This window comes from Cricetulus griseus, chromosome 3 (genome assembly GCF_003668045.3).
Source record: "Cricetulus griseus strain 17A/GY chromosome 3, alternate assembly CriGri-PICRH-1.0, whole genome shotgun sequence".
Lineage (NCBI taxonomy): Eukaryota > Metazoa > Chordata > Mammalia > Rodentia > Cricetidae > Cricetulus > Cricetulus griseus.
The window spans coordinates 20,982,010-21,053,224 of NC_048596.1; the positions used below are offsets into that span (position 1 = coordinate 20,982,010).

Below are 71,215 nucleotides of genomic sequence, written 5' to 3' on the forward strand. Positions count from 1 at the left end.
CATCACCCTGATTTCAGCAGTATATGTTAATTTCTTTTAAATCATTCTTCTGTTACTACTGATCTGACCACAAAAAGCATTTCCTATGCATGTGTGTTCACTGTGAGTGACAGTCACTCAATTAATAGTCTTTTGGAAGTGTTGGTTGTGATTAAAGTTATTGGTGTAGTTATCAATTCTTGCTTCTATAGGCTGCATTAAATAAATGCTTTTGTCTGCATTAAACATGTGTCCACTGTTTATAAATGCTTTTGTCTGCATTAAACATGTGTCCACGTTTATAATGTGCTGCTATAGGGTACACTTAGCATCTGCCTTGGCTTTCGAGTGTAATCTTTAGTTGTACGGGTTCAAAAGTCTGTATGTAATGAGTGAAGTGATATGTGTATGATGAACAGGTATGATATTATTTTTAATGAAAATTAAAACATTGAAATTTCTGTTTGTGGCAGTATATTTACTTTCCAGAAAAGAAACTGGGAACCTCATTTAGGTTAGGTCTGATGTACCGTACTTTTACTCTCCTGAGCAGCAGGGTTGGGTAACTTGGTTGTCTGCCTATCAGTGGTGTTAACACTCAGGTTATTGGAAAGTGTCACTGAGAGCTTCCTGTTCTTTGTCTAGATGGACACGTTTCTGTGAGACTCGTGTAGTCTGTTACAGAGCCTGCACTGAATCTGTTGGTAATCTTCCCAACTGTAACCTAAGTCCTGTTGTCACAGGACTGTTTTTGTACTTGTTCTTTTCCAAAGATGGTAACTCTCATGGGCATTACAGCCACCCAGTGCAATTTACCCCATGTCTTTTTCTGGTAGTTTGCAGTTAGTCTGCATTGCCTACAGTACTATCGAGTCATTGAGTCCACCTGATAGAAGCGGATAGTAGTTAGAATTTCAGCTGTGTTTTCTGGTCCTGAACCATTAACTGGTCCAGTGATAAGACTGAAAAGGAATCACAGAGAAACCCAGATGATGTACCTTCTGGCTCTTGTTTTGGCTTTGACTGGATAACACACAGTTATCAATCAGAACTCTGACCTAAACATTAATGCAAATCTATTTTATTGTTTATAAATTATACATTAGATAAAGCATCAAACCCCAACAAAAAGACATTTAAGAAAAAAAATGAATGAAAAGGAAACCAGGCCAGAGGGAAATACTCACACTGTATGTACCTGATGGTGTTCTTTCACGTAGAATAAAGAACTGTATTTCTCAGGATGAGTGACATTCTGGCCGAAGATGTCAGTCCCAGTTCATAGTCATGAGTGTCGCTGCAAAACACAATGTCAGAGGAAGCATCCCAGCTTTTTAATAATTGTTTTCATTTGTAAGGATTGGATGGTTGTTTAAAAATTGACAAAGATGCAATATAATCCATAAGGTGTACATCCTGTTACAAAAACCAAACAAACCTAACCCAAACTCTTGATGTTGCTGGCTAGTGGATCTTTTACATTGAACAAAGGATTTTGCTGCTTTGTAGATTGAAGTGAAGCAGATAAACCTCAAACCTCAGGAAGTGTTGGCGATGATTCCTAAAGTAAACATTATAAGACATTATCACTTAAAATAGAAATAAGTGCAGTCAGCCACACATAACAGAACTGGGACCATAGTACAAAGAAATGTGCTGCCGTAGCTGTGTCATTGTTTGTCTCAACAAAAGAAGTGAGGCGAGCAGAGTTTGAGGGAATTGTTTTAGTGACTCACACAACGAACATTTTTTGCCTTCACATAACCTTAAAATGCAAAGACAGAAACTTTAGACTTCAAAATCCCAACCTAATACACTGAACATAACTGAAAACCTTGTTCTCTCCACTCTCAAGTGGGTCAGCCACATTTGGTGTCACTCAGCGACCCGATGAGTACAGTTTCATTCCTTCTAACTGGGCAGTCTCTGGACTGCATTTTTCTCTAAACCAGCATACAGCTTAAAGACGTTCTTGGTTTTAATTGGAGTATAATAATTGGACATGTTTCTGGGGTACAGAATGGGATTTTGATACACGGTGTAATGATCAAATGAGAATAATGAGCATTTCTAAATCCTCATACAGGGCTGTCACTTCTTTGTAAACCCTGTCTCTTAGATTATCATCTATATTTCAGGGAAAGGGAGGTTTTCTGTACTTGTTTTATGAATGTGTTGTTTTGAAGACATCTTGAAAGTCTGGTCAAGTAGCAGCTCAGATGAGTGTGTCCTGTGTGAGCTCAAAGGACATCAGTTCAGACAGCTTACTGTGTGCAGCTTCTTAGCCACCAAATTACCTCTGGGCACTCAGAGCTATACTATTGAGTAGACGAAGGTGTCTCATCAGTTGCATTCTTGGTTTACGGGTGTCTGGGAAGTCAGTTCTAGGTGTATGCTCACTTCAGGTCCCTGAGTTGAAGTCTTTTTCTCTGTCTTGGAAACCAATGTAAAGGAGCTAGACATGGGGTTTGAATGGCAAGGTGGTCAATATGCCAGCTACCCTGATCTGATCATTTCCTATTATATTTTATGTCTTAAAATAGTACACTGTCCCTCGACGTGTGTGTGTGTGTGTGTGTGTGTGTGTGTGTGTGTGTGTATGATCGATGTGTTTATTAAAATTTTAAGATAAAAATTACAAATGGAGTCAGACAAGTAGACATTAAAATATCATTCTTGGGCCCAGGAAATGGTTCAGCCAATTAAAGGCACCTGCCTCAAAGCCTGATGATGTGAGTTTGATCTCTGGGACCCACATGGTAGAAGGAGGGAAGTGACTCCTACAAGTTGTTCTCTGATCTACACACACACACACACACACACACACACACACACACACACACAGCATGCTCACAAAGAATAAAAGTTAAAAAACTTTAAATGTCATAGAAATGAAAAGTCCGTTTTGTTACTAATAAACACTCTGCAGGTAGACGTGGATGGGTGTCCCCATCTGAGGCCACCACCCCATTTCTAACCCCAGCTCTGTGCTGTGTCCTCCCAGGACATCTAGGCGATTAAGTTCATCTTGTTCCTGAGGGCCCTGAAGTGAGTGAGCACGTTGACCACATGTTAATGGACTAAATATTGTTAACTATAGTTCTTTCTTGATAACTGTTTTGTTATATATAATTTTACTATGTTAAAGTTAAAACTCTTCTTTTTATTTAGACAGAAAAGAGGAGATGATGGGAATGTCCTTCTATATATGTTTCTCTTATTGGTTGATGAATAAAACTGTTGGGCCAGTGCAGGAGGACAGGCTGGACTAGGAGAGGAGGAGAAGTCTGGAAAAGGAAGACAGGAGAGCCCGCTTATATCTCACACAAAAAGAACTACACAGGAACATTCAATATGTATATTGCTTAGAGCATGTTTGTTTTCAGTCCAAAGAAAATGATTCTGGGGGGCTGGAGAGATGGCTCAGAGGTTAAGAGCACTGGCTGCTCCTCCAGCTGACATGAGTTCAATCCCCAGCAACCAAGTGATGGCTCACAACCATCTATAATGAGATTTGGTGCCCTCTTCTGGTATGCAGGTGTACATACAGGCAGAACACTGTATTCATAATACATATTTAAAAAAAAAAAAAAAAAAAGTAATTCTGGTGGAGACTCCATGACATATGCCAGAGCCTACCTATCCTTGCCTCTCTTCCTGTAGGAGCACCAGAAGGGAACAGAAATATCTTTGACAACTCTTGTGAGCTTTGTGGACATCACTCAGAAGCCAGAGCCACCAAGGGATCAACCTAGAACGGACTGGAAACTACCATTTGATTTCTTCTTTCCTTTCAAAGTGGCGTTTAGCAGAGGGGCCAGCATTCAGAAGGGCTCAGCCTCTCCTGCACTCATCCTGTGTGTCTTCCTACTTGGAGTTCTCAACTCACAGACTACGTGAAGAAAGAACAATTAGGGCTCACTTTTCCCTATGGGAAATTCCAAGACAGCCTGCTTATCTTGGCTAAAGAGGTCACTTACTCATGATTACAGGGGGCCATTTAGGGAAACAGAACCTAAGTAAAGGAAAAATTTCCCCCATTTTCTCACTGTGTAGCCTTGGCTGGCCTGGAACTCCTAATGTAGATCAGGCTGGGCTCAAACTCACAAAGATCCCCCTGCCTTTGTCTCCCAAGTGATGGGATTAAAGGCATGGGCCACCATGCCCAGCCAGGAATCTTTGTAAATTGAAGATTTATGTTGTATTTAGAATACAATATTAACTGTATTCTAAAAATGCAATTACAAATAATGTCATCGTCGTAGCTCTGTGCTTAGGGCTCCCCCGACCTCCAGGGGCACACTGGGTTCTCTGCTCCTAAAGCTGGGCAGGCCAGAGCCTCCATCTCTCCACACTGTATTTTGTCGCTCTAAGTGTTTGCAACATCTGTCCAGCTGCTCATAGGCACATGCGCCTGATGTCACCCAGAGTGAACTCAGAAGGGCTGGATCCTGCACTACTGCTGACAATTCAAGCCAGGAAACTGCTGGCTCTATATTTTGTCTGGCTCTTTTGCCAAAGTGTGGCCACACCCCTTGCCCAGACAGACCTGTGTTAGGAAAGTAGTTCTTTCTACTCATTTTCCAAAGTGAGTGGAATACCATCTCTTCTCAATAGCAGGTGACCCCACCAGTCCTTTCTGTCCTTCCCTCCTCTGTGTGTGGAGAAATAAAACTGATTGAAAACTCTGTTGTGCTAAATCCAGCATCATGGCAGAAGTTGACACCATGTGATACATCTGAACATTTTTATGTGTGTGACATTTAAAGGGGAGATGGGACTCTATAAATTATACATCTGTATTCAAATCAGGGGACTTGATTTTTCCTGGGGAAATATTCTCCTTCAGTCCGATTTTATGCCCATGACATCTGTTTGAAATCTGTTTGTTTAAGGGTAACACTTTGGTAGTTTACACAGAGCCCTGACTGTCTGGCCAATTCACAGCTAGTAACATGCACAGAGACTTTTTCTTTCTTTTTTTTGTTAATTTATTTTTTACATTCCAATCCCAGTTCCCCCTCCCTCCCTCTCCTTCTGCTCCTCCCACTTCCCCCCTCCTCCATGGAGAGGGTAAGGCCTCCCCTAGGAAATCTAAGTCTGTCCCATCATCTAGTTGAGGCAGGACCAAGGTATCTCTCCACCCCCACACCCCTGTGTCTAGGCTGGGCAAGATATCTCTCCATATAGAATGGGCTCCACTAAGTCAGTTTGTGACATGCACAGAGACTGCTTGAAGACATAATTTCTTATTCTTGAGTGAAGACAAATCGGTTGAGAATTTTAGTAGAATATGAACACTCATACTGTCCTTTTAATTAAGGCAAGTCTTTTAGGGAATAAATGACACTATAATTATTTTAAACAGTAAGCCTTTAACATTAAACATTCACATAAAGAGTTAAGATATAAAAGAATAACTCTGGTGAAACATGGAGTCACCATCCCCCTCTGATGTGTGGCACTGGAGACACATTTGTTAGGAGACAGTCAATGTGGCTTACATTATTGAAGGATGAGCTTTGACCACTTAAATAAGGTTGGCACTAACATCAAAATCTATGGGCCTGGGAAAGTGAATGGGAGAGGGGCAGTGACCTGGGAACCTGAGAGGAGGCCCAGGTATTTCTATGAACTAAACTTTTCAAAGGAAAAATACTGAATGGTTGAAACAGATGGAAGCTCTATGTGTCAGAATTGAAAGCCAGGCTGAGAGGATTGCAAGTTTTCTATTCTATCATATATTTATGTTCTGAAACCCAAACTGTATTTTAATAAAACACTTGTTATAATCCTGCTTCAGGAGCAGAAAATGCTGACTATATACACCATCTCCAGCTGTTTTAGCATTTTGCTTCCTTCCAGAGTCCTTAGCAAATAGCCAGTTTCTCTGAAAAGGGCCAAGTTCTCGCAGCAGCAGTTACTACCAAGGGCAGTCAGGAGCTGTGAAGCTGACAACATGGCTCTCAAGAGTCCATTACACAGATGCTATTTATCCAGCTAAGCAGGCTTGGCTCCCAGACAGAGTCACTCTGACCACTAGGTATTAGAGTACTTGGGGTCTTCAAGTTTGGTCTTAAAGGTAGATAGCCCTGTGTGACAACGTATCCTAAGTTGTGAGCTAGCTGACTCCCAATCCACTTGGAGCCAACTATGAGTTATTTCCAGAATCAGTCCCTCTCCCTCTGTTCTCCTTTGTACAGATGCTTATTCCCATGCCCAGGGCTATGAAACTATTCTGTCCTTAAAATTTCTATCTAACTAAAATGGCGGAGTCTTCTAAAATTTTCTTTTGGATTTGTTTTATTTTATGTGTTTGAGTTTTTTGCTTCCATGTATGTCTCTGTACCATATGCATGCCTGAGTGTGATGGTTGTGAACCACTATGTGGGAGCTGGGAACTGAAACCAGGTCCTCTGTAAGAACAGGTGCTCTTAACCATTGAGCTATCTCCCCAGCACCTGCAAGCCAGCCTTTTAAAGTACACAGCTCAGCACTGGGGAAATGGTTCTGTTGATAAAGTGTTTAGCCACACAACTGTAAGGGATAGTATTTAGATTCCGTGAATTCAGTTACAAAAAAAAAAAAAAAAAAAAAAAAAAAAGCCTGGTGGACTGTCGTGACCCGGCTTGTCTCAGCTTTAACCCACGACAGCCATGAGGTTCGGCCTGAGTGGGGGTGTGTGGACCTGAAAGCTCCCAGCAACCCAACGGCGATAAAGATCAAACACAGGCATCTTGTCATCTTCAGAGAGCTCTCAGTTCCATGTTGTAGTACTAGAGTCATTTCTTTATTAGCCATCTTTCTGGTGTTTCTTAACACCTGCCAATACCATGAGGGAATCATTTCTCTCTTTGTTCCCTCTCTGCTCTGGCCGCTGGCCCCTCACTCCTAACCTTCCATCCTCACAAGTTACTCACACCTCTGGCACCTCAGCCCAGGTGAGGGCCTATTCAGATGCTTAGGCACATACAGATGCAAATTAGGAGGCATATTACCCTGAGGCCATAGTAAACAATAGGAGCCTAACTGGCATTAACAATACAATGGTGACCCAGAGGAGCTTTCCCCTGCTGCTGTTTACAGCAGCTAGAGACTGGGACCCAAAATATTCCATTCCAGAAATATTCGGTCCCCCACAGTGGACATGGCAGCCTGCTTAGAATCCCCATGTGAGTGACAGAGACAAGGCATCCCTAGAATAAATAGGCTAGCATACTAGTCAAAACAGAGTTCTAGGCTCAACTGAGACTTGCCTCAATGAATAGGGTGTGAGATAGGGTGAGTGATTGAAGAGACCCAATGTTAGCTGCAGTTTTACACATGCGTAAACACACACGCTCACGCACACACACAAACACGCACGCGTGCACACACATGCTCATGTATATACATGTGCGCTACTACATGCACATACACTGAATACATATACCAAAAAAAGTGTATAAGTTAGTGTAATGACAAGAGCAATCACCACTAACACCAGTTTTTTCATTATCCTAGAAAGAAAACCTCATTTGCAGCCTCTTCCCATTCCTTCTCTCCTGGTAGGTGTAGTTGGTTTTTGTTGTTCTTGTTGTTTTTTGTTTTTTACTCTTTGGGGACCTGCCACCCAGCTCTGAAATTAATACATGGAGACTTATTATTGCTAATGACTGCCAAGCCTTAGCTTGGCTTGCTTCTAGCCAGCTTTTATAGCTTAAATTATCCCATTTCTCTTGAATGACATTTTGCCTCTGGTCTTTTTACCTCTCTTTATTCTATATATCTCTCTTTCCTTCTTATTCCTTGGCTGACTGTGTGGCTGTATGGCTGTGTGGCTGGCCCCTGGCATCCTCCTCTCCTCCTTTTCCTGCTCTTGCTCCTCTTTTTTCTAGATTTCTCCTATTTATTCTCTGCCTGGCAGCCTCACCTATTTCTCTCTCCTGCCTAGCTGTTGGCCATTCCGCTCTTTATTAGGTCAGTCAGGCATTTTAGGCAGGCAAAGGAACACAGCTTCACAGAGTTAAGTAAATGTAACATAAAAGAATGCAATACATCTTTGCACCATTAAGCAGATATTCCAAAGCATAAATGACTGTAACACATCTTAGACTAATATTTCATAACAGCTAATCACTAATACCTTTTTTCTCTCTAGAGTGCCTATTCTGGACGTCCATCATGCCACCTTTTGTGTCTTGCTTCTTTTCACTCTGTATGTTTTCAAAGTTGATCTGATTAGTAGTTTATATCAATAAATTGCCCCTTTATGGCTAAACAATTGTTCATTTAAGGATATATCACATTTGATCATTTTTAAAATAATGTTTTTACTTTATTTTGTGTGCATTGGTGTTTTGCCTGCATACATGTCTGCGTGATGGTGTCAGATCTGGGTTGCAGACAGTTGTTGGCTGCCATGTGGGTGCTGGGAATTGAACCCAGGTCCTCTGGAAGATCTGTCAATGCTCTTAACTGCTGAGCTATCTCTCTAGCCCCCACATTTGATCAATATCAGACAATAAACTGTTCTCACTTTCTGGCAGTTATGAACATTTGTATAAATTTCAGTGTGGACATTTCTTTTTCATTTTTCATAGGTACATACATCAGAGTGAAAGTAGGTCCTTTGGTAATTCTGTATTTGACACATGGACCTTCCAGGGCACTTTCCTCCTTGTAGTAGAACTTAACAATGATCATTTTTATTAGAAGGTTCAATCCTGAATCTTCTCTACATGCAAACCAATGCAGTTCTTAGTTCAGCTGTTAATGGGGAAGCCATTTAACTCATTGCATAAAGATCCTTGATGCAAACATATTCAGTTTAACGAACAAGATTTTTTTTTTTCCTGGAACTAGCTTTTGTAGACCAGGCCTTGAATTCACAGAGATCCATCTGCCTCTGCCTCTGCCTCTGCCTCTGCCTCCTGAGTGCTGAGATTAAAGGTGTGCACCACCACCACCCGGCAAGGAATGAGTTTTACAAAGGGGTATATACAATTTGGACACTATGAAATTGGAATCACTGCCAACCTGCTGCAGTTTGGAGAAATGTCTACTCAACCCTCAAATACAGCCAATGGGAATGTAAGTGGATAGTAATATCACTAAGGTATAGTAGGTATTTAGTTACATATCTCACAGGCCTTAGGAAATGTTTATAAGATAGTTGGGGTGGTTTGTGTCTCTAATCTCAGCACTGGGGAAGTTAAAGCAGGGGACTAGCAACTTTGAAAACAGTCTGGGCTACATAGTAATTTCCAAGCCATTCTCAGCAACACAGAATGGACCTGTTTAAACTAGTTATAGTGGTTCATATCTATAATCTCAGCACTTGGACAGGAGGATCAGGAGTTCAAGGAAAGCCTAGTCCTCTTCCCCTCAAAAAAAAAAAAAAAAGTGGGGGGAGGAAGGAAGAAAAGACCCTGCTTAAACTTTGACTCAATAATTCCAACTATTAGGCAAAAAAATATTCAACAGTATGGACCCAGTTAAATTATGATACATGTATAGGTTGGCAGCTTGTCTAACTACTAAAAATTATGTAGACTTGCCTTTATTGCAGTAGGGTTTTTCACCTATATAAATATTTTTGGTGTGTATGTGTGTGTCTGAGTGTGTACATGCATACATGAGTGCAGGTACCAGCAGAGCCAAAGTAGGGTGTTTGATTCCCGGGAGCTGGCATTATGGGTGGTTGTGAGCATCTAACATGGGTGCTGGAAGATCAGTCAGTGTTCTTATGCATTGAGCCATCTCTCCAGCCACCTCATGACTTATTTTTAAGTGAACAAAACACACTATAAAATATCACAAGTACTGTGTGGTCCTGTTTTTGTAAAATAAAAATGTTCATATATGTGTGACTGGAAAACAAAAACTTAAATGACTACATGTCAAAATGAGGTTTTAAAAAATATTTGGTTTTTTAACCAGAAAACACTATATTTTGAAGAAACTTGACATTTACTCTCTAAAAAAGAACCTCAGTTTATTATGTGCAGGAATATTATGCTCAATGAGTAAATTCTCTTTTCTGTTGATGTATTTGTTGATAGATTTGTTTTTGCTCAACATCCCAGACCTGTCTAGAATCGTTCCCTCATGTCTGTCACTTTGTGATCTGCTGGGATTCTTTAAGATAAAACCCTGGCTGAGCCCTGTGTCTGGTGCTGTTGGTTTTTAGCCTTTTACTCGTTGTTCTTTTGGGGGCCCCACCACCCAGTTCCCAAATAAATATACATATTGAGACTTATTCTTTCTTATAGATGCTTGGCCTTAGCTTGTCTCGTTTCTAGCCAGCTTTTCTTAATTACCCCATCTATCCTTTGGCTCTGGGCTTCTATCTTTCTCTATTTTTGTATATCTTCCTTCACCTCTTTCTCTGTGGCTTGCTGTGTAGCTGTGTGGCTGGCCCCTGATGTCCTCCTCTCCTTGTTCTAGCTTGCTCCTTTTTTCCTTCCAGATTTCTCTATTTATTCTCTCTGCCTGCCAGCCCCGCCTATCCTTTCTCCTGCCTCGATATTGGCTTCTAGCTCTTTATTAGACCACCAGGCAAAGAATCACAGCTTCGGAGTTAAACAAATGCAACATAAAGGAATGCAACATATCTTTGTATCATTAAACAAATGTTCCACAGCATAAACAAGTGTAACACATCTTAAACTAATATTTCACAACAGTCCAGAAATTCTGGTTCACCTCTGGAAAAGGATTGGGAAGCAGGGACTTTAAGACTCACTTCTAATAAGTTAGAAATTAAGAAAAGGAAAGTTCTGTTGTGGTTAGGTGTGGCAGTACACACCCGTAATCCAAGAAGTGGAGAGGCAGGAGGATTGCAAGTTTCTCTTGTTTGTTTGTCTATAGTTTTCCTGGTGTGCTCCCTGGCTTGTGAAACAATAAAGCACACAGTGTGGCCGCAGTGCTTGTTGGTCATTGCTGACTCCTGACTATGCCCGCCCCTGCATACCCATCACTCACTGTGCTAAGGTGTGGGCAGAGCCTCTGTTCACATGACACATAGGCCTCTTGCCCCTACCTCAGCTGACTGGTTCAAGCATGGAGTCCTGGAATCACACAGTAGGGCAGGAAATTTTCCTTTCCCAGGAATTTGGAAGTGAAATAAAGCCTGTTGGCCAGGAATGACACTAACTACAAGGTCATTTTAGGTCTGAGAAGACCATTTTCCATCATGTATTTAAAACCAAAACTTCCAATGCCATACAGTAGGAAGATTTGCTGATTCAATACTTATATCTGAGGAATGGCCGGAGGAAAATTGTTTTTCACAACTAAACCACTCCCCTCTATAATAGCAGAAAACTTTGATCTCACAGCGAAAACACTGCAGCTTATAACATGCAGTGGTCTGGAATCTGAGTCGGGGCATCATTCTTTGGTGTCGTGTGACATGATGCCATTTACGGTGTTCAGTGTACATGAGTGTCAGACTAAGGTGACTGACGTTTCATGATGCAACACTCGGGCACCTCGGGCTCTTGGTGAACTTTTAAATTAACATTTGATTGTCCACTGTGTGTTAAGAAACCTTCCGCCATTTATTTACTATTTCACAGCTCTCACACTAGTTTCAGAAGCACTAAGGGGAAGACTGTTTTCAAAGAAAATAGGAGTGTGTGTGAGAAGTGTAATGAAGAGACCCATAAGTGGAGGATGGCAATTTCCAGTCTCTTGTTCTTGTCTCTTGGGAGACCTAAATTTCCCTGTTGCCCTTGGAGACTCAATTACCTGCCCCCAGTAATTTGCCTTGTTGGGATGGGTATCTGCTCTTTATAATAGGTTTTCTGTATCTCCATAATAGGTTTCTCTATCTCTTACTGCTGATGCAGTAAGCCAGATCAAGCCGAATTGAAAGAGTAAAAGAACAGGCTTATTTGAGCAAAGCAAGTCCTGGGTGAATCCTCCAGCCCCAAAGATCGGGCTGGGAAGTCACATGGCCAGCAGAACTAAAGCAGGGACCTTATATATATATCTATATAATCTGTAGATGAGGGGGCGATGACGTGTCCTCCACAAGCTGGGATGGTGCCCAGGTCAAAAACTGACTGCTTTAGGAGGGGTCTTGGGCTGCTGGCAACTTCAGGGGAGGAGCTGCTGCAGCCACAAAGAATCCAGAAGTGGGCTTTTTGATGCCTCTTCTTTGTTGGAGATTCTCTCAGAGAGTGGGGCTTACAGAGGGGAAAGGCGCTTCCAAGATCTAGTAGAAGTGAGCTGGACGTTCCAGCTGAACACTTTACAGTTCGACAACTTGAGGCTACTTTAAAGTCTGTGTGTGGTGGCCCATGCTTCTAATCCCAGCTTGAGCTACAGAATCAGACCTTGCCCTATACGCCCCCCACCACCAAAAAAAAAAAACCCAGAAAGATTAAGTCTGGCACCTGAAGCTACAGTCCTCTGAAAATCAAGCATGGTGGTGGGGGGGTGGCATATGTCTGTAATTCCAGCACTTAGGAAGCATGGCTCAGCAGGTAAAGGTGCTTGCTGCTAAATCTGATGATCTGAGTTCAATTCCAAGAATCCGCACAGTAGAAGCAAAGAACAGCAAGTTCCAGGGAAGCCAGGGCTATATAGTGAGGCCCTGTTCTAAATGTTCTACTTCCTGCATGACTTCCTGGTCATGTTCAGCCTTATTCCCATTTCCTAGGATGGAAGTTCAATTACCTCCCCCCCCCCCAAAAAAAAGTATGTTTTATCATCTATGGGAAAGATACCACTGCTGAAGTACTTCCTTGATTTCCATGGAGAGACAAACAGGCTTTTTTGTTTGTTTGCTTTACTTTTTCTTTTTCGAGACAGGGTTTTCCAGTGTAGCCTTGGAGGCTGTCCTGGAACTAGCTCTTATAGACCAGGCTGGTCTCGAACTCACAGAGATCCACCTGCCTCTGCCTCCTGAGTGCTGGGATTAAAGGCATGTGCCTCCACCGCCCAGCGACAAACAGGCTTTTTTATGTGTCTCGGATTTGATTTTTCCTTTATTATACTCATCTTACCCATGCCTTTCCCCCTATTAGCAAAGTAGGATATTAGTGGCAAATAATAAACTGTAAAAAATTAAATAAATAATTGAAATGGTAGAACATTAAAGATTTTCATGTTTGATTCTTTGGGATGCTTTTGGATAGGATGTTGCTGCATAGCCCAGGCTGACCTGGAACTCACTATGTACGTAGCCCAGGCTGGTCAATCCTCTGACCTCTGCCTCTAGAATGCTGGAATTGCAGGCATGCCCCAGGAGCCCAGTTTAACAAGGATGACGTTAATAGCCAAATTTTTTTTTGGCACTGGGGGTCAATTCCAATTTCCTTTTTGAGAAATCTAAATGTTTTTAAAAATTAAAATTTATTCACTCCTCAAACACTTACCAACTATCTCTTGTATTCTAGGAATATTCTTTGCTGCTCTCAGAGGCTTGCTCCCTAGGAGGGAAGGCAGACGAGTGTTGCCATAAGGTGATGTAGAGGTGAACTAAGAACCATAATCAGCCTGCTAATTTACAGAGGGCACGAGTCCTTTAGTCTAGTTATACCCACAGTGTCCTAAGCATGTGAGAATCTTTTTGAGAGGCCCAGGTACCAGATCTAGGCAGCTCCTGCCGTTTTGTTTCTCTTGAATCTCTGTCCCCACACAAATTGTGCTCAGATTTTAACATGTGCCTGGCACTGGCACTGACACTGTCCTCATTTACTTATTCCTAGCCATCACACTGATGCATTGTCACATTCCCAAGAACACCCTCTTCCTGGTGCTCACCCTTGCAAGCTCTGAGTGCTGTGAGCTCGCCTTCCTTTTTGCTCCCACGCCCCCTGTTGGAGCCTTTGTCCATCCAACATTTCTTACTTGTACCTTTGCAACAGGCAAACCAACATTCTGGCTTCTACACCTCTTTATGGATTTCTGACACAGAGATCCTGATTCTAGGGCCTAAAAAGTTTGGATTTACTGATGTGGTGATGACTCAAAATCTTTAGCATAGCACAGTCAGACATCTCTCCTGTCATCCGTTGTGGGGTATTCACCAGAGAAGTCTGCTCAGACATGGGGTTAAGCCAATAGGAAGTTTCTAATTAGTAGATAGATGGCTACTCTGGGTATTTGGGATCCCAGTGTAGCCAGGAGTCTTTCTAAGGGAGAACTTTAAGCAGAAGAAACATGTCCTGGGTTGACATACTTCAGTTAACAAGAACAGTTAGCCAGAAGCAGAATTACAAAAGTCAAAAGCAAGGTTAGTACATTTAAAGACTTTCCCAAAACTATGGACTTAGATGGATTAGGTCTTTGTTTTTGTTTTGAGAGGTGGTGCTGTCTATGTGTTGAGTTTTACACCTAAATAGTCCTTCCATTATGAAGTCAGTTGTACTAAGGTCTCTTGTTGCAGAATATTTAACTATGAAAAGATGTGTTGCATTTGTTTATGTTGTGGAATATTTGTTTAATTATGTAAAGATATGTTGCATTTGTTTAATTATGTAAAGATGTGTTGCTGTTTTACCTTGCCAGGTTAAGACACCTGACTGGTCTAATAAAAAGCTGAATGGCCTATAGCAAGAGAGGAGTTATAGGCGGGACTTCCACGCAGGGATAAGTAGGAGGAGGAATTTAGGCTGGGGGAACAAAGAAAAGAGACACCAGGGAGATGCTAGGGGACACCAGACAGATATACACAGAGGAAGCAGGAAAGTAGAACATACAGAATAAGAGGTAAAAAGCCCTGAGGCAAAACATAGATGAATAGAAAATGGTTAAATTAAGTTAAAGGAGCTAGTGGAACAAGTCTAAGTTAAGGCCAAATATTCATAATTAATAATGTCTCCCTGTCTTTATCTTTGGGGTTGGTACCCCAAAGAAAATTCCACCTACAGTTTCTGGCCTACTAAGCTATGAGGCCCTTTCACCATCCCTATTTTCAAAGGGGCCTGTCTTTTGGGTGAACTTGCTCTTCACAACACGGTCCAAATGACAGCTCTCTTTAAAGCCATCCCAATCTCTCCAAGCACCCATTCAAGTGTATCATATCGTTTTGTAATGAGCTGCACATATCTCTCTCTTATGGAAACCAAAACAACTAATGCCTCACTCCCTACCTAGGAAATACCTTGATGCAAATGAGCTGAGTCCATTTTGTAGAGCTGTATCATAATACCAAAAGCTGGGTAGTTGATTAATTAATTAATTAATTTGTTTGCTCGCGGTTCTAGAGGCTGGGAAGTTCAAGATCAAGGCCCTGGCTTGATTGCGATTTCATATTTTGTCCTCACAAGGCAGAATGCAGGACACCTCGGGTGTTGTAGTGTGGCTGAAGAATGGAAGAAGAAACCCCTTCTGCAAACCCATCATGGATGAGCTTGATCCTTCCTGCTCTGAAACCCCCTTTCAGGCCTCTCTTCCCGATATTCCTGCATCATGGACTAAGAAGTAGCCGTCCGCCCCCCTTGGTGAGTGAGAAAATGAACGAACAGGCTCAGCAGCCTTGTCAGGACTACAAAAGCGCAAGGCACCAACTTCCAACCACAGCTGACCTCCAGACAATGTGCCTATGTGCAGTAGTGAGATGTGAGGAGAACATAGCCAGCTGGGAAGGAGACAGCCCGTGGTCTTTATGCATTCCGCTTTGCAGTAATCAGTGATCAGAGCTTAAACACACCGTTTTAAAACGCGGTATTTTATTTCCGGATAACTAGGTGCTAATTTATTTTGTCATGGTGCCAATTTTCCCAATAGCCAATTTTTGTTTGTCTGTCTGTCTGTCTGTTTCTGAGGAGGGGCGAAGGGTTTTAATTGAGCCAATCTATTTCTAAGGTGAGCCTGACATACAGATGATCACGGTCAAGCACGCCTTACGAACTCCATCAAGAACCGGGGGCAGCCCCCTTCTCCACCTTGCTGGGAAGCGGTCTGGGGCGGCTCCTGTCTGGGTGCCGGGAGCCCCGCCCCTATACTCTAAGGGCGCGCTTGGGGGTGGGAGGGGGCCCGCCACGTGGAGCGTGGGCGCGATTCTCAGAAGCGCCTGCGCCGTTGCCGCGGCGTAGCTCGAGTCGGACCCGTCGCCTAACGTCAGCGGCGCTGGCCCGGGTTCACTCTAACGCGGCTGACGCAACGCCGGAGAGCGGAGACGTAGACGGAAGAAAAGGAGGAGGAAAGGGCTGCGGAGAGTGGGCCGGGACCGGGGTCGGCGGCTAGCAGGTAGGCGACTGGGCGACACTGGGCGATGGTGCACGCGGGGCACGGAGGACACGCGTGGCGCAGCCGCGGGGGAGCGGGCCATGGGTGGTGGCGGCGCGGGGCGTCCAGGTGCTCTGAGATGCTGGTGCCCAGCTCCCTGTGCCGGGCGTAGGAGGCCCCAGGGTATCTGGCGATCTCTTGGGTGAGCGACCTGAAGACCCTGCAACCCCCTTTTCTCACGCAGATCCCCAACCGGTTTCCAGTGCCCCAGCGCTGCGAGCGGTGATACACCTGGTGTGTATCGAGCCGCCGGCACACCCCCCGGGGCCTGTGTCTGCAGTTGTGGCTCACGCCCTGGCATATGGAGTCTGTGCATAGTTGATACTCCCTGCAGCCAGGGTTACCCCCAGAGCCGCGGCGCGCCTGTGATAATTATCTCTTGGCACAATCAGGGTGCCCTCGGAATTTTCGCTTCCCGCGCCTTATCCCAGCATTATTCCCCCACCTTCTGAAGCGGGGACATTTATCTTTGGGCTTTTGTCTTAATGTTAAGTAGTGAACCACGAACTCAGCATGTGTTTTCTGGGTGGTTTGTTGGGACTGAAGTTCACTTCTCTAAGTGAGGTGATAGCTTTCAGTGTAGATATGTATAGGTACTTGAGGGATGTTCTGAGTTAAAAATACAAGAACTTCTCTCTTGATCACAGAGCCTCGACACCCATACCCTTTGGGCTTTTGCATCACTTGTCTGGATTTTTGCTGGCACAGTAAGCTGCAGGTTGAATAGTCCGTTGCCATGAAGGAATGGACTACCTTCTGGGGACAGAGACCGGGTACAAGGGAAGACTGGGTGGCTTAATGAATCTCAGTCATTCAGAGCTTTCTGTACTTAGACAAGAGAGGAGTAAAGAATCTAGAAATATGTATATGATCAGATCAGAACCTGTTCTGAGACAGGGTCGAGTGGAGCTCAGGCTGGCCTAGAACTGGCTGTATGCTGAGAATCACCTTGAGTTTCTGCTCCTTTTGCCCCTCCCTCCCCCAGTTGCTGGGATTACAGGAGTATGCCACCATGCTCAGCTGTCCATCCATGGCTCTTTTGACCTTTTAGTGTCTGTGAAGGAAATAAAAGGTGGAAAGGTTAAGACGTGTCGGTGCCTTTTAAAAAGGCAGAGGAGGGAGACAGACATACAGTGCCTCACCTAACTCTCACAGTGATCTCATGCTGTATTAACCGTTATTATCCCTCATTTACAGATGAGGACATTGAGGCTCAGAAAGTTCAAGTAAACCTCCAAGAGGCATAGTCCCAGCAAGGACAGAGCCAAATCTGCCCAACTCTAAAGTCGTGTTCCCCAGCCTGTGTACCATGCACCAAAGGGAAGTTGGTAGCCCGTTTGTGGAGAGCAACGGTACCTGAACCGGCTCACCCAGAGGATTATGGCAGCTCTGAAGCTGGAGTTGCTGGGAGGATGGTACAAAGGGGGCACAATTAGGAGTATGGTGCTCCTGGCTCTTTATAGATATTCTGCATAATGTGTGAAATAATAGTTTAGCAGCCATTATTGAAGGGATTTATTTAAGTGTTGAGTGTAGACCCTGGGCCCACAACATACTCAAGTGTTATGCAGAAACTGAAATCGGCAAAGCCGTCACTTAACCACCTCCAGCTATCTACTTGCTGCCATATGTTTTCCTGCAGAACAATCCTATTCATCTCTTTTCTCTCCATTTCTGTGCTTTTGTGCAAAGTAACCATAGAATGGTACATTCCGTGTCTTGCTTTTCTTTGCTGCGAAGCTAAATGCTAATTTTCCGAGGCAGACTCAAGAAGGGATTTGGGGGCCTGAGGAAATGGTTAGGTAGGTAAAGTACTCGCTGTGTTGAGTTCAAATCTCCAGCACCCAAGTGAAATCTGGGTGTGGTACTATACTTGTTATGGGAATTCAGTCAGCCAATAGCTTTTGGAGTACAGACACTTAGGGCGTGGTCTGAGATGCTAGGTGTGGGACTGATAAGTGGAGAGGAGAAGCGTGCTGTCTCTCGTGTGTGGTAGTTGGAGATCTGATCACAGCTTCCAGGGCCACTGAGTAGAAGACCACGGTGGCTCTCTACCTTATTGGCATTCGTGAGTGTTCCCCTATATCCCCTTATTTCAGGCTCTCACAGCTTTGATTACCTAATGCCCATATATACCTCTGTAACCCCAGAGCTAGGGGAAGGAGACAAGCTAAGGGAAGGAGACTCATTGACCGACCAGTCCAACCAAAACAGCAAGCTAAGCTCCAGGTTCAGTGAGAGACTTGATCTCAAAAAAAAAAACAAAAAACAAGTTGGACAGAGATAGAGTAAGACACCTGAATTGACCTCCACATTTGCAGGTACACCTGACCACAAACACACACAAACACACACACACAGATTTGGACTATACCCACCAGTCTATGGAGCACAAGTTAAAGGGAGGCAATGCAGTTATTTTTCTTTATCTTGTGAAACAGAAATGACCTTATAGCATGAGAACTCAATAACGAATGACTTGTCTATGTACTTATAGGAACAAGTCCCCTACTGTGTTTTTGTATGTATATATGTATATGTGTGTGATATTCTTTGTCTAAAACCTTAGGTTTGACCCAGGATGAGAAAATTTTCTTAACCACCATGTCCTCACTGCTGAGATCTCTTTCTCTCTCTCTCTCTCTCTGTCTCTGTCTCTCTCTCTCTGTCTCTGTCTCTCTCTCTCTGTCTCTGTCTCTCTCTGTCTCTGTCTCTCTCTGTCTCTGTCTCTCTCTGTCTCTGTCTCTCTCTGTCTGTCTCTCTCTCTCTCTCTCTCTCTCTCTCTCTCTCTCTCTCTCTCTCTCTCACACACACACACACACACAAATATATAATAATAAAGTAAAATGCTATCCATTTACACACATTACCTCCCTGACTTCCAGGGATGCAGGATAGATTCCTGGGGCAGCCAGAAGAACAACTTGGCTGTAACCCCTCCCCCATCACCACCACCTTTCCTCTTGTGCTGGCAAGAACCAAGCCGACATTTCAGTTTTGTGAGCCTCCATGTTCAGCTGGGAGACAGCAGCAGGCTGCTATGAAGGTTGGATTTGTTAATCTGTTAGAGAGTCCTTAACAGGACAGGTAATATAGCACAAATTTAATACCAACATACAGACATTGTATCTTAAAGATGTTTTATCATTCAAACTATTCATTGTATCTAATTACTGTTTGGTATAAAAAGTAAACCAGTTCTTAAAAAAAAAAAAAAAGAGTGAAGGAAGCCCTTTGTTCTTTTTCTTATCTATTCTTGTAACATTGAGGAGGTGGTAGTTTCTCCAAAAGTTTAAACCTCAAGAGGGTCACAGTTTTACTCTAAGAGAAGGGAATAGGAGGAGAATGTAATGTGCTGTCAAGTGTTTTTTTCATGATCCCCCTTTTAAAAAATTCTTCCCACAGGTGTTTGGATCTGTGACCACATCTCAACATGCTGAGATACATGCATCGCTCTGGGTTCCAGCCCTTCAACCAACGCCTTTTGCCTTGGGTCCAGTCCATAGCTGTGCCCAGATCTCGTATGTACACTGATGAGTATGTGGAAATTGTGGTGGTCAGAGTGTATAGCAGGCCAGGGTTTAGAGAGGAAAAAAAATGTAGTTTGGCAGAAGTATACAGGAGGCTGCCTGCTGGTGGATGCTCCAAATATTTGTGTGTGTGTGTGTGTGTGTGTGTGTGTGTGTGTGTGAATAATGTTTTTTTTTCTTTAGTTATTCCTCCCAAAAATATATACAAGTTAGTTTGACTATTTTTTCCCTTGTAATTAAGTATTTAATTTTGAGATCTTTATACTTATAATACTGAGAGATCCCTTATATCTTTTACCCAATTTCAAACAATGTTTCCAGTGGGATACTAGCATTAATACAGAAAAGATGGGCAACCAGACTTTCGTGTTCATGTTTCTTTTTTATCACTACCTCCTCTCCCTTAGCCTTAACCCTTGACCACCACTAACCTCTTCTATGTTTAATTTAGTTTTTCTATTTGAAGAATGCTATTTTTACAAATCATCTGGTGTGTGACTTGAATTTTCTGGGTTGCTTTGTTCTGTTTTTTTTTTTGTGTGTGTGTGTGTGTGTGTGTGCGCTTTTTTTGATGTTGTTGGTTGGTTGGTTGGTTTTGTTTGGAGTTTTGTTGTTTTGTTGTTGTTTTTTTTTTTTTAATTCTCTATGATTCACCAGAGCCCATCTCAGTAGTCGTTAATGGTGAAGGGGAACCATCTACAGAGAGAGGTACTGATGTACCACAGCTAGAATAACCACTTCAATAAGGACATCTGGACTTTGACATCTCAAGTATTCGGAGAGGATATGCATACAGCCACATTGAACATGCATATAAAGGAGCTTTATCTGAACATATGAACATAGTTTTCATTTCTCTGAGATAAATGCAGTTGTGCCTTCTAAGTGAGAGACATGGTCTGCAGGCATGTCCTCACAGTTTATTGATGTGTCGTTAAATTCTTTTAACAGGGTCTTTCACAGAGGAAAGCTTTGCATTTGACAACGTCCAACTTGCTGGTTTTTTTTTCTAAGAATTTTACTTTAGGGCAATGCCCAAAAACTCTCAGTAGATAGCCCTACATCCTAAACATTTTCTTCTGTGCCTCCCCACACACCCAAAGTTTTAAAGTTTTATGTTTAACTTCATAAACTTGTTTGAGTTCATTTTTGCACAGGGTATGAGAGTTGGTCAAAGTTGTTCTTTTAGCATATGGGTAGATACCAGGTACTCTGACATCATTTATTGAAAGATTGGTATCTTTAGCTAGTTATATCAAGTTATATCAAATCTAAATCTTACCAGCTTCTTTGGAAGATGGCTTGCTTACCATGGTCTGAGAATCCCTGTTCTTTCAGATACAGAAAAGTGTTAAGTGTAGAAAATGAGATCTGGAACCAGCTCCCTGAGTTTGAAACCTAGCTCTGCTGCTCACAAATTAAATAACTTAGTAACTAAAACCAACAACTGTCCATCGGGATCGCTGTTTTGTGAATTGGCTTTTGGACCTGGACTGAGCCTATAGTGGTCATGTGTCTGCTTGCACACTGGCTCGGGGATTCCTGTGCTCAGGGCTCCGTGCTGGGATGCTTAGCTCATCTGTGTTCCAGGTGGTCTCCCACCGTCCAGTAGACTGCCCACATGTTGGTGGGAGAAGCTGCAAAGTACTGTAGTCATTTTTTTTTTGTAATCTGGTAATGTTGGTAAATTACTGTTTTTCCTGGCCTGAGTTTCTTATTTGTAAAATAGGGACAATAACTAAAGTATAAATTCATCAGCCTTAAGTCATAAGAAGCAGTTAAAGTCATGATCATATCTATTAGTCTATTTCCTATGGCTGTGACAGAGTGCCTGAGGAAATCTATACAGGATCGCCACATGGTGCATGTGACTGGTGTGCACACTTCCACTGCATATTAAATATTTATTTACTTATTGACAGAAAGAATCTCACTGGGTAGCCCAGTCTGGTCTTGAATTCACGATCTTCTTTCCTCAACCCTTTGAGGACTACGATGCAGGCATGTATCACCTGGTCCAGTTATTCGGTATTTTTATATCCGATGCTATTCATTCACATTGATAAAAAGAGGCACTTCTGACTTTTCTCATTTTTGTATCCAGATTTATTTTGGGTCCCAGAGCCCTGGGTTAACTGGGCATGGAGAGCCAAAGTGCAGACAAGGAATAAGAAAGGCAGAGTGAGTGACAAGGTGTGTGCCTTTGCTACTGTTGTGATAAAATGCCAGGACCAAAAGCATCTTTTAGGAGAAAAGGGTTTATTTTGGCTTATGTTTCCAGAAGGCTCCAGTCTGTAATGGCAGGGAAGGCATAGCTTGCTGGCGGCAGCAGGAGGCCGGCTGACACATTTTATCCATACACAGGAAGCAGAGAGTGAAGACAGGAAGTGGGGTGAGGCTCTAAACCCTCAAAGTCCACCTCCAGTGACATAGCTGCACCTCTGAAGTGTTCCATAGCCTCCCCAAACCACCTGGAGACCAACTATTCAAATACAGTAGCCTATGGGGTACATTTTTCATTCAGACCACCTCACAAGGTTTTCAGAGAAAAACAGAAGGAAGTGAAAGCCAGGAAAAGAAAGACAATATCAAGATTCCCTTCTTGAAGCCTGCAAATAAATTATAGAATATAAAAAAAAAATCCCAAGAAGCCAGGTATACTCTTACGTTCCCAGCACTCAACACATAGAAGCAGGGAATTCAAAGCCAGCTGGTGGGGGGGGGGTTTGGGGGGGATGGGGAGAGAGAATAGTAGGGTCATTCAGGGTGAAGAAGATAAAATGGTTTTGTTCAACAGGAAACTGCCAAGCCTGACTCCCTTGAAACTTCCCTCGAATGCCCCACTGACCTTGACTAAGTTCTTATCTGCCTGAGGCCTTGCTGATAATCATGACCCTCTTGAACTTTGTTGGCCCTAATCTGCTATACTCCAGTTGCCTGCAAGCAGAACGACCCTTGACTGCCTGGCTCTAGGTCAGACCATGTTCCTCTGCTGATAGAGACTGTGTGGATCACAAGCCTTCTTCATGCTAGCCCAGCTGCTGGGTTCTGATTGGTTTCTGCCATTTCACCACCTGGACTGACAGACAGTTTCTTTCTGTGCCCCTGAGGTACTCTTATCAGGCTGCCATACCCATATGCCCAAGACAAGGAAGGCCCTGTAACAGATAGGAGAGACAAACAGCCAACAAGTCTGGTCCTGACAACTACCAAAGGGACATGTGATACTTGGTGGAGCTCAGGGCTCTGTAAAAACCACCAATGATCCAGGTCTGAACCCCAAGGGTATAAGTCTGTCTTCCCACCACCCTTCTCTCTGTCAGAAGCTAAATCATCAGGTGTACACCTTTTACATTAGATGTAGATACACAAGTTATTTAGAGTAAAACCCTGAAGACTGAGGTAGGGCAGCTGTATTGGTTAGTCTGGAGAAAGCAGGCACCTCCAGCAACAAACATGCCAGTGTTTCAGTCCCTGCAATGTCCCCAGGAGGAAAAAACAGTATGCCTATGGCTCCAGTAAGGATGTTACAGTTCCCCAATCCCAGACAGTGCCACAGTGAACATCTCTGTGTCAGGGGCCAGACTGCAAGCCCATTGTAAAAACACCGGACCATCTTCTTCGCATTTTCATAACCTGAAACATAGTCGCTTGAAAGAAGAGCTATATAACGACGAAGGAAAGGACTCCAGTGTTGTTAAGATGATCTTTCTAAGATTTGTGTATGCCGGCCATGGTGGCACATGCCTGCAATCCTAACATTGGGAGACTGAGGCAGGAGGGTTGTGAGTTTGAGGCCAGCCTGGGGTAACATAGCGAGACCCTGACTCAAAACAACAAAGGAATTGTGTTTAAGAGCTAGAGATAGCCGGATGTAATCCCAGCACTCGGGAGGCAGAGGCAGGCAGATCTCTGTGAGTTCAAGGCCAGCCTGGTCCCCAGAGCGCGTGCCAGGATAGGCTCCAAAGCTACACAGAGAAACCCTGTCTCAAAAAACAAAAACAAAAACAAAAAAAGTGCTAGAGGTAGAATGCAGTAGCTCAGCTATTCTGGGTGGCCAACCTGGCTAATGTTGTGCATGCATCTTTTTATTGTAAAATTACATTGTGTCTCTCTCTTTTTCTTGCCTATGACTTTGGGATATACAGATGGAGTCCAGCCTTCAGCTGTCAGACATGTTCGTTCTTGGAGCAACATCCCTTTTATCACAGTACCACTCAGTCGTGCCCATGGCAAGCCCTTTGCCCACCGGAGTGAGCTGAAGCATGCCAAGAGAATTGTAGTTAAACTCGGCAGTGCCGTGGTGACCAGAGGAGATGAGTGTGGCCTGGCACTAGGGCGCCTGGCATCTATCGTGGAACAGGTAACTGTCAAGGTGGAAAAGTTTGCTAAACTGAAACAGGGTCTCTGGGTTGACTCAAGTGTGTCAGCTTGTTAAGAATACTGTGTATGAGAGCAGATGGGCCAGAGAGGAGGCATGCTGGAGTGACAGGACCTTCAGAGAGGCTGGGAAGCAAAGTGACCATCTCAGCAGTGGGGTTCCAGACCCTCATCTAGATCAGGGCTTCAGCCTCAGGGGAGATGAAAGATTCCGATCAGAGGAGAGACTTGATGAAATGGCTGGGAGAACCTGGCAAAGACTTTTTCCAGTCTCCCGTGCCCCCTTTTCCTGCTGTGGACCTGATAGAAAGGCTAGAAAGGCTCTAGCAATCAGGTCAGGGCCTTATACCCAGTCTTATCCACAGAATCTGGTCATTTTAGGTGGATTCAGAAGGCAACATCAAGTGGCATCCAATAGCCATAGATAGAAAAGTCTCAATGTGAGTAAAGCAACTACTTGGGTGCAGTAAGATGTTTAAGTCTATGAGTTATAATAACAGTTCAGACGCTCATTGATGGGCTTGGGGATGCAGCTCCGCGGTCCTGGGTTTGATCACCAGACGTGAGTTAGAATATCAGCATATTGAAAACCCTAATGGAAGAGCAAATCTCAGTGGTGATCAGCAGTTGCTGCCAACATCATAGAAAGGAAGAGAACCAGGCATTAAGCTCACAGCCTGAAAAAAGTCTTTGACACATACACCCCAACCAAAGCCTCCATACTTAATTTGAATGGAGTCAGGAGAAAGAGGGCTGGGAAATCAGAAAGGGAGGGGAGCTCACCTGAGCAGAAAAATGTGAAATGCAAAGTGGTGGGAAGGAAATGCATGGAGTAAAAGACGAATGGCATTTTAACTGCTTGTGATGTATGGGCTTAACTTACTTGCATTGCAGTCCTAGCAAGTTAAGAAACAAACACATGTGAGCACTGGCTATTTGATACGGAGGAAGCCATTCACATGTTTGGGTGATAGTGATTTTGCATACGTGCATATTCCCTGGTTTTAATGGTTGCTGCTGAGGTGCCTACATTATGCATGAGCACTGGGATTCAAGTTACATGGCGGTGGAGGTATAGAGGCGTCACTGGAGGGGAAAGCTGGCTATCGGAGGAGTCAATAAAACCGTGTATGATTTATAAAATCATTCTCACCACTTTGATTAAATACTGATTTTTAAACAAAAGAATCCCAACCAGGTAGTGATGACACACACCTTTAATCCCAGCTTAAAGGGGGAGGCAGAGGCAGGGGGATCTCTGAGTTTGAAACCAGCCTGATCTACAAAGCAAGTTCTAGGACAGCCAGGACTTTTACGCAGAGAAACCCTGTCCCCAAAAACAAACAGGCAAATGACCAATGCACCTTTTTAAAAAAGATTTATTTAATTATGTGGGTGTGTGCGTGTGGGTATGTGCACATACATGCAGGTGCCCTTAGAGGCTAGAGGAATTGGATCACCCTGGAGCCAGATTTACAGGTGGTTGTGAAACAGCCATCGTGGGTGCTGGGAGCTAAACTCTGTTCCTCTGCAAAAGCAGAATGCACCCATAACCACTGAGCAAGCTATCCTGCCTAGTACTGAAATTTTCTTTTTATTTATATTTATTTCATATGCATTGGTGTTTTTGCCTGCATGTGTGTCCATATGGGGGTGTTGGATCCCCTGGAAGTGAAATTATAGACAGTTGTGACTGACCATGTGGGTGCTGGGAATTGAACCCAGGTCCTCTGGGAGAGCAGCCAGGGAGTGCTCTTAACCACTGAGCCATCTCCCCAGACCCCAGATACTGAAATTTTCTAAGATAAGAATTGACTGTTTTAAGCAGGGCAGTGATGGCCCACACCTTTAATCCAGCATTCAGGAGACAGAGGCAGGCTTCTCTGTGTGAGGGGTCAGCCTGGTCTACAGAATTGACTGATGTAGATTACAGTTCTTAGCAGTCACTGCGGTTCCTGTTGGTCACAAGGTTCACTCATTAGGGGATTGGACAGGAAGCACTGACTCTGTTGCGTTGTGAGTCTTTGGGTTTTTTTCCGTGTGGATCTGTCTGAGATGTCTGTCACAAGTGGCCACAGCTGGTCCTGGACAGAGTAGAGTAGCGTCAGCATCTGCCCCTGGTGAGGGTGACCCACAGGAATCAAGAGTCTCCCCAGGTTGTTTCTGCATTATAGGTGGAAGATATCATCAAGTCCTATAGATTCCAACGCTGCTAGAATCACCTTCTAAAACGTCTCCTTTCTGCCTGCCACCTGTTAAACAGACACGTGAGGCAGTGTAAGAATTTTCTACCATACAGTCCGAGCAGTTCTTCCAGAACCAGCTGAGCACTGTCTCCTAGAACAGAATCGGAATCCACTCGTGTCTGCCCTACCCGGGTCCCCTGTGAGGAGAGAAGAGGGTGGTACCATGCCTTGTGCATTTCCCTTTTTCCATGCTAGGTCTCAGTGCTGCAGAATCAGGGCCGAGAGATGATGCTGGTCACCAGCGGAGCCGTTGCCTTCGGCAAACAGCGCCTGCGCCATGAGATCCTTCTATCTCAGAGTGTGCGGCAGGCCCTGCACTCGGGGCAGAACCAGCTGAAGGAGATGGTGAGTGCTGCTTCCCCAACCCTGTCCTGGAATCCTCAGGTCTTCCCTCCTTCCCATCCACAGCATGTCTGATTGGTGTATGTATTGCAGGCAATTCCCGTCTTAGAGGCCCGAGCCTGTGCAGCTGCTGGACAGAGTGGGCTGATGGCCTTGTACGAGGCCATGTTTACGCAGTACAGCATCTGTGCTGCCCAGGTGAGAGACTGGGCCTTCCTGAGGGGTGGGGGTGGGACCTGTGGAGTAAGAAGCCTGCAAGCAAGGCCCTGCAGCCAGGTGTCAGCATACAATCTTAAGTGTCTGCCTAGGTTTCCTTATCTGAAAAATAAGATAATACCAGTGCCTACTTGAGAGGGTTTTAGGAAAGGGTCAGAGAGAAAAATACATGAAAAGTATTTAGGATAGCCTCTGATACATAATATACCTCAAGCCCACGAGCTTCTGCAGTAGTAACTCTATAGCAACGGTTCTCACCCTTCCTGACCCTGTGACCCTTTGCTACAGTGCTTCGTGTTGTGGAGACTCCCAATTATAAAATTATTTTGTTGCTTCTTCATAACTGTAATTTTGCTACTGTTATGAATGATAACATAAATATCTGATATGCAGGATAGCCCGTGTGTGTCCTCACCATGGCATCCCCCACTGCTCTAGAGACTGCTGCTATTGCAAATGCTTCTGAACCAGACAAGTCAGACTGCAGTTTCGTTGCTTTCTCTGACTTCAGGTAGCTTACTTCTCTGTGCGCCTGATGCTGATGGGAAAGAAGGGGTGTTGCTGAATGGCTTGTTGCACATTTATTTATTTATTTATTTATTTATTTAATGCTTATTGGTCACTTGTGAAGTACAGAGAAGTCTGCCTAGCATTGGGGCTCTGTGGTACAAAAGCCAGGCAAGGTTCCAGTCCTCATGGGACTTACCGTTGAGTGCTTACCTCTCAATGTTGTGAGCCTTTTTATGCATTATCCCATTTTTACCTAAATGTCTTGACTTTTTTAAAATCATGATTTTAATCACCTGGACAGCCATGAAGTAAATAATAACTTCTAAAACGCAGTCATATAACTGGTAAAAAGCCTGAAGTTATTATTTGCTAACTCCTGGTACCTTTGACCTTGCTAGTTTATGCGGCTATTATTTTAGATAGATGTTTCAATTTTGTGTCTTCATTTCCTATTGCTTTTTCTGGTTCTCTGTCATCTTTTTAGTTGTCACCCACAGGCTTGTCCTTATATTGTATAAGTGTTCTCAAGTGTGCCGAAGCCGAAGGGCATGGAATTCTTCCCTTACGGCCTGTGACTGTGATCTGAGATTCAGTTTTCAGTTAGTGCAATACTTCTCAACCTGTGTGTCTCGGCCTCTTTGGCAAACCTCTGTCTCCAAAGATATTTGCATAATGATTCATAACAGTAGCAAAATTATAGTAGCAACGAAAACAATTTTATGGTTAGGGGGTCACCACAACATGAGGAACTGTCTTAAAGGGTCGAAGCATTAGGAAGGTTGAGAACCGCTGAGTTTGTGTAAATACAATAGAAATCTCCATTTCCACCACTTGTACCAACCATCTAATCTCTCTTCTCTAATCCATCAACAGTGTTAGTTGTTCAGTGCCTGGAGCCAGGTGAGCGCACTGTGGTCCAGGGACTGCACTTCTGTGTTTTTGCTATTGCTGCTGCTGCCGCTGCTGCTGCTGCTGCTGCTATTTTTTCCTGGGATTGATGCTTTTGGACAGTTTTTGTTTAGCTTTGTCTGCAGTAACAGTTCCATTAGAAGTCACTGCCACTGTTTGCATTGATACTGAGGTAAAAGCTCATTGTGTTCCCAGGAAGCTCCAGGTCAGGGGCCTCTTCCACCCTGGCCTCTCCCTCAGGCAGGGCTTATCGTAGGTGCTCTTTGTACCTTCTCCCGTGGTTCCTTCTTCTCTCCAGGAACCCTGTGTAGAAGACTTTTATCAGTGGGTTTGAGACCCCACCACTGGGCCTCCGGTTAAAGAATTACCCAAACGCAGCAGCAGCAGCAGCATGCATTTCCTTCCTAGAAAAGAGTCTGTTTTGTCATCTCAGCCAGTTACCTTTGCCCAGGCACCCTGGGAGGCCTCCTGTCCCTACCTACCTTCCCAGCTAGAGCAGCAGGCCTGTTTGAGAAGCTGTTGTAGCGACAGGTGTTTCCCTGGACCTTTAGACCTCCTGCTCACCCCTCCCGTGCCCCTTCCGTACCCACATGCCCACGTTCATCAACAGCCTCACACGGCCATGCCAGAATCAGTGGCTTTGGCTGTGACCCTGTCCAGGGCCTGCAGAACTAAAGCTTTCACCTGTCCTTACAGGCATATGTCACCACATCAAACGGTCAGCATGTTTATTCTCCATTGTTGTGACTGGGACAGGGCTCTGTTTCAGAAGGACTCAGCAAAACTTGTAGAGTGAGGGATTCTTTCCCTCAGCCGCACTCCCACCCTGCCTTCATTACTTGACTTTTATAAGCAGTGAAGCATGTGCCCTGTTGCAGGGCTCTCAAGTCTTCTAGCCAGACCCCGGAGTAGGCCTTAACTGCTGCCGGTGTCAGCATCTTCCTCCCACATTCCCTGTGTCAAGGGTTGCAGGAAGACATTTTATTTTCAGAGTTTGCTATCGTTTAGTTCCTTGCTATCATCCTCAGTCACTTCTCTCCCCCTTCTTGAACGAAAACAGACCCATTGTCGGTTTCCACGGCAGCTCTCCACCCATGAGCGCCTTATTCTGAATCTTTCCTCTGAACTAAGCTCTTCTTGTCCTCCTCCTGCTCGCCATGAAGACCAACTCCCTCTCCCACATACTCAGTGAAACGGGGGACACCTAGCCCTGTTCCAGTTGTCTAATGCACTTTTCCAAACAGGCAAACCATTTACCCACTCACCTAGCACATAGGGTGCCTCCTATGGCCAGCCCCCAATGCAGATGCTAGAGTACAAAGATACTTCTTAAAGCAAGTCTTGGATCACTCTAATGTTCCTTTCAAGTAGGTGCATCAGTTTCCCAATTTTGTACATAGATGAGGTTTTAGCATCACTAAAAAAGCCTTCCAGACAATTGCAGTTCTTTCAGGGGCCTCTCAAACAATTGGCTAAGCACACTGGCAGTGTAGTTCAGTGGGAGCATACCTGGCTATATACGCCAGACCCCAAGTTTGATCCCTAGCACTGCCAACAGTTTTTTGTTTTTTTGGTTTTTTTTTATTTAAAATAGGAAACTAAAACAAGGAATTGGATCAGTATCAAAAGGTGTGTTTTATTCCGGAAGTCTAAAGCTTGACTCTCCAATGCTCACTTTCTTCTTAGGGCACTCCTAGGAAGGTCATCATTTTCCTCTCTGCTGCATTTTCTGTTTTACCTCTTTAGATTTTGGTGACCAACTTGGATTTCCACGATGAGCAGAAGCGCCGGAATCTCAACGGCACACTGCATGAGCTGCTTCGGATGAATATCGTCCCCATTGTCAACACCAACGATGCTGTTGTCCCCCCAGCTGAGCCCAACAGTGATCTTCAGGGGGTAAATGTGGGTAAAGTAGTCCTTAGCTTTGAGCATGCTGAAGACACTAACACCTGCTGTCAGTGCCGCCTGTACTAACACTGGACGTTTGCATGAGCGAAAGGAGAAATGGGGAGAGCTGGCATTCCAGAACCATGGCTGCAGAGGCACCTCTGAAATGAGGGAGTTTCATTCAGTGGGTGAGGTGGTTTAGAGGGTGTTGAGAGCATGGCTTATAGAGTCTGGCATGCATGTTTGGAAGGCAGCCTTCGTGTTGTACAGGCAGTGGGGCCTGAGCTCTCATTTGCATATTTTGGATTTGTCTGCCAGAGCCTAGCTGGCTGCTTCTTGGAAACCTGACTTCGTTTTAAACTGCATAGCTAACTCACTACTTTTTTTCCCCCCCTGCATTGTAGGTTATTAGTGTTAAGGATAATGATAGCCTGGCTGCCCGTCTGGCCGTAGAAATGAAAACTGACCTCTTGATTGTCCTTTCCGATGTAGAAGGTACACAACAATGCCTTTTTCTTTTGTTCACGCATGTGAGCACATGGTTTTCCTTCTGATCGTTTTTTTCACTGTGAAGGGTTTCTGTGACTCGGGTGGGTGTCTCTGGAAAATGCAGCTTGAATGCAGAAATTATGTTTTTAGGTGCTTTATTTTTTTTTGTTTTAAAAGCAGCTTCAAGGAAATAGTCATATACCACATAATTAACCCACTTAAAGTTTTCAGTTCAATGATCTTTGGACTCATTCACACACTTGTACAGCCATCTCTATTAACAGTTATGTTATTTTACTCACCCTGGCAAGAAACCTCACATCTGTTAGCAATCACTGCCTGTTTGCATCCAATTCCCCAGCCATAGACAACCTCCAGTCTACTTTTTGTCTCTGTGGATTTGCCTATTAGAGATTTTATATGAATGGAATCATATACTATGTGGTCCTTTGTAACTGGCTCCTTTCACTTAGTATAATGTGTCCAAGGTTCATCTACCAATGATGTGTTTCTTTATATTGCCAAGTAATATTCCACTCTAGACATAACGCCTTTTATTTATTCAGTCATCAGTTGGTGGGTGTCTCTGCTATTACTAATAATGCTGCTGTGAGCATACTTTTGTATGGTTATTTTATTTTCACCCAAGAGTATAATTGTCAGGAGTTGGTGGCATATGCCTTTAATCCCAGCAGGGAGGCAGAGGAAGATGTATCTCTGTGAGTTCAAGGCCAGCCTGGTCTACAGAGAGAGTTCCAGGACAGCCAGTGCTACACAAAGAAACCCCATCTTGAGAAACAAAACAAAACAAAAAAAGGAGTATAATTTTTGGGCTCCATGGTAGAATGCTTACCTAGCAAGAACAAGACCCTACTCTATAATTAAGAGAAAGAGGCGAGGAAGAGGGGGCAGGAGAGGGAAGACTTGTTGATTCGTGTGGTAACTTGGTATTGAAAACCCACCTTAGTGCTTGTCACAGCCACTGTGCTGTTTGATGTTGCCACCCACCGAGTACGAGGGTTCTCATTTGTCTGACAATACCTGTTCGTTACTGTGTGGTTTTCTGTGTTACAATCACAGAATGTCCCAAGGAGAAACTTTCATTCCTTTCCTTAAAAACAATTATTGCATTTATTTATTTATTTATTTGGTTGCGGGGGCATATGCTGAGGCCGGGGGACATGTTAGGAGAGTTGATTTGCTGTTCCGTCATGTGCGACCTGGGGATCCAACCCAGGCTGAGAGATGCGCCTTTGCCATCAAGTGTTAATCCTTGCAACAGTGTCATATGGTAAAGCTCCCGAGGGTGGGGTTGAGGGACTGGGGAAAGAGGGGTAGGCAGAGTCATAGAGTGCTGGGAGGGCCTCTGGAAAATGCCTCCCGGTGGGACAGTCTTTCCCATAGTTACCTGACACTGAGTGGTCCCTCAGTCCATGCTCATCACCTTCTGGGAAGAACCCGGCCAGGCACTTACTGCTGCTCGTGTTTTAGCATTGCTTCGTCCTAGGTAGCACCCTGATTCCCCCAGTCCCCCAGAAAGGTTTCACACAGAACAGGATTGTCCTGAACATCTGGAATGATGTGGACATCCTGTGCAGGAAAAGCTTCCATTTAAAACCAAAAATGGCTGGCGGGGGGGGGGGGCTCAGTGGGCAAAGCGCCTACCTTGCAAGCATGAGGACCTAAGTTTGACCCACAGAACAAACATTAACAACAACAAAAAAGCCAAGCCTAGTGGCGTAGGCTGTAATCTGAGAGCTGAGGAGGTAGAAGCAGAGCTTGGTGCTAACCAGTCGAGCCCACTTGGTAAGTTCCAGTGAGACTGTCTTTAAAAAATGAAGTAAAGGTGGATGGTAACTGAGAAGAGGCACCTACGGTTGTCCTCTGCCTTCCACACGCACGTGCATGCATGTATATGCCTACACACTCACTACACACCTATACATATAAACGAAACCAAAAAGCATCACCACCCGAAATGTCTGGTAGCCAGTTCCCAGCCACTGTAGCATCTCCCTGATGTGTGTCTCCCTTTGGTCTTGGTTTGACACCGTTTCCTCAGGCCCTTTTTGTCCTCCTTTCCCCTTCCAGGTTCTCTGCACTTTTCAAGTAAAACTGTGAGGTTTTGTTTTTTGTTTTTTGTTTAACCTCATATTGTATGCTTATAACAGTTCACTTCACTGTGGTGTTACCCAGCTCAGGCGCATGCGGGCTATATGTTTCATAGTAATGAATCCAGCCTGAGTGCTGAGAGTCATAACTCCCCTGCTGACGTCGTCCACCCTCCAAGACACTCACTCACTGGTAAACCAGGAGGTGGCAGTCAAAGGGTGCGGTGAGAGTTGATGAGTACACATTTTACATCTCGTCCTGCCCGAGTGGTGGACGGCCACTGGGCTGTTCCTGCACTCATCTCTCTTGCTTAGATCCTCAGGTGCAGCGCGATAAGCAGCAACAGCAGAGGTAGGGACTCTGCTAGTGCTGTAGGCACTGTGCCAAGGATATGGCCTCACTCAGAGGCCAGGAGACATTTGTTTAAGGTGCTGTTGCTTAATGTGGGTCAGCTCCACTGGTCCCCTATTGTGAGGCAGGTGTCTGGTTTGGTTTTGGTTTGGTTTGTTTGTTTTGTCTTTGTATGGTAGCAAGCGCCTGGGGAGGCCTGTGGAGATGCACAGCTTGGGCCAGTGCAGCCTTCCTGACTCTGATCCACTCTTTAGGCCTCTTTGACAGCCCCCCAGGGTCAGATGATGCAAAGCTCATTGATATCTTCTACCCTGGAGATCAACAGTCAGTGACATTTGGAACCAAATCTAGAGTGGGATTAGGAGGCATGGAAGCCAAGGTAAGTCTTCAAGCCCAAACGGTATGCTATCATTTTTTCCTGCTAAACTTGTCTGGGAGCTTATGGTTCAGATACCACACACATACAATTAAATATGCCCGTATCTAAATATGTTTCATGGCTGTTGTATGCCTATGTTCAGTCATGTCTTTAGATGAGTTTTTATTAACATAACCAGTACATTTTGGCCTGTGTTCATTTACTTTTTGTTGCCATGACAGAATAGCCGACAGAAGCTATCCTGGCTCACCATTAGAGAGTGCAGTCCTTTAAGGCAAAAAATGATGAGGAAATAAAAAATGGACCCTGGTGCCTAGCTCGTTCTCTCCTCCTTACTCAGTCTCCTCCAATTCATTCCCAAGCGTATTTCCATGATAAACACAAATCTAGTCAAGTGGACGATGAAAATTAACTGTCAAGGTGTTGTCAGCCCGTAGAGGACAGGGCCCATGTGATTTTCACACAATAAATCTGTTATCAACTCAGATATTTCTGAAAGTTTTTCAAAACTCCTTCCCCTCCCATTACTTGTTCTCAGAAGCTGTATACCCTCGATGCAGAACATCGTATAGTGACAGTAGGAGAGAAGAGCAGAGTCTGCTTCCCACAAACCTTGTTCCTGTCACTCCTCTAACTGTTGAGGTCTTGCTAAGTTCAGACATGACAAATCAGAATGCTCAGGCATAACAAATTAAAATGTGCAAGTTTTGAGTCCAGTTTTGGCGGGTCTCAGAGAACACAGGACACACTGCTTCCCCTTCAGGCAGGGCATGCTGAGGCTGGACTGGAAAGTGTTGGTGAGCTGTATGTGTTTTCCTGGATCTGAGCTGTTAGACTCGTCCCTCTGTTGATTTGGCTTGCTAGATATCAAATCCTATCTATGTCACTGTGCAATGCAAGTTCACAGTGTGTGTATCTAGGTCTGAATCTCTTCTTTGGATCTAACCTGACCCCTTAGGTGAAAGCAGCCCTCTGGGCTTTGCAAGGGGGTACTTCTGTCGTCATTGCCAACGGAACCCACCCAAAGGTGTCTGGGCACGTCATCACAGACATAGTGGAGGGCAAAAAAGTCGGCACCTTCTTTTCAGAAGTAAAGCCTGCTGGTGAGTAGTTCTCCCGCAAGCCCCAAGGGCCTGTGGATAGTAGATAGCCAATTTCACCCCAGCCTAGCAGGAACTGAGTGAAGCCTGAGCCCTCATCCCTCAAATCCAGATTAGGAAATCAGTGTGGTCACACCATAAATTCTGGTGTCTTAAACAGTTTACAGAACTGGATTGTGTCAGTGTCTTATCTACCCTGCCTAGTTAGTCCTGGTCTCCAAAATCAGGAAACATTTGCTAGGTCTGCCCTGGCTGCTAAGAACTAATGAGCAGCAGAGATGCAGAGGTACTTAAGACGTGGTATGAACTCCGAAGCACACACAAAGATGTGTTCGTTACCTGCGCTCACAAATGCAAGCACATGAGAAATGTGCTTGCCAAGATGACACTGAACGCTGGAAGGCACAGAGACTCTTGTCTACACCACACAAGGGAAGTTCCTGTTTATCCCTGAGTTACTTAGGCATGGATTTGTTTGTTTGTGGTTTTGGTGGTTGTTGGTTGCAGTGGGGGTCAGGTATTGCCATTCTGATGGCTCTGGTGATCTCTGGGTGTCAACCAAGCTTACCAAGACACCAGACAATGCTTCTAGGTTCAGTGAAGGGTGTGACGGGAAAGTGAGAATGTGAAGGTGACAGGTCTGATGCCTTCACATGCTCTTGCAGGCCCTACAGTGGAGCAGCAGGGAGAGATGGCTAGATCAGGAGGAAGGATGCTGGCCACATTGGCGCCTGAACAGGTGAGGACGTTCACTGGCACTTTGGTGGGTTTTCAGAGTAAAGCATGCTGTACACTTTGGTTGAGTGGTCAAGTCTCCTGTCCCTTTTTATTCCTAGTGTTAGCAAAAGACCCTGAACTAATGTTATGCTCCCCTTTGTCTGAAGACACTCTTTCCATCACCATGGTGTTATCAAAGACAAGGTTAGGAAAGTGTGGATCTGATGCATGGCAGACATGGGCACATAGGAGAGTGATTTCCTCCAGTCCATTTTCAATCACCTGCAACACCTGTCCCAGGGGAGCTTCAGAGCCTGCTCTGTGGTCCTCCCCTCCTCAGAGCCCATTCTGTGGCCCTCCCCTCCTCAGAGCCCATTCTGTGGCCCTCCCCTCCTCAGAGCCCGCTCTGTGACCCTCCCCTCCTCAGAGCCCGCTCTGTGACCCTCCCCTCCTCAGAGCCTGCTCTGTGACCCTCCCCTCCTCAGAGCCCATTCTGTGGCCCTCCCCTCCTCAGAGCCCGCTCTGTGACCCTCCCCTCCTCAGAGCCTGCTCTGTGACCCTCCCCTCCTCAGAGCCTGCTCTGTGGTCCTCCCTTCCTCAGAGCCCGTTCTGTGGTCCTCCCCTCCTCAGAGCCCGCTCTGTGACCTTCCCCTCCTCAGAGTCTGCTCTGTGACCCTCCCCTCCTCAGAGCCTGCTCTGTGGTTCTCCCCTCCTTGTCCACGGTGAATCAGTGTAAGTAGCATTTTGATGGAGCCAGAGATGGTGAGGCCAGGTGAGAGGGCTGGCTGTCCAGGGGTGTGCTCCTACGGCTGGAGTGGAACAGGTTTCTTCTGTGGAGCCCTTTGGTCTGAGAAGGGAGGAGAGAATGACTACAAGTGAGGAGAGTGAAAGCAAAGAAGGAGCTTGACTCCTCCCTCAGACCACTCTGCTCCACTTCAGTGATCATTTCCCAAAACGATGGCCAAGGATTAGTCTCCTCGGGCAACTGACTTCATCTAATAATTGCCGCAAAAGAAAAGGCAAAGGACTGGAGAGAGAGCTCGGCAGTTAAAAGTACTGATTGCTCATTCAGAGGGCTTGGGTTTGATTCCCAGCACTCACATGGTAGCTTGGAACTGTAACTCCATTTCCAAGGTGATCTGGCACCCTCCTCTGGGCTCCTTAGACACTGCATGTTTGCAGTACACACACAAACACAGAACTCACACACATAAAATAAAAATAAATCTCAAAGGAAAATTGAAAAGAGAAGCCAGATGCAAAAACTTACCTGGGAAATAAATGTCTATTAATACAAAAATCTATAAAGTTGTATCATGTATCATTCCTAATCTACATGCCAGCTTATCTCATGGACAAATTATATAACTCATCATATCGTCTCCCCAATGCTGAGCCATGGATCCCTAATGCAATAATCAGGAACGAAAAAGGAAGAAGAAATGAGGACAGATTGGAAAGTGCCAGGAATGTGTGAATGAAAATAAAGGGACTTCAGTCTGTGACAACCTCAGCTCCAGGGGCAAGCCTGACACTCTGAGGGTAGATGAAGAAGCATATACATTCTTGGGCCTACCTGTTGTCTTCATGATTTGCTTTTGCAGAGAGCAGAAATTATCCATCACCTGGCTGACCTGCTGACGGACCAGCGGGAAGAGATCCTGCTAGCCAACAAAAAAGACTTGGAGGAGGCAGAGGGTAGGGAGCTGCTGTTCATGCGCCTGTCCTTGTGCCCTTTCTTTTATTGGTAATTCTTATGTCCATCTAAAGGCAAGAGTGTTACAAGAATATGAGAAGTTTTCTACCAAGGGTGGGTGGCTTGTGCCTATTTAAGCTTTTCTATTTGTGGTAGTTACCCCTGCCCCATTTCCAGATATTTCAATCCAACCCTTCATGGAGCTTTTCGTATTCCCAAGAGTCATGTGAGCTCTGGCTGCTGTGGCTGTTTCAGAACCAGAAAAGGAGACCAAGAACATCAGTGCTGTGGATGCTCAGCTAATGACAGCTGAGACCATCCTATTAGCAATAGGATCACCTTTAAACTGTACAACCTAGTGTGATGGAGCGAGCTGCTGTTTATTAGTCTGCTCAGCAAAGTTGTCATTCACCCGAAGTCATGTGACCAGTTGTGGGCTCAGGATTCCAGTTCAGATGAACTGCTCATATAAAAGAGACACAGAAATGGTTTGTGTTGCCCTAGTGAAAGATGAGATATCTCTTGGGCCATTAAACACTGTACTGTCTTTATGGTTGGCATCGGGTGTTGTCCAGAGAGTCTGTGCAGCACTCACAGTAGAGTAGGTGATATGGCTAAAGTCGAATCTCAGATGACAAGTTACACTCAGCTAGGCCCAGGTGCCTTTGTTCCCTCTCTCTTCCTTCTCTGCTTTGCCATTTTAAGACAGTGCAGGCCCTGTGGCTAGACAGGGCCACATAGTGAGACCCTGTCTCAAATAGTAGTAAAATAATAATAATAACCGAAAGAAAAAGTAGACAAATGGTCATTGTTCTTAATGTCATCAAGACACCAACCTGTAGACGCGTACGTCAGCCATGTTTGAGGAGCAGACCTGATGTTTCACAGTTAGCATTTTTCACTTGCCATACTCCAGCCAGCCTGGCTTGTCAGTAGCTGCAGTGGATTATGGGTAGCACCTGCATCACAGCTTCTTCTCTAAAGGTCAGGTAGGATCCAGGCATCCCCGTTTGGAAATGCTCTGACATATTTGTTGCATGTTGCAAGTGATGATATTTGGGGACACAAGAGACAGTTGTCAGGCAGTCCCTCCCCACCCCCAGGAAGAGCTTTGCAAAGCTGCATGTCCCTGCATCACCCAGACACTCAGTTCCGTGTCTGTCCCTACTACAGTAAAGTTGGTGGCCAAAGCCAGCCCACCCTGCCGCGTTATCATGTCGTCCTCCTGCCTTTTCAGGAAGACTTGCGACCCCTCTAATGAAGCGCCTGAGTCTCTCCACATCTAAACTGAACAGCCTGGCCATCGGGCTTCGGCAGATCGCAGCCTCCTCCCAGGACAGTGTGGGCCGTATTCTGCGCCGGACTCGGATTGCCAAAAACCTGGAACTAGAGCAAGTGACTGTCCCAATAGGTGTTTTACTGGTGATCTTTGAGTCTCGCCCTGACTGTCTACCTCAGGTATGTATGACCATGGCCCTGCCATTGGGAATGGGTTGGAGGAAGCATGTTACCAGGACTAGAGATAAGTCACCATAAAGTAGGTAGGGGTGTGTGTGTGTGTGTGTGTGTGTGTGTGTGTGTGTGTGAGAGAGAGAGAGAGAGAGAGATATGCATATGTAAGACAGAGAAAGATCTTTTTCTTCAACCCAAAAATAACTGCTTCCATGGTGTTTCAGTTTGTTATTAAGGTGAGTTATGTCCTGCATCCTTGCAGACATCCCAGAGCAGAGATGCAAGTGAGCATTGTAACCTTAATTGTTAATGTCCCTTGTCACACTTGTAAGTGTAGAGCTGTCACCCAAGCCCAGGTCAACCCCCTGCAGGATGGGGACAGCACATTCTGAGCTCTCCTGGCTCACAGTGCACTTTGTTCTGAGATGGCGCATCCCTGCTAGCCCGGTGCAGTTACTCACCTAGCATCTGTCTACCCCCACACAGAAAGACATTATCAGTGTCTCAGAGTGCTTCCTGTGGGCACTTCCATTAGAAAAAGCACTTTCGGTAGTTAATGGAAGATAGCACGCAGCCCTCTGTCAGGAATGTGGTTAGCACATGGCCAAGACCCGTGCTGGGAAACACGAGCTACAGTAGACGTCAACCTCACTTTGTTGCCCTCCAGGCTGAGAAATTGATAATCGTTTCTCCCACTAAGTTGTGAACGGGGGTAAGATCAGCTCTTTCTTTGTACTGACTCCGAGGTCTCAAAGGGAAATTCTATTTTAAAATGAAAAGCTAGCCTAGCCCCTCTCTGTGTAAAGCATAGGGGACTGTGGAGCCTGCAACGCTCTGTGGAGGGTACTACTTCTTGACTAGATCTCACAGCAGCTTGTTCCTCATGGGACCCCCTTCCCATGGCTGTCTGTCCTTGGCCAGGCTCAATACCCCTCTGGCCACAAGCCCGTCCTGTAGAAGAGCCTGGTGGCGTCTGTAAAACTCATTCATGCTAGCAGAAATGGATCCTGATTCTGTGTGGCTCTCTCCATGAAATGCCACCTCCCATTCCCGAATCCTCACAAGTAGTCTTTCCCCTGTGGCCAAGGCTCATCGCCTGAAGTGTAAGCCCTGGACGGCAACATAGTGTGTGGAACGTGGTGTGTTTCCATTTAGCTGGAGAAAGTTTGCATAACCTTCCTAAGGGACTCAAGAGCAACTCAAGCAAATAGAAAGGATTAAGAACCCCTAATCTGGAGATTTAAATGGGCCAGCAAAGAGTTTTGATAGCCCTTTCCCCTCCCTCCCTTGCCAGACCTGGGTGATTTTCATTCATCTGGAAAGGATTCAGAAAATCAACCTTCAGGCTTAGGATGACTGAGCTGGCATCTCTGACTGCTTTAATGGGATGGCTCATCCTTCCCCTGCCCTGAGCAGTGTGTGCTCCTCCTAGCAGGCTGCTGTCACCATCCATGGCTGGCTTGAGTTCATATCCTCCAGGTTCTTAGCACTGGGCAGTTAGAGTGCCCGGGTCAGTCCTAGGACCACAGTAGGCTGCAGCCGCAAGGCCTCCCAGCCTCTGCTGACTCAGTGGAGCAGGTCCTTCACTGTGGAGGCAGTTGAGCATCCTATGTTGTTTTTGTTTTTGTTGTTTTTTGGTTTTTTATTTTTGGGGTTTGGTTTGGTTTTGTTTGCCAGTCCTTCATTTGTAAGCTGCGTGACCTGGGGGTGGGGGGGTCACCGCCCTTCCTGGGGTTCAGTATGCAATGGGATAAAATGAGTTTGTAATTTACTTGGGTGCTGGTAAAGATGAGACAGACACTGTAATAAAACACACAGCAATGGCGAACATTGCTGTCATTCTGCCTGTCTTCTCTTTGATCTGCAGGTGGCAGCCTTGGCTATTGCAAGTGGCAATGGTTTGTTGCTCAAAGGAGGGAAGGAGGCCGCACACAGCAACCGCATTCTCCACCACCTGACCCAGGAGGCCCTGTCCATCCATGGAGTCAAGGATGCCATTCAGCTGGTAGGTCATTGGACCAGCTGAGGTCTGTGGAAATTTGTAGCAAGTATTAGGTTGTGTAAAACCAAGACGCTTCCACAGGCAAGCTGATCCAGGCCACAGGGTCTGTGAACCTGTGAACACAGCCATTCTGCAGAGCCAAGTGGGTTTTCATTGGCATGGAAGAGCTGCCGCCATACAGATGTATCCCGGCACTGCTGGCAACTCAGTATCAACCAGATCTTCACTCTTTTTTAAAGCTTAATTTTCTTTATTACTGTTGTAGCATGAGAGAGAGAGAGAGAGAGAGAGAGAGAGAGAGAGAGAGAGAAGAGAGCGTGCTCTGTGTGTGTGTGTGTGTGTGTGTGTGTGTGTGTGTGTGTGTGTGTCAGAGAATAACCTTGTGGTCTCTGGCTTGTGTGGCAAGCATCTTTACCTGCTAAGCCGTATGTACCACTGGCCCCCAGACCCTCATTCATTAGGTAACAGGAGTGACAGACCCACTATAGGGCTGGGTTCCTCTCCTTGGTGGAGTTATTTAGGGTAATTGATTCAGGGGTAAAGAATTCACCAGTCTTGGGCTGGAGAGATGGCTCAGAGGTTAAGAGCACCGACTGCTCTTCCAGAGGTCCTGAGTTCAATTCCCAGCAACCACATGGTGGCTCACAGCCATTCGTTATGAGATCTGGTGCCCTTTTCTGGTGTGCAGATATACACATAATAAATAAATAAAATCTTTAAAAAAAAAAATTCACCAGTCTTTGGTAGAGTTTAGATTTGTCGTAAGTCACTTTAAGACAGTTTGTCATCAGCCCTCCTGTGGTATGGAAGAATGAGACCATGTTGCTGCCACTGTTACCGTGGTCACTAGCCTGGCCTGAGCTGCCGGATGAGTCCGGTGGGAACAGCTGCCAGGCATGTGAGGCACTTTCCTTAGCTCATTTAATCCTCACTCTAACCCCGGGAGGAAGTGCTGTTCATTCCTGTTCATTTGTAGGCCCATGTTCTGGGTTGGGTAAAAGCAGAGTAGGGTACAGGAATTCACCAGTCGATGGTAGCGTTTAGATTTGATTTAAGCCATTTCTAAATCTTTCTTTTCCCATGGAGGGCTCCTCCCTCCAGCATCTCAGGATTCCCTTCTCCCAGGTGGGAGGAGCCGCCTCATTGCTTGCTCAGGGAGGATCCCAGGCTTAGGAACTCAGCTCAGCTCTAGCACAGCCTGGCTGGCTGGGTTCCCAACCGACCCCCCTCCCCCCATCCCCCCTCCCTGCCTCCCTCCCTCCGTTCCCCCCTCCCTGTCAGTGTGTACCATACTGACAGTAGTACATGCAGATCACACATAGACATCTCTGTAACTGTATCTGTGAGAATACGAATGGCCACTAACCACATGTCCCCAGCACACCTCAGGGCCCCTCCTGCCCTTCCCATATACTGTGCCCCACCACGCCTTAGGGTAACTACTGTCTTTGACTTTCACCACATCCAGTTACTTTTGTATGTTCCTGAACTTCAGTGGAGTGACCCAGAGTGCACTTTTCTGTTCCATGACTTTTGTTAATTATTATGTTGTGGTATCCTGTATTTTGGTATCCAGCAGTTCTTTCTCCTTTTTCATCACCATGTAGTAGTCCATTTATAGCCACATACTACAGGTCATCTTTTTTGTCAGTAGGTATTTGGTCTGGTCCAGGTATTGGTTTCATGAAATCAAGTAGCTATGAATATTCTGTCACTTGTACATTTGTATTTCTGTTGTAACATGACCATACAGAAGATAGTGACAAATTTCAGAACAGAAAAGAAAATGCCAGGCACCCCTGTGACAGTATGGTTTGCATCCCAGCATTGAGGTTATCAGTGGATGTCTTGGGGAAATGTGACCGACCCTATGGCTGCAATTTGGCCACCGTTTGCTGGACAGCGAGCATTTCAGTTTCTCCAGTCAGGCGCTTGTTTTCAGAATAAGTCTTGGAGTTAGTGATCGAGGAGTGCAGACTTTGGTCTGTAAAGAGGAAGCAGCTGCTTCTATATTTTGTGTGGCCAGAAAATGCCACCTTCCTTTCTGGTTCTCTCCCTCTTCAGGTGAACACCAGGGAAGAAGTCGAGGATCTCTGTCGCCTCGACAAAATAATAGATCTGATCATTCCTCGAGGCTCCTCGCAGCTGGTCAGAGACATCCAGAAAGCTGCCAAGGGCATCCCAGTGATGGGCCACAGCGAAGGGATCTGCCACATGTATGTGGATTCCGAGGCCAGTGTGGACAAAGTCACCAGACTCGGTGAGCTGTCCCGGGGTTCCTGGGGAGTGAGTGGAAATTCCTGGTGATTGCTCTGTGCCTGTGGAGCGTGTACCCAGGACTCACTCTGCGCTCTCCCCTTTCTTCAGTCAGGGACTCCAAGTGTGAGTATCCAGCTGCCTGTAATGCTTTGGAGACTTTGCTCATCCACCGGGATCTGCTGAGAACACCCTTATTTGACCAGATCATCGATATGCTGCGAGTGGAACAGGTACAGTAGACGAGCAGGGAAGGTTAGACCGGGAGCAGCTTCCGGGCCACTTAGGGAACAGTGTGTTACGCTTGCACTGTGCCTGCAGTGCTGTGCTGAGTACACAGGAGAGTAAGACTGCCTTTGTAGTCTGCCAGGTCGATGGAACTGGTGCGCAGATGGCTGCATGGATCACAGGGTGCAGCATATTCCCTGCTGCAAGGGTGCAAAGGAAATAGACCATATAGCAGTGTACACAGTGGGATCTTTGCTGTACACAGTGGGATTTTTGCAGCAATGCTTTATTTGGGTGGCAAAGTTATATTTTCCAGCCAGGCATTCCCTTTTATGTAACTTTTTTTTTTTTTAATTGCAGAGAAGTGTTTTGGGTTTTGTTTCAAGGAGGAGTTTGCATGTGTGGGTGGGGGGGGGGTTTAAGATTTATTTCATGTGTATGAGTTTTATGCATGTGTATCTGCATACAACCTGTGCCTGGTGCCTCAAAAGGCCAAAAGAGGGCATCAGAGCCTCTGGAACTGGAGTTACAGACAGTTAGGAGCTGCCATGTGGGTGCTGGGAATTGAACCCAGGTACTCTCAAACAGCAGCCAGTGCTCTTAAATGCCGAGCCATCTCTCCAGCCCCAGAAGTGTTTTCAAGAGTCAAATTAATATGCATTCATTCTCTCCCTCCAAAAACGTCCTCAGTTGCCAAAATAATTAAACTTATACAAATAAATTCAGTAAGTTTGAAGTACAGACAGTTTTATACTGTCCTAAATTCACAACTTCAAGTTACTTGAAGGTCCCATGGCCAGATGGACAATCTGTTAACGGTCCTGCCTGGTGGCATTTCCAGCTTTGGTAGCAGGTGTGAGGGCGTCCTTACGTAAGCTAGCGCAGTGCAGGGAAGCAGCCTGCTGGCCTTTGTTGCTGTGCCCCTGCCATGGCAGCCTTTGCTATAGAAAGGGAGGATGCTTATCAGTACAGTGTGGCTCTAGTGAAGAACTGTATTAGGATTCCGAGTCACTGCAGCCAAATGCAACCCCCAGGAAAATAAACACGACTACCCGAGGGACCATTCAGATCCACAAAAGAGCCAGGTGTGGTGGCGCAGGCCTTTAATCCCAGCACTTAGGAGGCAGATGCAGGTGGATCTCTGTGAGTTCTCGACCAGCCTGGTCTACAAGAGCTAGTTCCAGGACAGCCTCCAAAGCCACAGAGAAACCCTGTCTCAAAAAACAACAACAATGGAAAAAAAACAAAAAAGCCACACTCATGTTGCACACACACACACACACACACACACACACACACACACACACAAATTTTAAAAATTTATGCAGATCCACAAGAGAAAAGCAGATGTCCAGAATCTGTATGTCTAAGCACAGCTCTGTATATCAGTCTAGCCAAAAATCAAAATAGAGACTGTCAGTAGAAGTCTTGGGAAATGTGAGTCCCTAGTGGGACCCAGCATTTTCCTCAGTTGCAACTAGAAAACCTGAGAACTGACAAATTAGCCACTTCCTTTAGTTACCTTATAGCCTGCTACCATCTGAAACTCTGGACTTGGCTCACGGAGGGTTCATTCCATCATAGTGGAGGAGCAACTCACCTCCTGATAGACAGGAAGCAGAGAAAGGAGGAATACAGCCTTCGGGGGCATGTCCCCTTCCCCAAGAAGGCTCATCTTCTGCCTTCCACTCCCTCCCAGTAATGCCATCCTACTACAGATTCATTGGGGACTAAATCCGTTCATTAGGCAGAGCCCTCAAGGTCTAAGTGTCTCTGGAAACCCCATCGCAGACACAGGCAGAGGTGTGCTTCACTAAGTCCCAATCAGGCTAATAGCCAGGACTACCCAGCCCCTGAAGTTATGGTTTTGAAAGTTACAATGTGCCCCCCAGAGTAAATGGGAATCGGAACACAGGATTGCTCGTGTTCAAGTCTGTCCACCAGTAGCCTATTTGACTGGCTACCTGTAGGTGCTGAGTATCAGTCACCTGCACTGCACTGGAGAGAAGCTATCCTTGGCTGGAACTGAACCTCTCATCCCGCTGTGGGAGAACCCTGGGCATCCTTGGTGTCAGGATGAGGACTGCCTTGAGAGACTTCAAACCACCATGAGGCAGTGTGCGTCCTGCACACAGCACCTTTGTATGTAGGAACTAAATCCTTGGGGTGACCTGATCACAGATGGGGTTTCCCAGTCCTGGAGAAAGTACAGTGCCCAATAAAGTCACATCAGGGCCTCAAGCCACGAGGCAAGACAGATACAGCTAGTCATAACTGGAGTCAAGACCTGAAGGAGTCCAGACATGAACTAGTCCTGTGCAGTCTCTGAGAACAAGGCCTGTGTGTGATCAGACTGATGAGCCCCACAGGCCAGCCCTTATGTCCCTATAACAGGAACAAGATCAGTTTGAGAGCCTGGATCAGACATGACAGGCCAAACAAACTCAGACAGGTCTGAGGTACTTAGCCTTGAGTACCAAGCCAAGGCTTACCTGGCGTGTAGGGAATATAGATTCACATATATGGTGCCTCTTCCTTGTGAATCCAGTGCTGATTCTACTTTATAAATAATGGGAGTTTATGGTCAGAGGTTCCTTTAGTAAAAAGCCAGAAGTCAAGGGCTTGTGTGCCTCATAACTTCAGCGTTCAAAGGCTTTTCCTTTGAATCCCTGCCCCAGCTTACTCACCAACCTGTTGCTGGAAGAATGGCCAGCAAGCCCTGGCCTAGCACAGGGCAGAGCATGCTGACATGCGGAGGGCTAAGTCACCCTCCAGGCCCACCAGCAGCTTGACCACTACTTGCCACAAGGGCCTTGCCGCATTACCCAGGCTCGGGTTCACACAGGCTCATCATACAGGCCCAGCTGTTGGTTCTTACTGCTGCCACATTCTCTTGTTTTGTTTTGTTTTGTTTTGTTTTGTTTTGTTTTTCTCTCGGACAGGTAAAAATTCATGCAGGCCCCAAGTTTGCCTCCTACCTGACCTTCAGCCCCTCAGAAGTGAAGTCACTCCGAATAGAGTATGGTGACCTGGAAGTGTGCATTGAAGTGGTGGACAGTGTCCAGGAAGCCATTGATCACATCCATAAATACGGCAGCTCCCACACAGATGTCATCGTCACAGAGAACGGTCAGTTTCCAGAACGTCAGGCGTGTGGGGCCAGGTTTCTGCTCTGACCTGTAGTAAGTGCTGTTGCTTTCAGCCCCTCTGGTCCTGCCGGATGAACACTCCAGATTGACTCGTGACAGTCCTAACAGCTGGAGACAGCCGGTGGCTTGCAGAGTACTCTCTGATGTACCTGTGGGTCCGTCCCAGTGGCCCCTCTGGGCAGGGCAGAGATGATGGGCACCACCTTAAAAATGGCTTACCGTGCTGCAGAGGCATCGTCTTTATCCATGAGCTACCTTACCAAATAGTTCAAAGCCAGACATTGTGACTCAACACCTATAATCTCAGAACTCAGGAGTCTGAGGCAGGAGGTTTGCCACAAGTTGGAGGCCTGCCTGGACTACATAGCAAGACCTTGAATCCAAAATGGAAGCAAAAAAAAAAAAAAAAAAAAAAAATTTACAGCTAAGGGAACTAGCATCTGCAGGCTAAGAGCAGATAAAGCTACATATTCATTTAAACCCAAATAGCATATCCGTGAACGTGTCAGGGTGTCTGGTGGCAAAGGAAGCCATGTGGCCCCTGAGGAACTCACAGCCAATTTGCTGGAACTGTAACAGCAGCAATCATTAATTTCCAACTTACCATGAGGCACTGGAGTGAGGGTTCCCAGGGACCAACTGGCTTCCTCCTCCACACCCTGAGAACCAGGTAACGTCCTTCCCTTCTCAGGCGTGCAAAGACATGATCATACACCTGTTCAAGGCTACACAGCTACTGTGTATGGACTTGGAGGTCAGACCTATACAGGCTGTTTTAGCATGGAGGCTTAACTGCCTAGAGGTCCGATTCCAACAGTCCCTTACCAGCCCTGACCATGGGATCTAGTTTGCCGTCTTCCCCTTCAGAGCCCACCTAAGCCTGTATGTTACACATATGAGGAGAACATGTGAAGATTGTCACCAAGAAGTGACCAAAAGTGGGCGTGTGCTCCATGGGTCATCTTTATTTGGTTTCTTTCTCTTCCCCTTGTAGAGAAAACAGCAGAGTTCTTCCTCCAGCACGTGGACAGCGCCTGTGTGTTCTGGAATGCTAGTACTCGCTTCTCTGATGGCTACCGCTTTGGACTGGGTAAGAAAGACAGGGGAAAAGGAGTCCCCCATGGGTCTCCCACCACAGGCTCTAGAGACTATGGTGAAGTAGAGACACCTCCCCCCACCCTCAGTCATGTGAGTGATCTAGACATAGAACAGAAAATCATCAAGAATAATCCCATTTACCTACCTGTGCTGGTAGGCCTTCCATCTGTGAAGAGGGTGGCTGCTCCTAATTCCACTTCCATAAATGGGAAAACCAAGAGACAAGTCAGGTAACCTGCCCAGAGTCACATAGCCAGTGTCAGGCCTAATATGCACAAGCCTGGGTACCCCCATTGCAGTCCAGGCAGGCACAGCTTATCTTGGTTCACAAGCTGCTATGGTCCCCAGAGAGCATGCCATTGCAGATTTGAGTGACACAGCCAGGTTGCCTCAGAGATAGGAACCACACACACATAGGATGGAAGATAATGGTATTGGTACCTACACAGAGCCTAAGCACCAAGATCAAGAACCAGCAAAACAGTGACGGGGTGGGGGGTTCAGTCTAAAGCATGTACTTAGAATGCCCAGGGCACTGGGTTCACCCCTGGCACCAGCACAAACAAATGTGATCATTAGAAATTGACACCTTGTTCTTTCATTACTTATAAAACTTTCAGCTCCCCATAGTTGTTTGAGCAGTCTGGTTTTCCAGGGGACCATTACACAAGCATCTAAATGACATTCGTGGCACATTTTGTGAATATTTGAGTTATAGGAGTGTGTGTGTGTGTGTGTGTGTGTGTGTGTGTGTGTGTGTGTGTGTGTGTGTGTGTGTGTGATTGTGTTGGTGTTGTTTGTTTGTTTTTTGAGACAGGATTTTTCTACATAGCACTGGCTATCATAGAACTTGCTATGTAGACCAGTCTGGCCTCAAACTCAAAGATCTACATACCTCTGCCTCCCAAGTGTGGGGACTAAAGGCTTTTGCCACTATGCCCAGTCAACATTTGAGAATTTTAATCTCCTTAAGCTTTTTGTTGTTGGTAGTGGTTTTTTTTTTTCTTCCCCTTTGGTACTAGAGATAAACCAGGGCCTCCAACATGCTAAGCAACTGCTCTGCAACTGAGCTACACCCTAGCCTTCTTTCCCCCAAGCCTTTTGGAATACATGATCTGTCTGGAGAAATCACCCTCCCTGATCATGGAATTTACCAGTTTTCTTAGTCATTGACTTTAAGTTGCCGTTTCTGTCGAATTGGAATTCTGATTTCACTTTCGCAGTCCCCGAACTCCAACACTGTAGTGAATGTCTGCTTCACAGTAACAGGCCCTTGTTCCTCACTCCCTCTTCCCTAGGCCTGGCACAGGGTACACACTCAGTGAAGTTGTGATGCATGAGGAATCCCAACCTCAACTGAATACAGTGGAGCACTGAGCCAGACCCAGGAAAACCCCTGGTCTCAGGAGCAAGAGGGAAGAGAAATGAGCAATGTCTGGCAGGTGCCTTTATGCTTAATTCCTGGTGCACACTAAGAACTATGCTTTCTAGAGTATAAAGACTGTCTGGAGGGCCCTGAGGTTAAAAGCACGCACTGCTTTTGCAGAGGACTAGGATTCTGTTCCCAGCACCCACATCGGGTGACTTACAACTGTAACTCCAATTCTGGGAGATCTGACATTCTCTTCTGGCCCCCATGGGCACTGGCATGCGTGTGGTACACATAGATACATGCAAGTTTATACATATACAGTAAAAATAAATGAATCTTTTAAAAACAAGTCAATACTATTTTGGCATTATGGCTCATACCCAAAGACCTACCACTCAGGAGACTGATACAGGAGGCTAAAAAAGTCAAGGCCAGCCTGGACTGTACAGTAAGTCTATATTAAAAAAGCAAAAAGGACTGTTTAGGGACATAAACTCTATACTAGACATTGTTGTACACTTCAAAACATGCCCAGATGTTAAAATGTAGTACATGCTTGAGATGCTTTAACTGGTTCAGATAGATCTTCTAAAACTGTCAAGATACACTGGCATGAAGGAGGGCATTATGATCTCCTTCTCTGTAGTGACAGAGAACACACCCACACGGATGAGGACTACCAACCAGCCAAGGAGGATGGGTCAGAAGTTAGCAAAGAGAGAAGATAACCATTGTGGGCTCGTGGGTAATCAGAGAGCAATGGCTGGGAAAGCTACACCTTTCTCCATGATTGTTTTGTTTTTTAATAGGAGCTGAAGTAGGAATCAGTACATCAAGAATCCATGCCCGGGGACCAGTAGGACTGGAAGGATTGCTAACTACTAAGTGGCTGCTTCGAGGGCAAGACCATGTGGTCTCAGACTTCTCAGAGCACGGCAGCTTAAAATATCTTCACGAGAACCTCCCTGTTCCCCAGAGAAATTTCAGCTGAGAGGAGCCACATGGTCAGGACTGACCTGTGCGGTCTGGCACAGTTGGGCGACTCAGGGATCTCCAGAGAGCTGATCTCGTCCCCACCTCTTAGATGGGTCTGCCTGCTGGACAGTTCACCTTTGCTTCTGGCTCAACTCAGCATTTCCAGTCTTAGCTCATGTTCGTATTCCATTCCAGCTTCTTGTGCCTGTCTGTGTTACCAAGGCTGAACCTAGGGCCTCGAACATGCTAGACAAAGGCTCTACCTCCAGTCTGTCTCCCTACTCCCGCAGTCCAGTCTTTTAGGAAGAGAATCGTTGTTGCAGGTGGAGGCTTGGCTTTTCGCAGTCCCATTCCCCTCAGAAACTAAGGGACTGTCGTTACCATCTCACATCAATGACAACGCAAAGTCCTGGCCACTTGTATCACCTCAGTGAGGCAAAGGCTCCTAGCATTCAGCCAGGACCAGCCCCGCCATCCTCAGACTCAGCACCTGTAATTTTATTTCTTTTATACATGCCCATCTTCAGAAGGGGAGATTGGGAATTTTTAAGGAGGGGTGACTCCTTAAAACCTTGAACATTTTCACCGGAAACGGTGCCTAAAATGGACTCACTTACATCCCTGGGAAGGTTGGCCTTCATGAAGTTACGGGTGTGCAACCCAGACAGCTGCAGCCTGTCCCTGGCCAGGGGACACACACAGTTACCTTTGATGTAGTTGGAATCTGAGCACCACACTGGAGGTATGAATTTCAAGATGTTCCTACAAAGTGGGAGGAAGATCTACAATTATGCCTGACCTTTTTATATGAATTATTTTGTCATCCTACTCTTGACCTCCAGAACAAAGATTAGAGGATTATTTTAATACTTTGGATTCTTTCCCTTTTTTTGAGAAATAAAATTCTTAAAAAAGCCTGTGTGCACAGTTAAAGTTTTCTCCCTTATTTGTCCTCACCCTCGTCTTCCCTCTCCCTCCCTGGTGACCCCTCCTCCCCTGCCCGCTCTCAGCATACTGTTCTCTGGAAGGGGGCGGGGGGGGGGGAAGGGGGTGTGTGTGTGACAGTTTCAGTGGAAGTAGTGCCAGGGAACCCTCCAGAGAGGGACTCCAGCCTCAAGAGGAAAGGCAAACAGGACAGTGGGCGTGAAGAGCTTGGAGGCTAGTTACACGATGATCTGATGCTGTCCGGGGCTGTGTACCACATGAACATGTTTGCCTCTGCCGTGGCCCCTCTCAGCCATGCACAGTCCCCGGCCCTGGTTCACTATGGCTATAACTTAAGTTCACAGTCCTGACCTGTGACGTCTCTCAACAGTCCTCTTCCCCTCACTCCCTTCCCTGTAGCCCTGCTCTTAGTCCCTGGTCCTCTACAGCCTGCATTTCAAAGGCTGCTTGTTTCTTGAGGGCCTTCAAAAGAAGCAAGTATTCACTGGCATGCTGCTTCTGACCCTCAGAGTAGTTTTATGGGCATAAGAATCACAGTGTCGTGTGGATCATGTTCCCAGGCTGGCTCCAGGCTCTACCTCTGGTCCAGACCCTTACATGGTCTGGCATGTCACCCAGCCTGCCCTGCCCCATGAAGGGGGTGTTCTGACATAGCTTGCCTGAAAAGGCAATAAGCAAGGTCCAGCTGAAAAGACAACCAGCTCCCACCAGACAACGGATGCCCCAGGAGTCTGAAATAGCAGCCCCAAAGAGCTGAGTCCTTGGGGTGGGGGTGGGGGGCTCATTGGAAACACAGGCTGGGATATGGGCTCTGGGGAAGATGGGTTCTGGGAGTGACCAGTGACGGGGCTTGCAGACAGCAGCTTGGTGCAATCAAGGTCCGGGGTAAGGATGAAACCAGTGAGTCTGGAGAGCAGTGACTGATGATTTAGGGCAGGTTACAGATCTGAAGCAAGCATGTCCTGGCAGTGATGTTGATCTCTCTCCTGGAGACTCCATTTTTACAGCATGGGACAAGGATGGCGTATGGCCTAGAAAAGACAGGTAAAACTTAGTTAACAAGGTCATTTACCTTAAATATGTCAATTTCCACAGAGACTAGGCCACCAGCACCCTCTATCCAAAGTGAAGAAACCTAAAGGGGACTAGGAAGCAGCCATAGTCTTGAAAGTGGCCCTACTTGGGTGGCTCAGTGTTTACTGGGTTGTCCTCTGGGAAGGAACCTTTTATTCTGAGGCTACTCTGGAGACCTTGCCTCTTACCACTGACTCCTAAACACACATGCCACAAAACCTACTAACCCTGAGTCCTCCAGTTTCCACTAGGAGCAAAAGAAAAAGTCCCCCCTGGCATATATAAGTTCATGCTCTTACTCAAACTGCAGTTCTACTTGGTGGTAGATTTTCTGTGACTATATCCCGTGGCAACAGGCTGGCCATACCAACATAAAGAGATTGTTTATTAGATAGGCAACAAGGACTGCATGGAGAGAGGTATGTCTGACCTTCATCCCTTACTTTATGAACCTGTCAGTTGGTGTGGCTCAAAGCAGGACACTGCTTTTCCTATTCTACAGTTGGTGTCCACATGATTCAAGCCTTATGAATCCAAGCACTCTGCTAGGCATGTGGTTTAAATGTGACCAAATAGCATATTGGTGGAATTTTTATGCAGTCTCCTGGGGCCATAAAGTCTATTTCAAGGAGATTAAAGCTGATTGTGACCAGTCTGCCTACTGTGTAGGGAGAGGATGTGTGAAAGTCATCCAACAAAAAATGAGGAGCCAGAGACTGTATAGTTAGCCCGGCTCCTTCCACCTGAATCTGAAATTCACTCCTAGACTCAATTCAGTAATTAAGTTTTTTGCTTAAACTAGTTTGAGTTTTGTGAAGGGTCCAGTCCTGTGGAATAATGACCACAGGATCTCCATGACTCAGGGTGGCCTCGGGATATTCCAGAGGCATTTCGGTGAGGATCAATGGTAATGGTGTACCAAAGACCAAAGACCTTGAACCAGACCAGTAACGCATTGCAATGAACATTTACTAGTAAAGCTGATTGGACAAAAGGGTAAACTATGTCACACACTGCTCCCAATGCCACCAGGACAAATAAAGAGGCGTTGGAGAGGTGGGAAAGAAGTGAAGAGGGGGTTTTTTGTTTGTTTTCTTCTTGTTTTTTGTTTATTTCTTTGCTTTGTTTTGGTTTTTTCTTTTGATGCAAGGGTGAGGCAAGGATATGGAGGGACCAGAAGATGAGTGGAATTGGGGTGCATGATGTGGAATTCCCCCCCCAAAAATTAATAATTATATCTAATTTTTAAAAACCTAGTTTGAGCTGGCTTCTTATTTCCTTCATCTTGGAAGACTGGATGATGTACTGGATTAAATCTCTGCTCTACCACTTAGAAGCTGAGTAGCCTGGACAAGGTGTTTAGCTTCCTCTTGGGACTATGCTATGCCTGCTTCATGGGTGATAGGGTAGATAGTTGGCACAGCACCGTGAGGAGGGAGAGACGACCACTTGCTGTGATTCCTCGTGTATTCAGTGCTATTCACAAATTCCAGAAGTTTCTTGTTACTGATGAGACTATATCCAAGAGTCAGATTTTCCTATCCTTACTGCATCTGCTCCCCAGAAGGCCAGACTTGTCCTCCCCATGTACAGCGAGGTGCAGAGCCCAGAGTCTGATCGGACATTTAAGCACCTGGACAAGGTGGACTGCTGTCATCAAGAAGGGCATGAAGCAACGGATTTTATTTTGAACCCAAGAGGTGTCCAGGAGAATGTTGCCCGTTGCCTGCAAGAGGGGAGGTGACCCTGAGATGACTGAAGGGGAGAGGGTGGGAACAGAGTGAGATAGACATGAGCACTATAGTGTGGAATAAATGCAGAGAGAGGAGACTCAGCATACGACTGCTTATCACACAACCCTGACAACTGAGCTTAGTCCCCCAAACCCACAGTGGAAGGAAAGAACTGATTCCTACCAGCTATCCTCTAACTCTCATATATGTGCATGCAAATGTCCTCCCCCCTAAAAAAATAAAAACACAATAAATGCAGAATTTGCATCTCTGAGCAAACATGAAGTTTCTGTATATTTTTGATCATCTGCTAATCTTAACTAGCTCAGACTTTCTGTTAATCAAATCCCCTTTTTATACCTATGAGATGTTATTTGTGTTGTTACTACTCTCAGGGCCCTAAGTTTGTGTGCTGGATAGTTTTATGTCAACTTGCAACAAAATAGAGTCATCAGAGAGGAGAGAACCTCGAATGAGAAGACTCCGTAAGAGTGGGCTGTAGGCAGACCTGTAGGGTATTTTCTTAATTAGTGAATGATGGAGAGGACCCAGCCCATCACAGGTGGTGCCATCTCTGGGCTGGTGGTCCTGAGTTCTATAAGAAAGCAGGCTAGGCAAGCTATGAGGAGCAAGAGGTAAGCAGCACTCCTCTGTGACCTGTCTCCAGGTTCTGTCCCTATTTGAATTCCTGCCCTGACTTCTTTCTGTGATGGACTGAGATATGGAAGTGTAAGCTAAATAAACCCTTTACTCCACAGCTTGCTTTTGGTCACAGTGTTTCATCACAGCAATAGCAACCCTAACTAGGACAGATATTGTTTAATTTGGGGTAAGATTTTATGCTCTGTTGTGAAAAAGTCTTCTTGCACCTGGGAGTGTTTCCATGTACAAATAACAGGAAGTGCAATTCAAGCTAGTATAAGGAAAAACAGTTGTACTTGTTTACATAACTGAAGAAGTACAGAGGTGCAATTCAGACATGATTTGGTTAGGACTTTGGTCCCATTTCTCTAGAAATTGGGGCTCCTCAAACTTTGGGATCTTAAAGAATAATCTGCAGAGCTTATTAAAACAGATCACTGATTCAACAGATCTGCCAACATAAGCAAAGAATTTCCCCCAGTTAGGTATGGAGATGTTTGCAATTCTTCCTATGTGATATCCACTGCACACACCTTTAGTCATAACCAAATTTGTGGGCCTTAGATACCTTCAAACTTCCCCAAAGATCATTAAAATACAGAAGGACCACCTAAAACTGCAGAAAAACCAGACTGTCTCTGGTGAGCCAGGAAGCAAGCCCTCACCAAGAGCTGAATTCTGTACACTTCCCAAGCTCCAGCCTATCAGAAATAAATTGCTGCTTGTCCAGCCACCTGATCTCCAGTATTCTGTTATGGCAGTCTCAACAGTGTGGGGGGAGGGTGATTCTCTTGGAGGCCTTGGGTTTTAGAAAGGACTCCTATGGGGGTCTGTAGGTAAGAACATTCACTGTGCAAGCATGAAGGTCTGAGTTCGGATCACCAGAATCACCTTTAATACCTGATGTAGCCAAGTGCGCCTGTATGCCTGAAGCCACGAGGGCTTAGATAGGAGACTCCTTGGGGCTTGCTGTGGGCAAGGGGCTGCACCTGACCTTAGACAAGTTCTAACTCCCTCTGAGTACTTGGTCCCTGGACTTCTCTAACACTAGGGGGCAGTCTAGTTCCACGGACCTGGGCAAGTCTGCTTTTTTTTTTTCTTTTTTCTCCCTCCCCCCCCCCCCCCCCCGCCAGTCTTAACCAGCTCTCTCCCATTCCCATTCTGCTCACCTAGGAATCACTAAATTGATTGCATCCAGAGCCCCACACACACACACACACCCCTTACTTGCTGTTTAACCTAGGGAAAGTATCTAACACCTCTGAACTCTTGTAACACTTACCCATAGTGAGTTTTTAAAGATCCTATATGAGGCCCTGAACATCATGTTCAGTGCATGGCACACTGGTTTAATGTTACAATGTATGCTCCTAAAGAATAGATTTTCTTTTGCCCTGGACATTGATTGCTCTTAACCCCCAAGCAACCCTTTCTAAGAAATGAGGCAATGCCATTCTTTGGATATGGCTACTATGTTTCAGTTGGACATGGCTAATGTTTCAGTAGGGCCCGTATATATGAGACCACAATAATCTGAGAGAATTGCTACCTTTGTTTTATAAATATGGAAAGTGAGGGTTGGAAAGGCTGGGTAAGCATCTGAAGGTCACATGAGAAATGGTAGTGAAACCAGAATTTAGACAAGAACAACAGTGAACTTCAGAAATCTCAACCTCCACTGAGCTGCAGCTGAGGAGTTTCCCTACAACTTTCTTGTACCTTAGCTCCAAGACGATTCCTAAGGCTGAAGGAGTTCACCATAGCTACTAACTGGACCCTCTTTCAAGTAACCGGATCTTCATTTCTGCTCCAGCTTTGCAAGAGGAGCTGCTGCTCTGGAAACTCTTCCACACCTGCCCTGGGAGGGAGCCAATTGCATCTTCATTATTTAGGGAGTCTCTAGACACTTGATATAATGAGCAGGTGTGGATGCTTCCTTGACTTTCTGCAACATGCCTTTACTTACCCCTGCCCCTCCCCCTAGATGCCTGACGATAAAGGGAGTGGCATTCTTCTCCAACCAGTGGTGTGTCTGCCTCTTCCTTCATTCTCTACCCCCAAATCCATTTTGGAAGATGTGGACCAATTTCCTTGCAAACTTCAAGTTGCACTTGCCGGTATAGATAGGACCCTAAGTAGCAAATGGATGACTCGTTTGTGTGTGTGTGTGTGTGTGTGTGTGTGTGTGTGTGTGTGTGTGTGTGTTAACACACTTCTCCTTTCCCTGAACCTAAACTTACATGTCAAGCCCAGAGATTCAATTTACATGAATGAAAAATCTAGATTTTCATAATGTAGATTTCAGCTATGTGACCGTTGGGAGGGTGTCCTATGCCTAGAAAAAGAGTTGGAGGGAACTGTGAATAGAAAGGTGGCGAATGGCCCATAGTTCTAACACATGATGGGTTAGATGCAATGAGTAGGGCCATACATGACCCTCATCTGGGCACTCATATACATCCCAGACCTTAACTGCTCAATTCCTTTTTTTCTCACTTCCTGTTCAGTGGCTGTTAGTGTGTGTGTGGCCTTGGGGGGAGGGGTGTCATTGTGCTGCTTGAGGTTGACCTGGCAGGAAGAGCCATTTTCAGGTTTGTTCTTGATCCTTGCAATCAGCCTGTGACTGACTTGCTACCAGCATCTTTCCTCGCTCCCAACTGCGTTTTAAATCAAAACCAAATAATTCCACTTGTAACAGATAATCATTTAAAAACCTTGTTTTGGAAGAATAGCATCCTGCTTAGTTTTTGTCAATTTGTCACAAACTAGAGTCACTTGGGAAAAGGGAACCACAGTTGAGGAATTGACTCCATCAGATAAGTCTGTGGGACACTTTCTTGATTTCTGGTTGATGTGGGAGGGTCCAGCCCATTGCAGGCAATGCCAACCCTAGGTAAATGAGCCTGGGCTGTATAAGAATGGTAGCTGAGCAAGCCAGTAAGCAGCATCCCTCCATGGCCTCTGGCTCAGTTCCTGCCTTGTGTTCCTTACCTGACTTTCCTTAGTGATGGATTGCGATCTTCGAGTTGTAAGAGGAAATAAATCCATTCCTTCCCAAATTGGCTTTGGTCGTGGTGTTTTATTACAGCGACAGAAAGCAAACTACAATGAGTATTTATTGGCACTGGAAAGAAGCTTATTATAATATGTCAATAGGGAAACTAAGCTATAAATAATACTTCTCAGGTCAGCAAGATGGCTCAACAGGTATAGGCTCTAGCCAGTCGACCAAGCCTGACAATCTGAGTTTGATCCCCAGAACCCACGTGATGGAAGGAGAGAAGTGACTCACACACATTATCCTCTGACTTCTTCATCCGTGAGGCAGCAGGAGCCCTACCTCCCCACACAAATAAAAGTTTTAAAAAAAATTATAGTATTTCTCAATTGCAGTACATATAGTTGTCTAGAAAAGTTGAAAGAAAATATAACAAAATGTTTCTGAGAAAATTCTATTAAGCAATGTGATGGATAATATCAATTGTTGACAGGAACTAGAATCACCCAGGAGACAGAGCTCTGGGCACGTCTGAGAGGGAGTTTCTGGATTCTGAGTCTTGGATGGAACCATCCATGGGTAAGTGTTGTGGACGGAGTAAAAGGGAAACAGCAAACTGTCACCAACTTTCGTTCCTCTCTGCTTCCTGATTGTGGATGACATGTGACCAGCTGCTTCAAGCTCTTGCCACCACTGCTTTCCCACTGTGATGGACTGTGCTGTCCAACTGTGAGCCAAAATAAACCCTTCCTTCCTTAAGTTGCTTTGTCATTTTGTTATAGCAAAGAGAAAAGTAATATAAGCTAATAGGTTTTCTGTACCCCAATAACAGGTTTCTCTGCCAACGCAGTAAGCCAGATCAAGCCGAATTGAAAAAGTAGAGGAACAGATTGATTTTGAGCAAAGCAAGTCCTGGGTGAGTCCTCCATGCCAGAGAAGGGGCAGGAGAAATCACATGGCCTAACTAAAGCAGGGCACTTATGTAGGCAAGGAGTGATGATGTGTCTGCCACGAGCTGAGTTTGTGCCCAGGTACGGTATGCTTTAGGCTGGGTCTTTGGGGGGGAAGGGGAGCCGCTGTGTCGGCCAAAAATGTAGAACTGGGCTTCTTGGTGCCTTCCCTTTGTTGGAGATCTCTGAGGCAGGATTTGGAGAGACAGAATTGGAGCTTTCATAGGAGAGAGCTGAAAGTTCCAGTTGAACACAAGCAGAGAGAGTACAGTGAATTTTATTTGTAGTGTTATTTTTCTGCTTTCTACTTTAAGACATGTTTCTTGTTTTCACTGCTACTAATATTTTTTCCTATGATTGACAAAACAATTAGTCATAACAGTCTTTTTTCAATCCAAAGAGAGACTTATTTTCTCTTCCATCCCTTTTGCATCCTGTCTTTTGAAGATAAAGAAGCCAGGGCTTAGGGGCATCTAGAGACATAACCAACCGAGGGCCAACTTCAGACTGTGGTCCAAAACAGTGCTGAAGAAGTGCTGGGCCTCACAGACTAGACTGGAGTTCTGAGACGCTGTGGCTGCACTGTGCTGGTTCCACCCAGCACTTCTAAGCCTCTGAAGGCCATTGGATGCAGGAACAGGTGTCCTGCTTCTGCTCCAACTGTATCTTAGGGCTATTATTGCTGTGATGAAACACCACGACCAAAAGCAACTTAGGGAGGAAAGGGTTTATTTGGCTTATACTTCCACATCAGAGTCCATCCCTGAAAAAAGTCAGGGCAGGAGCTGAAGTAGGGCAGGAACTGGAGTCAGGAGATGATGGAGAGGTGCTGCTAACTGACTTGATCCTCGTGGCTTGCTCAGCCTGCTTTCTTATAGAACTCGGGACCACCAGCCCAGGGGTGATACCGCTCACAGTGGGCTGGGCCCTCCCACTGCAATCACTAATTAAGAAATGCCCGACAGGCTTGCCTATAGCCAGATCCTAAAGAGGCATATTCTTAATTAGGTTTCCTCCTTTCAGATGATTCTTGCCTGTGTCAAATTGACATAAAACTATCCGGCCCAAAGTGCTTCACTCAACTTCAGCTTTCCCTCTCCAGCTCACTCATGATGCCACATCTTGGATTCTGTTTGCAGATTCTGTTTCACTGTGGACAATTAGACGGTAAATAATTGAAGAGAACGGAAACTGGCAAAGTGGTGTGTGATGTCCAAAAAGCTCTCTTGTTTACTCTCTGGTGTAAACTCAAGGCTCATCTGCAAACCAGGAGGCCTGAGTGTAGGTGAAATGCACAAACACAGGAATCTTCTGTCTTCTTTCCATCTTTGGATGCCACTTGGGGAACTCACTTTCTTCGTTTCGTTAAAGTCTGAAACTGCCTGGCTTAGGCAGACATTCAGATGACATCTTAGATATAGCTGAAGCTCCTCCCACTTGGGGTTGTGTGACCCAAATCCAGAAGCTCCAGTTTCTCCTTCTTGGAGGACTCATTATCTAATAAAGCCAAGGCCTGCATTCATCTCCATCCATGCTCTCTCTTCCTCTGTTTTGAGGGAGGTACCTTCCCGTAGGCCCTGCTAGACATGTCTGTCACTATAGCAGCAGTCTTAGTTAAGACTCTGAGTTACAGGTAACATAAACCACCTCCACATACTTAAGAAGAAAAGGATACGGGCACGAGGTGGGCCGGGATGGGGGGGTTGGGAGGGTGTTATCCTCAGAGGCCACTGGTAGAGATAGATGGTCTAACCTCTCAAATGCCTGGAGTCAGCTCAGGAACAAAAGGGCAATGTGTAGCTCAAATCATCGAGTTACAGGAAAAGCAAGTGATAAGAATCAGGGGCTCCACCTCCACCCCCTGAATATAACTGTGCCCCTCTCTGGAGTGAAGGCTTTGTTTCTCTAGCTCTTGGTTAACTTCTTCCACACATTTCTCACAACTTTGTAACACTTCCTACCCACTGCAAAAATAAGGTTCTTTCTCCCTTCTCTCCTTAGTTCAGTTTAAAAAGATCCTAAATTGCCCATTGGTCCTTACTGCATTGAGGTATGAGGAGACATTGTGGTATGACCCAGGCTGACTCAGCCACATTTGTGTGGCCTTACTGTGCTTAAATATTAAAATAATCTGCCGGGCGTTGATGGCGCACGCCTTTAATCCCAGAACTCGGGAGGCAGAGGCAGGCGGATCTCTATGAGTTCGAGGCCAGCCTGGTCTCCAGAGCGAGTGCCAGGATAGGCTCCAAAGCTACACAGAGAAACCCTGTCTCAAAAAAAAAAAAATTAAAATAATCTCCTCTTCTGCACACAAAGTGTATGCTTCTAAAAAGTCTAGTATAACCTAGGTGTGGCACAAAAATTTAAATCTTATTTTTAAGGACACATAGAGCTCTGACATCGGTGAGGCCCAGTGGACTAAAATTCTGAGAGAAATGAGCCCTTTCTGAATGAACTAGTCATATCTGACAATTTTGTCCCCTTCTTTTGTTTTGTTTCTTCTAAACCCAGGTGCCAGACTGTTCCCAGTGTGAGGTCATTGCTGGGACAAAGAGAACATAGTCCAATTCGAAGCTTTATGTGACCAGGGGGACAATAATGGAGTCCACGGGAGCTCTGAACACAAGGACAGTTTGCCCCATGGAGCTTTTACCTTGGTGAGTCTCATGGAGCAGTAAGGCTGGATTCTAATGGCAGGGTACATTTCCCGTGGGCTTACAGAATTCGAGAAACAAAGTCCTAATGGAAGGAGGAGGCCTGCATCAAACATAGGACGTTTGCCAAACTTGGGAGTCAGCCACCAAACTGCTTGCTTAGCTCGATCTCCTAAGAGCAACTGAATCTTCCACAGGCTTTCAGGAGTGAGAAGACAAGAGGCTTGCCAGGCAGTCAGCCCAAAGCTGAAGGGAATTTCATTGAGCCATCAGAAGGACCCAGAGACATTCCAGGATCAAGAGGATTGGAAACTGGTCCTGTTAGACCCCGGAAAAACTCAGGTATCCGGGGTCCCAGGCCACGACCTCGGTCACCCCAATCACCAGGCGGATTCGAGAGCTTGCTGAAAACTGCATGAGGCTTTATTGTTTTTTAACGAACTAACCCCATTCGGGTCTTTTACCCACCCGCCATGGCAGATGGCTCGCAAAAGACAGTTTGAACGGGCTGCGAGAGATCTTGTAGGGCAGCATAAGGGGAGTGTCTAGGGGTATGCACAGGCTCACGATTGGTGTGCCTCCAGGCTTGGAGGGCTTGCCCTGTGTTGATTGGTCAACTGGTTGTTATGGTCCATAGGCCCTCCCAGGGGGGTTGCTATGCTCTGTGTGTCATTGCTGTGCGCTTGTCACCAAGGGTCATAAAGCAAAGTGCTACCAGCTGACTTCTGATTGGTTCCTTGTCACAAGGCAGGCATCTGACCTCTAAGTGACCAAGGCAAGGTTATGGCAAGCACGTGTTACTGTCATGGCTGCCGAAATGGGGAGCTGGTCCCTTCAGTCCAACCTAATTGCCTGTGTGACTAGACTGACACGACCAGCCCCTCACCACGTCTGCTGGCAGAAGAAAAGGAACACTGATCAGTATCTACTGCCTTGGTCTTTTCTATAATCAGAGCTGGTTAAAAAGCTGGAGCATTATCTAGTAATCAAGAAAAAAAGAAAACATGGGAGCAGACCCACAAATGCTTCTAATATTTGACTTAGCAGACAAGGATTTTATAACAGAGCAAAGACAATAAAGGAAACACATTAGGGTAAAAGAGCATTTCAACAGGCAATTGGAATTCAGGAAATAGAATCAAATAAGCATCAACAACTGGAAAATGTAATATCTGAAATTAAAAACTCATCAAATGAAATATTTGCATGCCAATGTATCTGTTCACCCAAGCCTCCTGAGTTCCTTATATTCTGGTCCACACTTGGACATCTCCATGACCAACAACTAGAGAGTTGATAGCCAGGACTTCTTGAAACCCACCCTCTCATTGCAGATGGGCTCTTCTGATTGGTCTATATCTGCACTTTCCCAGCTGATGTCTTCTTTTGGAAATCCCCACCAGATCCAAATGATTGAATCCACAGAGAAAGAATTTCCTAAAAAGACGCAATCTCAGAAGAGGAAGACCATTTGCATATGGAAGGGGATATGTGTTTATTGGTGATTCCCACACAGAAAGCCAGAAATCTAGGAGTGGAGCCTGCTATTTATTGAGCTAATTATTTCTTTGTCTGATTTCCACCCTGATTAAGGGGCTTGAGTGCACCATGGAGAAAGAGATCAAATAGGATGTTGAATGGCTAGACAATTTTGCTTTGTTGTTTAGTCTCCTGAGTCTGGCTGAATGGTGGCCGCCATGAGAGTTCTTCCCATGAAACTCATGACAGTCTTGCAGACATGAGTTCCTCACAGGCAGCACCTCAAGAGAGGACTCTCATCTCATCTGCCATGCTTTGAAAGGTGATAAAGAGTCAATCTATTTTTTTTTTCCTGAGACGGGGTCTCCTATATATAGCCCAGGTTGGCCTTGAACTGGCTATGTAGCCAAAGATGACTTTGAATTTTTGATCTTCCTGCCTCCACTTGTGGGTTATGTGGTACTAGAGATCAAGCCCAGACAAAACTCACACCCCCAGCTCTCAACCCATTAATTAGAAAGGGTAAGTACAGAAAAAGGAGTGATAGTTATTCTGCCCTTCCTTTCCTAGCTGTGTATAAGAAAAGCAGGGAGTTAATGAAGATTTGCTTTTCCTTATAGATATATTCTAGCTAAGAAATGAAGTTACCATATCAGCAATTTGTTGCTCTTAATGAGATAATGTATCTAAACAATGATAATCAATAGTTTCCAACATTTTAATAGAAATGCAGAAATCTACCTATGAGGCATTCTTTTTGTTTGTTTGTTTTGTTGTTGTTGTTTTGAGATAGGGTTTCTCTATGTAACAGCTTTGGCTGTGTGGTCCAGGCTGGCCTTGAACTCACAGAGATCCACCTGCCTCTGCCTTCTGTGTGCTGGGATTAAAGGCCTGCGCCACCAACAGCAGCTTCAAGGCATTCTTGCTGAGAATTTGAACCTGGACCACATCCAACTTTTGACCTCACTACCAATTTATAGGGAATACAAGTGACCCTGTCTCTTCAATAAGTAAACTAGATTAATCAGTATACATATCACACAATAGTGAAACTTAGATCTTAATTTAAGCAAATTATTTTAAAAACCACTTTATGGCAAATCAGGGAAGCCTGAACACTTGAGGTCATGCTGAGTTAATTTAAGAGTGCATCATAGATTTTAGATGTGATAATGATATTGTGGTTGTATAGTGTTTACCAAGTATTTATCTTTTAAGATGATACCATGAAGCTGGGCATAGTGGCACGTACTTATATAATCCCAGCTAGAGGTTAAGGCAATAGGATTGTGAGTTCAAGACCAGCTTGAGCTATATAGCATAATCCTGTGTCAAAAACTAACGAAACAACTGCAATAAAACTAGGACACATTAAAATATCTTTAGGGGAAATTATAGGATTTTCGGAACTTGCCTCAAAATAATTTGCAGGGAGGTTTAGGGTCAGTGTGTGGAAGTACAGAAAAGCTAGGGTGGCCTTTGGGGAAGGTTGTTCAGGCTGGGTGATGGGTATAGGAGAATCCATTGTATGCTCTTTTTTTATATCTGTGTGTTTGAACCCCAGCAAGTACATCATTATTAACCCTGTGTGCTAAGGAGGTACATGCTGGGGATTAGAGAGTCTGAGATGATGCAGGAACCACAACACCAGACCAGCTCTAGAGTGACTTCAGTCTGTTCCTAACTAAACATGAGAAAAAAAAAATCTCTTAACAGGGTTTCGCTATGCAATCTAGACTGGCTATGAACTTGAAATCCTCTCGTGTAATCCTTTTGAGTGCTGATGTTGCAGGGGTGCACCATGGGACCAGGCTTCTCTCACACACTTAGTAAATTTGCTTCACCGGCTTTCTTTTTTCATCTTCTTGCATTCCATACCCAATGGATCACTGGATAAGTGCCTTTGGTTTGTGATGATTTAAAAGTATTCTATCTTGGGGCTGGAGAGATGGCTCAGAGGTTAAGAGCACCGACTGCTCTTCCAGAGGTCCTGAGTTCAATTCCCAGCAACAACATGGTGGCTCACAACCATCCCTGATGAGATCTGGTGCCCTCTTCTGATGTGCAGATATACATGGAAGCAGAATGTTGTATACATAATAAATAAATAAAATCTTTTTTAAAAAAGTATTCTATCTTGGGGATTGGAGGGATGGCTCTGAAATTAAGAGCACTGGTTGCTCTCCTGGAGGACCCAGGTTTGATTCCCAGCACCACTTGGTTTCTCATAATCATCTGTAGCTCTAGTTCCGGGGGACCTGATGCCCTCTTCTGGGCTCCATGGGCACCAGACATGCATGCAGTGCACAGACAGACATGCAGACAAAACACTCATGCACATAAGATAGCAACAACAATAATAGCTGTGGAATATTTAACTATGTAAAGATGTGTTACATTTGTTTCTGCTGTGGAATACGACTTTAATTGTGTAAAGGTGTGCTGCATTTGTTTCTGATGCATTGGTTTAATTATGAAAAGATGTGTTGCTGTTTCACCTTGCCTGTCTAAGGCACTTATTGGTTTAATAAAAAAGCTGAAGAGCTGAACGGTTAATAGCTAGGCAGGAGAGAGATAGGCATGGATGGCAGGCAGAGAGAATAAATTGGAGGAGAAATCTAAGTTGGAGAGAATGAGAGGAAGAAGAGAGGAGAGGAAAAAGATAGGGAGATGCCCAGGGCCAGAAAGCAGGCAGCTGTCAGCCAGCAGACACAGAATAGGACATACAGAAAGAAAGGTAAAAAGTCCCAAGGCAATAGGTAGACAAAGAGAAACATGTTAATTTAAGTTAAAGAAAAATAAAAGCTAGCCAGAAATGAGCCTAAGCTAGTCAGCACATTCATAACTAGTAAGAAGTCTCCATGTCATGATTTGGGAGCTGGTTGGTGGCCCAAAAGAAAAAGCCTGATACAAATAATAATAAACATTAACAGCGTGGATAGTCTTTTATGGACCCTTCAAGGAAGTCTTGATGAGGAGTTTCCCAAAAGGCCCAACTTTTACATTTTACAGAGGTGGAACCTGAGCCCATAGAAGAAGATTGCCAAGGTCATGTGCCAGCAAAGGCGAAACTGAAGCCTCACTCTCCTGAGGCCAAGTTCACTGGTTTTCCAGAACAGCACCCCTGATGGAGCACAGAGGAGAGTTGGAAAGTACAGATGATCTTGTTTTCTGTGCTGAAAACAGCCACTATGATAGACTGTCACTTTCCTTTTAAAGCCAAGTGATGCCAGCTCCTTCAACTTTTTTCTTGTATATTTTGTTTACTCCCCACCTTCTGAGGCTACTCCAAAGCTGTCTCACACATTGCTGGCGAGTCTAAATTTTCCGTTTATGACAGGTTGCAGAACCAGTGTTTTCCTCTCTTCAGTTTAGAGCATGACTGAGGAAGGAAGACATACACAGTCATTTCTAGGATGCATGGGGCAGGTTGGCCAATTATCCATTAATTGTGGCCACCGCAAAACAAGAGCAAGCATATAATAGAGGTAGACAAGCAATCAGTGGAGGTGGATCTGGAGTGTCTCTGCAGAGCCTTCGTATGAAAGGTTTGGTCTCTTGGTTGGCGCTATTGTGGGCTGGAAAAACTTTCAGAGGGGAGGCCTAGCGAAAGACTGTTTTGTGTGTTTGTGATACCTCTATCAATGGGAGTCATACAGCACTCTTTCATTCCCACCATGAGGGGAGTGGTTTTGCTATTCTGTGTGTTCTGTGATATGCTTCCCTCTTACCAGAGGCTTTCAAGAATCTGCCTGTGTAGCCAGGTAGTGGTGGCGCACGCCTTTAATTCCAGCACCAGGATCTCTGTGAGTTCAAAGTCAGCCTGGTCTACAGAGAGAGTTCCAGGACAGCTAGATCTACACATAAAGAAACCCTACAAAAACAAACAGACAAAAAATCTGCCTGTACAGCAAGGATTAAAACCTCCCAAACTGACCTGAAATGACTTGTTTCTCTAAAGTTTATTGTCTCGGGTGTTTGATACAGTAGCACAAAGCCAAGGAATTTGACCTTAGAGTATTTCTCTTCATCCACTTTGTATCAAGCACAGGTTGGTTTGTTGGGAAATGACCATGTGTGTTCAGTACTAGCTCTGGAATCTTATCAGTTTTGCTGGAGTCCTTCCCATCAATGTTTTACCAGCAGTGTCTTCTTCCAACAGTGTTTCCTGTCAGAACAGTAGAAGCAGGCCCTAACTCCTCCCCAGCCTCCTGACAAGCTATCAATATAGAGCAAACAGTCCACCTTGGATGCCAAGAGTCCCACATATAAAACTGAAATCTTTATATTTAAAATTATTTTTTAGATTTATTTGTTTTATTTTATGGGTATAAATATTTTGCCTACATGCAAGAATGTTTATCACAAATGTGTCTGGTGCCCACAGAAGTCAGAAGAGAACTCTGGATACCCTGGACCTGGAGCTATGGATGATGTGAGCTACCTTGTGGGTGCTGGGAGTCAAACCCAGGTCTTCTGCAAGAATAGTAAGTACTAAAACCTCTGATCCATCGCTCCAGTCCAGGACTGGACTCTTTCAAAGCCCCTTTAGCTAGTCTACAGAGCTAGTTCCAGGATAGCCAGAGCTGTTACACAGAGAAACTCTGTCTCAAAAACAAAACAAAAACAACAACAAACAAACCAAAAAAAAAAAAAAAAAAAAAAAAAAAAAAAAAAAAAAAACCCTTTAGATTGTTCTGTGATCAGGTCTTGTCTCTGTTGGGAATCATTGGGTTTCCTTCCTGGATTTTCTTCAAGGGGGGGAAACCAAGTTCTGATTTGCCCACAGTAGAACAAGAACAGGCTTCCACTGAGCAGGTTGGGATGAATAGAAAAGCTTCCTCTTGAAAGGTGGATGGAATTTCAGCTATTTCAGCTTTAGTCAAAATGCTTCTGAAAAATCCAGTGTTGCTTCTGTAAATTACAAGATCTAAAGCCTGGCTTTGCTCTTACTATACCCAGGAGTCCACTAAAGCTACACTGCAATGTCTCTATTTAAAAAACTAAGGTGAGGGTTATGTGTACCATGACAGGCTCTCGGGACAGGATGCTCCTTCATCCCTAGCTTGGCTGCCTGGCCACAATTCTTTCTTCTGATACTTCCCAGCCAACCTGCTGGGGGGGGGGTACTCTCTTTTCCTCATCTTCAGTCTCCAGGGCTGTCTAGGAACTCAAAGCTAGTAAACTCAACTATGTATCATCATAGCTAAAAAGGTATATAGAAGAGAGCTCTCGATCGTTGGATAAAGACTGCTTAGCCCAAAACCTAGTCGAAAGTACAGTATGGGGAGCCACAGTTAATGTAAACTATCAGAGGAATTTTTGCCACAGTGAAGAACATGACTGATAGCTCCTTTTGTACTGGAGGTCAAGGAGGGTGTGGAGGAACCCAGGTCTTCTAACTCATTTTTGTTCTCATGGCTGGAGGTCTACTTCCCTGGCTGCCTTTTACCTATTAGCCTGTGGAGGCAGAGAGTAGATGCAAAATAGCCACAGCTTAAGATGCTGAAGTGGAAAGAGTTAGCACTTACTGAGCTCACTGTTTTCTTTCTACTGTCTGGAGCCAGGATAGGAGGCAAGATAGACAGCAGCAACGTGTCTGATTCAACTTTCCATACTTTAAAGAATTATGAGCAAAGCAATAACCAAGGCAGATTGAGCAAAAAGAGGACTACATAAGAAAGGGAGAATGCACAATGTTGACAATGGAGGAGGAGTAAGAGGTGGAAGAAGGAAGAACCCTAAGAGGAGAAGTCTGGATGAGAAAATGGGGAAACAATAGCCAAGGAGCTTTATCATGGCTGAAGAAATGTGGAGGTGTCCAAGCAGGAACTGGATTTGACTGGGGACAGTAAATCAGAAGAGAAGTTCAGGGAAGCTCTGGGTGCTTAGAAATATATCAGACACTCCGCTAAGTGGTTTACATCCATTGTCTGAATTTAGCCATTCGGGTGACTCTGAAATGTGGGTGCTCTGATTTTTCTCAGCATAGACAGAGAAACTGAGGTTCAGAGAAATAAGCATTTCACCCAAGCTCAGTCCTCAGTGATGAGCAGGATTTGGATTTCAACCTGGGTGTGCTGACTCCGGAGGAAGCTCTGACTGCTAAGTAATCTTCAGTCACTCTTCCAGAAGCGTCTCTGCTTCTCTCCTGTTTACCTTCCAAGACTGGATAGATTCAGGGTGGTGTGCTATGTGTTGCATGGGTCAGTAAAAAAGAACCTTGTCAGACAAGTGGGCTTCTAGATGCTGGTGAGCCTAAAATCCATGCCGAATGAAGAAGCTTTGGAGAAGATGGGTAGATTAGCTTGTGTCAGCAAAAGGTGGGCCACTGGGAATGGGAGGGGCTGACAGAGAGGAGCAATCATTGCAGTAGTCTTTTCAGGGAGACCAGTTGGTACAAATGACTGAGAAGCAGATTAGAGCTTGAGGCAGACTTCTAGCTAAGGCTTTCCAAAACTGGAGGGTAGGGAGAGTAGCCCCATGCTGTAGAAGCTCCCCATTACTGAAAGTGGATGATCAATTAACCTGTTCATTCTCATTATGTGGAGAATCCATACCTATTCTAGAGAATGTAGTCCAAAAAATAATAAAAGACAGGTATCAAATTTTAGTGTGTCTGCTGGGGGAAAGTGTAGAAAACAAAAACAGAGACAGATTGTTATATTAGTTTAGCCAGAATATATAGCTTCAAAGCAATGAACAAGGGCCTGAGGTAGGACACAAGGGAAAAGTCTAGAATGTTCTGCTGAGGTTCTTGTGGGTTTCTTTTGTATTTCTGGTGTATCTATCAACCCCTGGCTCCTCTGTGTTTGCAGTTCTTAGCACTTTAAACTTTGCTCCAATGACAGCCCTGAGCCCCAGAGCTATCTGCCTGCAGCAATGGAAAATTCCCCTAAAGCCTCCTTAGCCTATGACTTTGCTGTTCAATCAGAAGTCTACTCTTGGTTCTGGGGGAAAATAAAAAACAAGGTTCTGGATATAATTTGCAACTCCCAACTTGCCAAAGGAATCCAGCGCAGGCTGGGGCTATACTGGGAACTCAGGCTTCCAGGCTTCTTCCCTGCCTGCTGTCTCCTTCCCTATGCTGTCTTCTCCCAGACTCTTATGTCTATCTCCTGAAACACTTTCTAAGTAAAACACTGGCGCATGAATCCTTATGTCAGGGTCTGCATCTTGGAACTCAGTCCACGACAGTGGGGGCCAGACTTACATTTATAAAACAGGGGAGAACAGCCTGTACCCGTGTGTAGGCTAGTGGCTTAGATGAGTGATGAAGGAGGCTTTCTTTAGCAGGATGCCAATGGTGAGAGCAGAAAAAGGGACCTGAACTCTGTCCTTATTTTTAAAAAATTGTTTTAGACTGACTTTATTTTATGCTTATTGATGTTTCACCTGCATGTGTGTGTATATATACCACATGAGTGCCTGGTACCCATGTAGGTCAGAAGAAGGTATGGATCATTGTGAACTACCATGTGGGTGCTGGGAACTGAACCAGGTCCTCTGCATGAGCAACATGTGCTCATAACTGTTGAGCCATCTCTCCAGTCCATAAAGTCTGTTTTGAAGATAGAAGGAACAAAGTTTGCTGGAAAAAGAATGAAAGGAAGAGATATGGAGTAGTTCCTGAATTGGATGATGATGTTGAGAAATATTGATGTTTAAAGATATTCAGAGGTTTAGAGGGGACTGAAATCTCCTCACTGGGCAAGGAGGAGAGCCTCAAAGGCTGTGTAGCCATTTGAAGATCCACACACAAATCCAGGCTCAGCTACTGAGCACAAGACAGGAATACACAGGAAAGTCACTAGTTACACAGGAAAACAAACTCAAACACAGAGCACACATCCAGATTGGCAGGTAGCTGCAAAAATCACTGAAACTGCCCAAATGCCTTTCAAGTTATCTAATGGGCTGTTTCTATTTCCTGCATCTCCAGTTCTCCACCCATTTGGATCCAGGTCATGTCAATAGTTATGAAATACTCAGGGCCTTTAGGTAAAGGTGCACTTGTGTAAGAATCAGGCCTTCTCAGCCTGTCTAACTTACGCCTTTGGTTGCAGGTCATCTTGCGTCTGAAAAGAGCAAGATGTCTTATTGCTTTCATCATCATTATTGCTAATACTTACTGAGTATTCACTAAGTGGCAGGTACTTTGCTTAGCACTTTGCAATATAATCAATTTAACCTTTGCATTGACTCTGTGAGGTAGTGCTCTGGTCTTTCCCTCTTGAGGCTTAAGCCATTATGGTGACTTAGCCATTCCTCTAAAGGGGGAAAATGGTTACTGAGTTTGGGATTTGAACCACAAGTCTTGTACCACATCCTAAGTCCTCGATGGGTATGATTAAACCCGCTGGGAGTGGTTGTGGGGGAGACGCACTGTCCAGGTATCCAGAACATTTCCTGCACTCCAGGCTGGAGAGCTCCAAGGCAGTAAGGTAAAATACAAGGTTCTGAATTCCCCACTCTCCAGTTTCTCTCAGAGAAACGCCCACTACCCTCTGGCTCCACCTAGAAGGTTAAGATTGATTATCAGCTATATAGGATTCAGAATCACTGAGGAGACAAGCCTCTGGACTTGTCTGTAGTGGATTATCTTGATTTCATCAGTTAAGATGGGAAGACGCAGCCTGGTGTTGGTGGAGCACTCCTTTAATCCCAGCATTTGGGAGGCAGAGGCAGGCGGATCTCTGTGAGTTCGAGGCCAGCCTAGAGCGAGTTCCAGAACAGCCTCCAAAGTCACAGAGAAACCCTGTCTTGAAGAAAAACAAAAAACAAAAAAAAGGAAAAAAAAAAAAAAGATGGGAAGACGCCTCCTAAAAGTGGGTGGCACCATTCCCTGTGCTATGCAACTGGACTACATAGAAAAGAGTGTCTAGGTTTCACTTCCTGTTGGTGTGATTAAAAAATTCTGACAAAAGCAACTTGAAAAGGAGTTTATTTTCACTCCCAATTCTAGATTACAATCTGGAATGGTAGGGAAGTTGCTGTGGAATGAGCTCTGGGGGGTCACCTAATCTCCACACCCAGAAGAAGAAAGTAATAGATGCATGCATATTGTGTTCAGCTTGCTTTCTCCACTCCTGGATCCCCTGCCTAGGGAATGGCACCACCCATGGTGGGTGGGTCTTC

General features: G+C 45.2%; 2 protein-coding genes across 3 annotated transcripts in view; both read left to right on the plus strand.

The window, feature by feature from the left end:
* The window catches only part of Tctn3 (tectonic family member 3), a 14,324-nt gene extending 9,657 nt beyond the window's left edge, over positions 1-4,667 (plus strand). Inside the window, exon 14 of the mRNA XM_027407357.2 lies at positions 3,643-4,667. Coding sequence (XP_027263158.1) covers positions 3,643-3,879 — 237 coding nt within the window. The 3' untranslated portion in view covers positions 3,880-4,667. The remainder of the gene's footprint in view (positions 1-3,642) is intronic.
* Positions 4,668-16,008: 11,341 nt separating this feature from the next.
* Positions 16,009-50,517, plus strand: Aldh18a1 (aldehyde dehydrogenase 18 family member A1). 2 transcript variants are annotated; one of them, XM_027407359.2, is made up of 18 exons: positions 16,009-16,164; positions 19,609-19,724; positions 23,882-24,096; positions 26,555-26,704; positions 26,795-26,899; positions 30,083-30,241; positions 30,631-30,721; positions 33,433-33,557; positions 34,516-34,660; positions 35,323-35,396; positions 36,979-37,072; positions 38,308-38,528; positions 40,390-40,527; positions 42,589-42,784; positions 42,892-43,013; positions 45,951-46,137; positions 47,152-47,247; positions 49,437-50,517. In XM_027407359.2, the coding sequence occupies exons 2-18, from the start codon at positions 19,637-19,639 to the stop codon at positions 49,616-49,618; spliced, it is 2,388 nt and encodes a 795-aa protein (XP_027263160.1). In that variant the 5' UTR covers positions 16,009-16,164; positions 19,609-19,636; the 3' UTR covers positions 49,619-50,517. The 2 variants fall into 2 exon arrangements, with proteins under 2 accessions (XP_027263160.1, XP_027263161.1); XM_027407360.2 differs by having other exon boundaries at positions 30,083-30,235.
* The last annotated feature ends 20,698 nt before the right edge of the window (positions 50,518-71,215 follow it).

What these genes read in the sequence shown, in the direction of transcription:
- Aldh18a1 (XM_027407359.2), top strand. Translation starts at nt 19,637, where the DNA reads ATGCTGAGATACATGCATCGCTCTGGGTTCCAGCCCTTCAACCAACGC. An exon ending in TCAAGGATGCCATTCAGCTG is followed by an intron (nt 40,528 to 42,588) that starts GTAGGTCATTGG and finishes CTCCCTCTTCAG; the next exon opens with GTGAACACCAGGGAAGAAGT. An exon ending in GGACAAAGTCACCAGACTCG is followed by an intron (nt 42,785 to 42,891) that starts GTGAGCTGTCCC and finishes CCCTTTCTTCAG; the next exon opens with TCAGGGACTCCAAGTGTGAG.